The sequence below is a fragment of the Eulemur rufifrons genome, chromosome 15, assembly GCF_041146395.1.
Source record: "Eulemur rufifrons isolate Redbay chromosome 15, OSU_ERuf_1, whole genome shotgun sequence".
NCBI lineage: Eukaryota > Metazoa > Chordata > Mammalia > Primates > Lemuridae > Eulemur > Eulemur rufifrons.
In genome coordinates, this window is record NC_090997.1 from 62361564 (window position 1) to 62422511 (window position 60948).

A 60948-nucleotide genomic window follows, 5' to 3' on the forward strand; every position below is an offset into this window, starting at 1 on the left:
CTGCCTGAAATCTTCCAAGAACATCTAAATTTGATGAATCCAACATCCCATCAATTGGAACTCAGTTATTCTGCCACTGGTGCATGACTACAAAGACAGTTATAACTTCATGTTTGTAATAATGTTCCCAAATGCTTCAAGATCTTAAAGTGCCTTTGAGTCATCTCTGATAACTTAATCCTCAGAATTGTTTTAGTGTTGAGTATATTTTGCTGATATCTGATTCTTTAGAAAGTACAAACTTAATTATGTTTCTATTTCAATATCAAAGAGATGCATGCTCTAAGATGGAGAAGGTTCCCTATAATCAGAATATTTGCTAGATCATATCTCATTATTTGACTAGGCTGGATTCAGAACAATTTCTTGTTTGTTTATAGACTTGTTCATAATTCTGTGAAGGGTGTATATGTATATTTGTGTGTGTGTTTGTAATTTTTTTCCTTTTTTGGTGAATTTTCTTTTATTAGATTGAATTTTCCCAGTATTTTCCATTTCATTAAAAAAATAAAAGTACCTACTTTCCTGGCTTAAATGGATAATTTATTGAAATATTTTATTTAACTTAATTTTTTAAAAGTGGAAAGTCATGTTTTAAAAACACTGCTCCTGTTCTTGGCACTGCAAATCAAAAACATTCAACTTAGAATATCTGCCTTGTTCCTAAAGTTGGATCCTATGTGTTTTGATTTTGTGAGAGTTTTTAAATATAATTAAACCTCAGTGTAGATAAAAAGTTTTGATCTTATATAGGGAAAAACACTAGAGAATTTTTATTATTTCCAAGTATTACATTTATAAAGTTTTGCATTTTAACCCCAGTTCCCTGATGTAATATATAAATCTCATTAACCTTATAAATATGATTTTTCAAGAGCAAAGAACTTCTCCCTCCTTCCTTTGTTATGTCTGATTTGCAAACCAGCACATAGGCCAAGTGTTGGCAGATAACAATATTTTAAAGGGCATCGAAGTGTAAGAATAACTACATACTTGCAGATGCGTTATGAAATATGCCCCATTAGTCACTTTATATCTGAAAGACAGAAAAATAGGCACCTAGCAACAGCATGCCATCACTCAGGATTAGAGAAAAACCATTTTCATCTAGGAGCTATTACCCCCTCTTTGGGGAGCTGTTGAGCTAGTGCATTTAATTGCACAAAAGATCCTCGAATGGGCCGGGCGCGGTGGCTCACGCCTGTAATCCTAGCACTCTGGGAGGCCGAGGTGGGCGGATCGTTTGAGCTCAGGAGTTCGAGACCAGCCTGAGCAAGAGCGAGACCCCATCTCTACTAAAAATAGAAAGAAATTATATGGACAGCTAAAAATATATAGAAAAAAAAAAAAATTAGCCGGGCATGGTGGTGCATGCCTGTAGTCCCAGCTACTCGGGAGGCTGAGGCAGGAGGATCACTTGAGCTCAGGAGTTTGAGGTTGCTGTGAGCTAGGCTGACGCCACGGCACTCACTCTAGCCTGGGCAACAGAGTGAGACTCTGTCTCAAAAAAAAAAAAAAAAAAAAAAAAAAAAAAAGATCCTCGAATGGAGACTTGGCTGTCGATTGTCCACATTCATGGTGAATGACAGCAATGACATCACCAAAGGGTGGCTTGTGGTGGTGGAGAAGACAGGACTTATTGGGAACCTTCCAGACAAGCTCATAAGTCAGGCCTGTGCAGAAAGCACTGAGGCACCACGTGAGAGTTGTGCCTTCCTTTCCGGAAAGCCGTCACCCTTCCTCCCTGTCTTCCCTCTGCGTGGATTGCTAGGAGGAGCTGGTGCCCTCCTCCTCCCAGGGCCTGGAAATAAGGATCTGGTACTTATCTGTTCGGGAGCCGCCTTCCCCCACCAGCCGTGGGAAGAGCATCAAATGCTGAGCCCACATTAGCACCCAGTTGGACTGAGTTTCCAGAAGGTTCTTTTCTCACACCAGTTAGGACAGGAAAGAAGTAACAGAAGGCAAGCAAAGGAGGAAGAAAACCTAACATTCAGCCAGGGAGAAGTTGCTTGAGGAATGGATGGGGGTGCTTGCATCAGTCTGGACCAGACAATGTCGGGGAGAGCTTCAGCTCCACCACCACCCCACTCTGCAGATATTACTGAGCCGGTGTGGCAACAGCGTTGCTCAGAGTGAGGGTACGTACCCAGTCCTCAAGCTGCTCCCTTCAGCCAGGGGAGCTTATCACTGGGGAAATGTACCGGATGCAGGATGTTCTCTCTGTCACAGACACTTGGGAGCAGGCAGAAGTTCGCATGCTGTCAAATCAACCTCTTGCCTTCAAGTTTTGGCGTCTGTTGGTTCGGTAGGGATTGTAAAGCCGTGCAGTGGGGATTTCCATGCATGGGGGAAGCTGGGCTGGAGGCCAGACGGACTTTCCATTGCTCCTGGGGGGTGGGGATGGGGATTGAAGGAGAGCAGGAGAGAAAGAGAGGGTATCCCATTCTGGGAGGCTGAAGCCGGCAGATTGCTTAAGGTCAGGGGTTCAAGACCAGCCTGAGCAAGAACGAGATGCTGTCTCTACTAAAAATATTAATAGAAAAAATTAGCCGGGCATGGTGGCACACACCTGTAGTCTCAGCTACTCAAGAGATGAGGCAGGAGGATCGCCTGAGCCCAGGAGTTTGAAGTTGCTGTAAGCTATGATGATGCTACTGCACTCTAGCTGGGACAACAGAGCAAGACTTTGTCTCAAAAAAAAAAAAAAAAGATCTATTTGAAATAGACGGTGGTAATGACTGCACAACACCGTGAATGTAATTGATGTCACTGAAAATGATTAAAGTGGCAAATTTTATGTTACATAATTTAAAAATGATGTCATGTCATATGCCAAAAATCATGAATTGTGCATTTTAAATGGGTGAATTATATGGTATCTGAATTTATTTCTCAACAAATCTATTTTTAAAAAATGTTGTCCACGAGCAAATACACGTATGCGTGTGCATGCGCGTGTTGGAGTGCATGTGCACACGCCCGTGCTGGCAGGAGAGACTTTTGTTTCCTAGTTAATCTACTTTGGGCAGAAACTGTCAGAGTGAGGCCTGGGCCAGGGTGGGGAGGAGAAATGCAACCTGCGTGTCCATTGTTCACAGGTGCCCTGGAGGGAGGGAGAAAGACGTAAAGCATGACAAATGCTAAAATAATGCCATGATATTGCGGGCTTCACATATTTTGTAAGGGGGAGTATACGCCACAAATTCCACACCTGTTTCTGCTTTCTCCATGCACTTCGTAAAGGCTGTGGCATGAATGATCAAGCCGGAGCTCCTATTTTCCCCTTGAAATACACTATTGTGCTTAGGAATGCAGCACATTTCTTTTGGTTGCGTCCTGGCGCCAGAGTCCTTTTTCCTGGAAGCATACCTCCAATGTCAAGGGGGCGTGGTGTGGTGGAGGTCATGGTTGCGTCTGGGTCAAAGACCTGCCTCCCTGCCCAGGAGACCTTGAGGGGTCATCACTTGGGCTTCTTTGGCCGTAAAATGCAGATGATGATACCTCCCTTGCCTTCTCCCTAGAGTAGCATGAGAAGCAAAAAAATCCAAACAAGATCACATGTGAAAGCGTTTAGTAAACTGTGAATCACTGCCTTAGTGGAAGCTCTTCTGGATGCACTTAATAGAAACCCAATCGAGTAAGCAGAAAGGACGTCACTGAGCTGAAAGGAGACTGGGATACCTCGCAGAAACCATGGCAGGAGGTGAGGCTGGATCCAGAAGCCAGGTCGGGAGAGCTGGGAAGACAGGCAGCTCACTCCACGTGACTTCTGTCTGCTTATCCGTCTACTGTCATCTCTCTCTCTCTCTCTCCCTCCCTCCATCTCCAGAGAGGCCTCTGTTGTTCTGGTTTTCAGGGCCAAGCAAGGCCACCCCCTGGCTCCTACGATTACATACCCTACCTTCAAGCTGTGAGCCTAGACTTTCATGTCGAGTCCTAAGTCAGCTGGTCCAGCCTGGGCTGGGTGTGCACGTCTTGTCCAATGAGTCATGAGTGTGGGCAGGGGCCACATAGGATAAGCTTGGCCATCCTTTGTCCATCCCTGTGGGTGTGAGCTGGGCAGGTACCAGGAGAGGCGCCTTCTATAAACACATGGCAACATCTAGTGGTATGATGGCAACAGTCAGGGGAAGAGGGAGATTTGATTTTGAGAACCTCCTTTCCTGGTGTGCCCGTCTTTGCTGCCTTCTGCAGCAAATTTCTATCACGTGAGTTCCGAGGAGGCTGGGCTGGCTGCTGCTGGGCACTGCGGCCAAATAAAGTGAAGGAAGGGGAGGCTGGAGGGCCCTGTCAGGGAACAGGGCTAGGCCGCTGGGGCGCCTTGCAGGCCCTGAAGCCATCTACAACTCCTCTGAAACGGTGAGCAGGCTGTTCTGCCTGTGCCAAGGTGTCCGTGTTGTTTTCTCACAAAATGTATTGCAGATGACAGTGATTACAAGGCACAGAAACCCATCTCCAGCTGGCTTACACAAGAAGGGACCCTATTCTGGGGCTGCTTTTCCAGACTCCTCTGTCCTTTCCCTCCTGCTACCCTTTGAGCCACTCCACGGTTTCCAGCTCTCCGCCTGGACAGGGGTCGGGGGCCGGCATTGATCTCCCCATGAAAAGGCAGTGGGGAAGATGCCGGACTAATGGCTGCTGATTTTTTCCCCTTCTTTTTCTTTCATTGCCTGTGGTCTGCAATTACCCATTCCCCTCTTGGCCTTCATAGCTGTGTGAGGTGAGCAGGTGTTGAGAGTAACTTTGTTCTTTTAGAGTCAATCTCATTACATGGAGAGCATCCAGCTCTCTCCGCGTAGCTGGCAGCTCCTCCAAGGCCCGACCACTGGGCAGGGCTCCCAAGAGCAGGGCTAGCCTCTTTGGTGTCACGAGGGGATAGACCAGGCCTGCCTATCTCTTTCTCCAAGAGCAAGCTGCTTTTCAAGCATCGTACAGACAATTGAGTGCCCCTGATAGACTGCAATTCTGTAAGGTAGCAATTCTACCACCCTTGCAGAAAAATAAAACCTCCAAACTGAGGACTCTTCTTTTATCCCCCTCAGTTCTAGGCCATCCTTCAGTCTCTCCTCCATCCTCACCTGCTACTGAGCACAGATGGGCCAGTGACTGACTGGCCAGTAGACCTGTCCCGCGTGTGCTATGGATGGCTCTGGTTATGGGACGGGCAGGTGGCAGAGTGAAGGGAGGCATGCCGAAGACCCAGGCCTTATCCTCCTCCAGAGCTCAACTGGGCAAACAGATCTCTGTAGGATTTAACTCTTAAGGATTAGCCTTTAAGCCACAAAGGTAAACAAGTACGTGATGACATTCATGGCCAGTTATTTAATAATAATAACTAGCATCTGTTCCTGGTGCTGCTCTAATCAGTTTACATTTGTCAATTCGCACAGCAAATAAGTGACAGAGCCAGGATTTGAACCCAGAGAGTCACTACAAAAACTTCCTCCCACATTATCTGCCTCTCACAATGCAAACAGAACACTGCAGACAGAATGGAATCGGCCTTTGCTCTTGCTTATTCGTGATCATTTACATGATTAACAGATACCATTAGGAAGAAGAAATATTTTATGTCTAACCATCGGAAAAGCAAGCTTTGGAGGCTAACAATGTCATGACCTATCTGAAGCTCAGCAGTCAGTTTGCAATTCTGCTAACTGCCCACAAGAGTTAAACGGGCTGTTCTCCCTGCTGTTAATGTAGAGGGGCCGTGACCTTGACGTGCAGGTGGCGAGAGGGCGGGTCATTATTTAAGCAATGTGATCTGATGGGGGTGCTGGAAAATGAACAAAGGTGTGAATTATTCCACAGCTGCTCACCCTGACGTTTATTGTGACTTTAAAATCTGTGAACATATGGTAATAGCTGGAAGCATAAAATAACAGTTGGAAACATGTAGACTTAAGGAAAAAAAACCAACCACTCCTGTATCTCCCCACATCGCTTCCCCACAGAATGCTGCTGTCCTGCGAGCCTTCTGCATTCCCAAATCTGAGGAAAGCCCAAGAAGCAAGCCCAGGACCAAATGTCCCCTTTTCTTCAACTCATGCCCCTCCATACATGGGTGTGACAGGTTTTCTCCCTCCTATAACAGAAGTTAGTATTTTGGTTCTTGACTATGGCATTTTTATGTGCTGTGCCCTTTCACGGTTTTTGTCAGATCTTGTTAAATTCCATTTCATTGTTTTATGTGGCTGGAAATGTTGGGATCACATTTTGTTTGGGATCCATGGTGTCTTTGGGAATTCAGGCCAAGGGCTGCTTCTCTTGCCAGCTAAGGAGCCCTACTGTGTGCTAGGTGACACCCCCGCACCCCTGTCGTCAGCAAACTCCACATCTTCCCCCTCCTCCTCTCTGAAACCTTGGGGAGCACCCTGGTGGCGATGACCGTCCCCTTCTCCGTGCCAGGAGCTGACGTGTACTTAGTCTCTCCAGCTTTCCAGTTACCTGCTTTGTGCCTTCTAATCTGCAAGACTCTGAAGGTTCAGAAGCATGTTTCCTTTGTTCGTCCCCTTCCTCACTCCACCAACTGCAGTGGTTGAGCACCTCCTCTGTCAACGTACAGCGTCATCTCTGTCTGCTCACTGCCAAGCACACAATGCCTTGGATCACGGAGGAAGCCACCGCTTTTCAGAGATGTCCCTGGAGCCTCTCCTTCCCTAATCAAGCTGACTTGGGAAATAGGGGCACTCCTAGAATGGAAGCAGCCTCACCCCTCGGAGGAGGAGGCCTGGAGGTCAGTTTCATGGCTACACTGAGGCTCCCCAGGTGCGTGCTCCTTCACATAATGAGCTAGCCCAGAAGGACCAGTCCAGGCAGCACCTTCATGTCTGAACACATCTCTCCAGAAAGCCCCATGCAGAGAGTGCTAGTTTCCTATCCGAGATCCACCCTCACCTCCTCTCTTAGTAACAGCGCCCCAGTGTTATTCCAATTAGCATGTGTACAGTGAAAAGACGGCTTCCTTGCTTCTCCTGCAGAAGATGAAGGCAGAAGTCATTGGGCGGGACTTCCAGGAAAGCCTGGGTTGCCATTCCATTCCTCCTGCCTCCTGTTGTTTGGGATATGGATGTGATGGCTGGAACTGCAACGGGCATATTGAAGCTATGAAGAAAAGACTAAAAGAATCACAAGACTCAGCCCTGATTTTCTTGAGCCACTAAACCAATGCCAGTAATTACTCATGTTTGCATTTCTTATGACATGACAAAAAATAAACATCTTCATGTGGTTCAGTTGTTATTAGCAGTTGAAAGCAATTCCTAACTGATAGCGAGAAGGCAGTTCAGTAATTGCTCAAAGGCTTTCTTCTTCTTTTTTTTTTTTTTTTTGAGGCAGAGTCTCACTCTGTCACCCTGGCTAGAGTGCAGTGGCGTCATCATAGCTCACTGCAACTTCAAACTCCTGGGCTCAAGTGATCTTCCTGCCTCAGCCTCCCAAGTAGCTGGGACCACAGGTATGCACCACCATGCCCGGCCGTTGCTCAAAGGCTTTGGTAACAGGGAACTGAGCTCTCCTGAAGTCACAATTCTCAGAAATTCTTCCCTTGCCGACAAGCTCCAGAGCCAATCTTCTCTGAGTTAAGTAACATTCTTTTTGGTGTTCCCAAATTAAACTTCTTCAGTGAAAGTGAAACACGAAAGCCACCACAGAAGCAGTTTTAGGAAAGCAAGTCATCATCTCCCTTTGACGTGTGGTCACCTGCGAAAGTGTTGCTGATGCCGTGCCCGAGAGCTACGTGTCGCAGTTCTCCAACATCTGGCCGCTGAGCCGCTACTTGCTTTTTTAAGCACAAGTAAAACTGAGCATTCAAATGTTCCCAATTTAGTCTCCTAAGCATTATGTTGGGCTCCTCTACCTTGGCCTACAGCTGCTAGCAATTCAAAGCTCTCTCTCATGCAGCGATTTCCAGTTTTTTCACCCTGTGCATTCTCTTCATCCCCAACTGTGAGGAATTGGAGGAATTTTTCTAGAGGCAGCCACTGTGGTGTCTTACTCTTACCAAGGCTGGGTGTCCAAAAGGTTGCTCTGGGGCTGGGTTGGAGGTGGGAGGGTCCTCCAAAAAGGGCCCTTTGGAAGCGCCTTTTCCTCTCTGCAGCCAGGCCCTCAGGTGGTGCTGCAGGATTGCAAACCCTGCATTCTTCCTCCTTCACACCTGCATGGGGCCAGATGCTGGCCAGTGGCAGGCGGGACTCTAAGCAGATGGGTTCCCTTCTCAAAGGCCAACCAGCCCATTCTGTGAGCCCCTTCATCTCCTGTGGAGGCTGCATAGGACCTGAGGGCTCTTAGGCCACCTACCGCCTCCCTCTGTCCTTTCTCCTGCTGTGGCCCAGGTTAGCGCTGCCTTCTGCAAGGAAAGTGTGTAGCCAGAGAGCGTCAGCACTCGAAGGGCCTTCAGAGATTGCCTCATCTCACTTTCTAATTTGACGTGTGGGTATACTGGGGTCCATGGCAGATTGGAGACCTGGCTCAGGTCATGTCACTAGTTAGTGGCCTAGCTTTGAGTCCTGACCCTAGACCAGCGTGTTTGGCACAGTAATAGATCAAAGCTAATTCTTAAAGCTTAATTAAATAGCATTTACTATGGGCAAGGCACCATTCTAGCATATATGTACATATATATTAATATATATGTATATATAAAATCATTCCCATTTTATGCATAAAGAATGTAAAGCACAGAAAGGTTAAGTAACTTGCCCAAGGTCACAGGTAGTAAGTGACAGAGCTGGGATTTGAACAGGCAGTCTGGCTCTGTTCTTGACCACTACGCTATACTGATATACTAATGCCCATTCTTTGACTACTCACTTCAGGTACAGATGAGAGATCTGTAATAAACACCTTGGTCAGAGGAATACTGGCCTAATATCTTACTCTGGGAGGAACATTTCTGAAAATAGCAACAGGTGTTAAACTAACCAAAACAAAAATAAATTCTATGGTTAAATAAATTTGCAATGTTGTATTAAACCAAATTAAAAAAATTTTTTTTTTACTGCAGAACTTCTCAGAGACTTTAATATGCTAATAGACATTGTCAATTCTCTAAGAGAGTCGAAAGCATTTCTCAAACCTTTTGGACCATAGGACCCATGCAATGATGCCATCATACACATAGCCTGTGAAAACTCAATGGAGTGAAAAGGACAAATTGCATCTTATTGTTATGAAAAGAATTTTGATCTCAAGGAGCCCCTAAAATGTGTTCTAGTACCTCCCTCAGCGTTCCCTGGTTCATACTTTGAGAACTACTGTTCTAGAAAATAATATTTAAAAATAAAACTTGAAACACATCTTCAAGGAATGCTAAATGATGACTACATCATCTTGTCCCCTGCACAGGACAAAGGAGAGAAGCAAATGAAAGAATATGAATATGTGTGTTAAAAATCTGTCCCCTATTCTACTACTTCCTTATTTTCTTTTTTCCATTCTTATCTGCTCTGCCCTCATTTTTCTTTTTTTTTTCTTTTTTTCCTTTTCATTTAAAAAAATCCCTTGTTGTTCCACAAAGGATTTATGGTAGCTTAATCTTCCAGGAGGAAAACATTCTTGTTGACAGAGACATATTTAAGTATAAGTAAAATGTTGTTATTATTTTTAGAGACAGCGTCTCACTTTGTCACCCAGGCTGGAGTGCAGTGGCATCATCATAGCTTGCTACAGTCTTGAATTCCTGGGCTCAAGTGATCCTCCTGCCTCAGCCTCCCAAGTACCTGGAATTACAGGTATACACCGCCATGCCCAGCCTCAAACGATGCTCCTGCCTTGGCTTCCTGAAGTGCTGGGATTATAGGTGTGAGCCCTCATGCCTGGCCCAAGTGTTATTATTTTAGGGGGACTCCTGACCCTTCACTCTATCCTTAAGTCTTCCCTACTTGCATCCTATAGGTCAACCTAAAATTTCTATCATAGGTGTTTTGTTTATTTGAGTAATGTCAAGTCTTTGTAGAAAGAGGCCTGAGTTAAGATACAAGTTCAATATGGGGAGAGGTGTGAACACTTTGGGCTGCTACCACCTTGCCAAGTGAGTGGATCTCTCAGATTAGCGTGCCCATCCAGGCAGGAAATCCTGAGGGACAGAGACTCAGGGTTTGAAAGTACTGCAGCGGGAACCTGCAGGGGACCCTAGAAAGTGAGGCACCCTGGTATGAAGTAGCCACTCTTTCCAGGGAGATGTCCAAAGATACATTTTATTTATTTAACTGTTTTACCTAGGGCTTGCCCTTAATCTAAGGTCATCATGTGTTTATATTAGACCACATGTCTTTGAACCTGACCTCCAATCTCAGGTCAAGACTAATGCAGCATTTGTGGTATTGCACTTGAATTTAACAACCCAGACCAGGTAGGAAAAATGAAATCTACTTCAGGCTAGGTGGTCCAGGGTTCCCCCGTTACACTGGCCGGCGGCAATGTGACATTGCCTTTTGCTCACAAGGCAGGTAAGGCACACAAGGCTGCTGCAGTGAACACAATCGAGGTCAGATGGAGAATCACAGACTGGCGGGGACACTAGAGGTCTTCTCTGCCTCGAGAACATCACCACCTCCATGCTTCTGTCTTCTCCGTCCTCGCAGGCTTTGGGGCTCCGGCTACCTGTAATTGGGCAGCTGAGAGGATATGATCATCAGGCAGTGTGAACCCTGAGTCACTCAATCCTCTTCCACGTGCCTTTGCTGAGCACCACGTGCTGGATTTCAGCTCCCATCCTGTGCCCGGTGAGTCTTTCGTTCTTTGCCTGGAATGGTCTTGCAGGGCTGGTGTGCTCCTTGCCCAGGCTAAGCCATTATAAACAATAAAACAAGTTTATGAGGAGTTTTTCACATACATTAGTAATGCATACTATGTTTAGAAAATTTAGAAAATACAGATAAAATGGAAAAGTCATCCATAACCTATTCCCCAGAGATAAGCACAGTGGCCTTTGGAGGTAAACCCTCCCGCCTTCCTTTCTGCCTCAGTGCTCACTTCCTAAGCAGCTAGATGGGATCCGTGGGAGGCCCAGACATTCCGCCCCAACATGCCCCAGGCATCGACTCCCAGCAATGATTTACTTAGGGGGAGGGGGAGGGGCGGGCCAGCTTTCCTGTTTGGATTCCGGGTCTGGGGGCCAGCGAGGGGGTGGCAGAGCTGGCCCGGCAGACAGAGGGACTCGCCCCCCACAGCGAGGCCTTCAGGAGCGGCCGCTCCCTCCGGGGAGAGCAGGGAGGGAAGATGCTCATTGTCCACTGTGTGCGGAAGCTGCTGTTTTCTCTCCGCACCCCTGCGGCGAGCGGGGTCCGGGTGGGAGCTGACAGGAGGCGCTACCCTCTTGGCCGAGCGCCTCCACCACGGCGCCGCACGCCCGCCAGCGCGGCTGCCTTCGTGTTCCTTTTTAGATTTCCTAATTCGAAATCTATATTTAGTCCTTTCTGCACTAGAACACACACGGTAGTTAAATATGAAATCTAAGATGTCATAAACCAGCAGCCTCCCATTCCGTATAAAATGTGTGCAGAAGCGTAACGAGCGCTCGCTGCTGCGACGAATCCCTCAGGTGTGGCCGCCTGGCCATCACTCTTCCTTCCCCAGATTGCGCAGGGGAGCGGCGGGAAGGCGGACGCCGGCCAAGCGGGGGACGGGACGCTCCTCTGCTGGCTCAGCCCCTCCCCAGGCAGCCCCTGCTGGGTTTCTGTTTATTTTGCAATTACCACTAGAAGCAGACTCGTGGGGATATTTTTGCTTGGGGGCTGAGAATTTATATTTCAGAACTTCTTCCTCTCCTTAGAGCACCAGGTTCCATAAGGAGGGTTTGCAAACAATAGCCCTCAGTGCTCTCTCTGACAACACTCTTGGTGATGATCCTCGGTAATTTCATTATCCACAGACGTGATCTTCCCAATCCCCAGCCTCCCAGGTCCTCTGTGTGCTCTTCTCCAGTGACCGTGTCCTTCACTGCATCTTGGCCCTCCCGTGGCCATGCCCTTGACTTTGTCAGGACCAACAACTGTGCTCTCTCCACAGCCTCAGTTCCAAGGTCCCGCTGCCCTATCATAGGTCCCCTTCCAGCTGGATCTTCTATCTCCAGCGACTCTCCAGCCTCAGGGGGCCAACGGTTGATTGATCCCCACCTTTCCTCTGCTCCTCACTGCCACGTGCAAGTCCTCCCTGCCCTCCGTACCCACTTAGACGTGGTGGTCTGGCCCTCATCCCTCCCTTCAATACGCAGTCAACTCCCTCAGCCCCTCTCTCCTTGGTTGTCCCTTCCTGGAAGAACCAAATCCCGGCCTATCCTCCCCCCGCCCACCCTGTCTGCACCAGCCCTGCTGGGCGCGGCTGCCCCGTCTCACTCTAAGTCCAGCCTGCAGCTGGCTCCCTGGTGCCTGCCTGGCACTCCCATTTTGTTTACCCACACCACTTATTCTCCCACTCTCAGAACGGTGACTTCACATTTTCTTTTTCCCCCTCAAATCCTCAACACTTCTTCCCCATCCTCACTCTGAGCTGATGACCTGGCTTCCTAATCCGCTAGGATGACAAGTTCCCCACCTTCCTACCACCACCACCGCCCCACCTCCATCTGCGCCTACCCACTCTGCCTGCCCTCCCAGTACAAGGGTGGGCTTCCCCAGCCCTGCCAGCACTACCTGAAGTGTGGGCCTGAATCCCGACTGGCCACCAGCATCCCCTGGAGACGTCGGAAGTGCAGCATCTCCAGCCCCACGGCAGGCCTGCTGGATCAGACTCCCTGGGGCAGGGCTCTCCGGGGAATTCTTACCCACCCTGGAGTTTGAGAAGCACCAAGATAGGTCCCCTTTTCTGTCACCTGCTCAAGGACAGCCCTCCATGGTTGTCCCCTCTCTCCTGCATCAGCACACTTTTCTGTCTCTGCCAGATACTTTCCTTATCATACACACAAGCTGGATACAAAGCAATCTCTCTAGATCCCAAATTCCACTTTAGCTACCGCCCCATGTTTCTTCTTCCCTTTTTTCTCTCGAACTCTCTTCAATCAGTCTTTGGTTCCTACCATCCCCCAAAACTGCTCTTGCCAAGGTCACTGTAGCAGAAACTGGCTAGGTGGTCACCAGACCGATTTCTCTTCCAGGGCACACAGCTAAATGACCTTCCCCAGTTACTTTTCATCTAAATGAAGCCATGTGACTAGTTCCTGCCGTAAGAGCGGGAGGTTTGTGGAGGGCAATGTGCCACCTTCAGGCTGAAGCGTTTGAACCTGGGTGTGCTTCCACAGGGACTGTCCCTTCCCTTTGCAAGTGACCGTGACCAAAGATGGGAAGAGCCTGGACCCCAAATTGCCACACAGAAGCCATCTGCCAAATACTTGACTGAACTGGGATGTGAGTGAGAAATAAGCTTTTTATTTGGTCACTTTACTGATTTGGGGGTTGTTCGTTAGAGAAGTAAGCCTGCCATGATAAAATTACCAGTTTCTAAATCAATTAGTCAATTCTTGGTTATTATCACGTGATCAAATAGCAGCATTTGGCAAAGTTGATCAATGGTTCCTTCTTGAGCTATTTTCTTCACATATTCTCTAGGCCTTTTTTGTTTTTTAATTCTTTTTAACTCTAATTCTCTAACTCTCTTTAACATCTTTGCTCAGTTGTCTTTCTCTAAGATTGCCTGAGGGCTCAGTCCTTAGTACTTCCTTTTCTGTTACTAGCAACCTATTCTTGGCTTTAAATACCTCCTCTACAAGGCTGATTCCCAGGTTTAGATCTCTAGTCTGGACCCTACTAGACATCTCCATGTGGTGTCTAATAGATCCTCACACTACACGGTAGTGTGGATGCCAAAACCATACTCCCGGTGCCTTTCAACCTGTCCACCACACCCTTCCTCGTCCCAGTGTTAACTCTGTCCTTCCAGGTGCTTGGGCCACAAATTGTGGAATAATCCTTGCCTCCATTGCTCATCTCCCACATCCTATTATTATCAAATTCTATAGGTTTTACCCCACCAATATCCACACCCTCATCGCCTTGTGCTACCACCACCACCGTCTCTTGCTGGGGCCATTGCACTCTCCTGTCTCCCCGCTCACATTGTCCTGCCTGCTTTCTGTTCTCCATAGAACAGCCAGGATGCTCCTCATACACATAAATCAGATTAGCTCACGTTTCTCTGCCAAACGCCTCCCAATATTTCCCCAGCTCATTTAGAATTAAAACCGCAGTCTTTAAGATGGTTCCCAGGCCTGACACACTCAGACTCCCTGTTACCTCTCAGGTTCAGCTCTTTTGACCCTCTCCTTGACTCAATCCATTCCTGTAAGACTCTCTTCTTTGCTGTTTGAAGCACACCTTTACCTGGTATATACTCACCCAGGTAATGACAGCTCGCTCCCTTACTTCCTTCACAGCTCTGGTCAAATTTCCCTTAGCAGCGTGGCCTTCCCTGGTATAAACTCATGCCCACCCCCGCCTACGCTCCCTGTGCCGAGAGGCACCTATCTCTGTGTTAGTTGTTTATTGTTTGTCTCCTCCCATCGGAATGCAAGAAGGGCAGGGACTTGGTCTTGTTTATTCTGTGTCCCCCGAACATAGAATGGTGTCAGGCACACAGTAGGTACTCAATAAACATTTATAGGATGAATGAAAGAATGAACAGCTAAATGGGCTGGCTACAGCCTTCTTGGCTTAGGTGAGGAAGCAGGTTTTGCCAGTTGAGTTTGCATGTGTGCTTCATTTCTGGTGAATCCAGAGTCCTTTCTTGCTCTCCCAGTGAATTTTGTCTCAAGGATCTCATGTGTACCCTATTTTGGACTGTCCTGGGTGTCGACCTTCTCAAAGAGTTGGCCTTGCAGACGCTTGGTGAGGTCATACGTGAGTCTCCACCACAGACTCCTGCTTGTGAGGCTCTCAGACCCTGTTTTACACTGTGGGAAGGGCTGAACCCACCTGCTGAGGTCTGACCAGGAGCAAAGGACAGCGTCGGATTCTATTTTTACAAAAGTGCAGAAAAGAAATCTTGAAAGCATCATGAGAGAGGATGGATGTTTGGAGGCCTGGTCAGTCACAGCAGGATTTTTTTTTTTGAGATGGGGTCTTGCTATGTTGCCCAGCCTGGTCTCAAACTCCTGGGCTCAACTGATCCTCCCACCTTGGCCTCCTGAGTAGCTAGGACTACAGGCGTGTGCCACAGCACCCGGCTTTAGTCACAAGATTCTTAAGGAGGGATGAGCAAAACTGGGCAGGTGTCTGAGGAGGTGCTGCTTCCTGGCACCCCCAGGCTCTCACACCATCCCTGGGAAAGGTTGTTGGAACCAGAAAACACACAGACTTGGTTGATGAAAAGCCTGTTTATTCCTAGTACACTGGACACTTTGTTCAGGAATAGTTCATCCATTTGAAAATATTGTCCTTGTAATGGTGCCAAGGTCGTTGCCTGCTGGGGTTATCAGCACTGTGTGTGCCAGCTCTGACTGGGGTATTTTAATAGGTGTATCATTTCCCTGCCAAAGTGACTAAAGAACATTGAATAGTTAATTTGTATTCAATGCTATGCCTGCATGCATTCTTAATATTCAGTTTTTGTTGGGACTTTGAGAGAAAAAGAGAAAGAAATGAATAAATAGGTTAGGATACAATGAACTGCTTTAAAAAGGAATTTTAAGTGGCACTCTGACTTACTTTGGAGTTCTTCATACCCATTTGAAAATAACGATATACCTATGCAAAGCGTTGGAGAGTTTTCAAAAAATTTGTATATTTATTCTCTCCTTTGATGCTCAATCAACACTGTAAGGTAGGGTGGTGGGTCCTCTGTTTTAGATGAGAAAACTAAGGCTCAGGGAAATTAAATGGTTGGTGCCAAACAGGGTCAAAGAATTAAGAATGGTGGAATAAGCATTCAGAGTCAAGTCTCTGAATGCCTAGGTTTGACCGTGCCCATCCCATTGTGCTGGGCCAGGCAGGGGCAGGGGGTACATGAGGGGAAGGATCTAGCTGGGTTTGGTCAGAGACCCTTGAAGTCTGGAAGAGAATGTGAGTGAAGAACAACTTTGTTACTAGCGACAGCCCTCCACGTCAGCCAACACAAGGTAATAAAGGTTTCTTACCTTGAAGACTGTGTGAAGACCCTACCTGCTGAGTGATGATGAGCATCCACTCAGGTGTGGCAGGGCCTGGCGCAGGCAAGCATCTCATGCCACAGCACCATGGCACTGTGGGAAAATCTCCACCCTGGGCTTCAGGAGACCAGAGTTCTAGTGCCAGCTCCACAGTACATGGGTCCGTTGTATGACCTCGAGCAAACAAAGTCTATACTCTGTAAGGCAGATTTGATCGCATCTGATCACCCCCGCTGATATTCACGGCCAAGTTTTACTGCAATGTAGCAATGGCTGGAATAAAGAAATAAAAAACAGGCCCATCAAGTTTGTGAATGCCACAAAGCTGGGCAGTGTAGCTTATAATGGCAAATGACGGATGAGGTTTCTAGAAGATCTTGAGACTGGCTGGAACATTTAGATGAAAACTCTAAGGAAAATGGAAGGAATTGTATTTGGGTTTAACAACAACTGCACCAGTGACAGCATTTGTTCTCGATCCATATCTTGTTTACTCACAGGAAGATTTTGGGAAATCTGGAGAAGGTTTAGGGGTTTTCACTGACTCAAGGCTCAATATGAATGGGGGTCGACAAAGAAGTTAGCACAACCATGGGCTCTCTAGATGGAAGCGTGGGGTCTAGAAGAAGGACCCACCCTGGGTTTGCACGCACGGCCAGGTGAGCATCGGGCTCCGTAGCAATGACAAACTGGAGCCAGCATCCCTGGCTGGGAAATCATGGTCTATGTCAGGGCTTATATGGCCTATAGAGGGGAATACCCGATGGGGCGACACGATAGTGGTTTTCACACAGTTAGATGGTCAGGAGGACGAGGCAGTGCACAGTCTACGTGGCTAGCTGCAGGGCCAGAGCTAGGCCGGCGAATGGAAACTAGACAGAGGCGCTCTGCTGGGCTCTGCGTGTGCACAGATCGTTAAGGCCTTTGGTCCCATTGCTTCAGTCCTGGGTTGTGCACCTTTGCTGCGAGGTGCAGCCGACTTTCCCGATTCCAATTCCAGACTTTCCACTCCCTCTTGTGCACAAAACCCTGATCAGACACTGTCCCCTTCCTCCTACAGGGAGTAGTCAAAACTTGTGTTTTTCAGAGGCCTCTGCAGCCTATGCCCATTGTGACTGTGGAGTTTTAGCTCCTCTTGCTCCTGTGGAAGGAGGGTGCATTCTAGAAAGATCCATATTCGGCCACTTCCTGCCACTGTGACCTTGGGCAACGGTGGAGGGGGTAGCAAGGGAACTCGAGTGGGTTTGTTAGAACTAGGAGCCGTAAGAGAATCTGAAAGAGCCCCCTTTGTTAAGAAGGCACTTTACTGCGGATCAATTCAGAGAGGCTTCAACGACTCTTAAGAGGATTAGGCTGACGACTTCAGTGAAACTTTTGTGCTTTTGTTTCCCAGAGTGGAAACCCTTGACACGTGTTATACACAAACAACGCTTGGGGTGGAACAAGAGTTTTATAATGATCTGTCTGGGACCCATAATACAATTCAGCATCTCTTTAGAGCTTCAGTCTATCAAATGTTTTCAAAATATCTCATTCAAACTTCACAATCACTGAAGTGCTTGAAAAAGAAAACCCTCATATTTTACGATTTCTCTGGCAGAAGCATCACCAGCAACCTCAGCAACCATTCAAAGAGATGTAGTCTCTAGACCCGTCACCCTCTGACTCTCCTCTATTATAGAACTCCTCTTAGAGATATTGCCTGGAAAGAGGTAAAGCAGACATCATTAGCCTCATTTACAGCTGAGGAAGTTGAGACTCAGAGTGGCGAAGTGACTTTTTCAGAATCACAGCAGTAAATGGTAGAGTTAGGAAGCTAAGCCTGATCATCCTACTCTTGTCCTGCTGAGACAGCAAGAGCAAAGGAAAATGTGACAATGAGGGAATAGAGCCCACTCATCCCCTGCTCCCCCTACCCCAACCCTTGCTAAGACTCCAGGGTAATAAGAGGAAGAGAAAATATGGATAGGGACGTGCTCAGATTGAAGAGCTCTGTGTGTATGTCCTAGAGACCATGAGCGTCAAGCACACAACACTGTGGAGGGAGTGGGGTCACAGTCCTAGAAACAGGATCATGCAAGTGGCCTTGGAGGACCAGAAGAGGAAGCCTATGATCTTCCAAGTACCTTTAGGTGATGTGGTTTTAGACACTGGATTTGGCCAGTGAAGTGGACATTTGCCCTTGTAGTTGTCCAACATCCATTTATTTTTCTTCTGTTAATCACACCCCAACTTCTTGCTTGGAAACTACCTCTGACCTTGTTCTCAGTCCGTGGATTTCCAGACGAGCTGAATCTATCCCTGGCTCAGGAATCAGGAACCTGACCTGGGCCTAAGCTAATTAATTCATCAAATTTACCTAGGCAAAGTGATTGGCTTAAGAATAAGCAGTTAGAGCCAATAGGACTTATCCCAGGTATTCCAGAGCAAAGACATTCATTTTCTGCTGGGTGTAAACCTGGAAGGGTGTTGTTTTGGGAGTTGCTGACAGCCATCTTACGATCATGAGTCTGGGTGAGAACGGCTTCAAGAAATAGGAAGTAGAGCAGAGATGGAGATAAATTGGATCCTGATAAACTTTATTTGAATCTTATATACAATGAACTTCCTCCTGAGTTTTTCCGTTATGTGAGCCAATAAACTTTTTTTTTTGTTTAACCCAATTTGGGTCATATCTTCTCTCAATTGCAGACAAATGGATCTTGTTTCAGAAAGTAAGATTTTAACTTTACATGAACAGTATGCAGAGTTAAACTTTGTCATATAGATTTCTGACCATGGAACTTCTTTTTTACAGAATTGTATTAGGAAAGCTTGCAAAGGACTTCCATTTCTGACTACAGTGGAGTGGCTGGTATCAGACTACCTTCCCATCAAGAACAACCATAGCTGGGCATGGTAGCTTGTGCCTGTAATCCCAGCACTTCGGGAGGCCAAGGCAGGAGGAGTGCTTGAGGCCAGGAGTTAGAGGCTGCAGTGAGGAATGATCATGTCACTGTACTCCAGCCTGGGTGACAGAATGAGACCCTGTCTTTGAAAAAAAAAATTTTTTTTAATTAAAAAAAAAAGAACCATAAAAGCTTTACTTAAAAACACAGCTTTTTGACAGCATGGAGATATGTCAAGGCAGCCAGGATTGGAGGGGACAGGATTTCTGAGAGAATGAAATAAAATTCCAATCAAAAGCCCAGATTTTGTGGAAAGTGGCTCGGTAATTTTAAAATTTATATGGAAAGGTAAAAGTCCAAGCATAGCAGTCTATCTTGAAGAACAAAAAACATTTTCTTAACACTATCAAATATGAAGACTTATAAATCTACAGCAATTAAAGCAGAATGATATTGCCTCAACCATCGACAACTAGTCCACTGGAACAAAATTAAAAATCCAGACCAAGAAATATACTGTCATTTGATTTTCAACAAAGGTGTTGCTGCAGTGTAACAGGGAAAAGACAGTTCTTTTTAATAAACAATGTGCCGAGTCAGTTGGATACATATGTGAGAAAAAGTGAACTTGACCCCTCCCTACCTCACAAGATAAACAAAAATCACTTTCTAATAGATTATAGACCTAAATGTGCAGTGGCTCATGCCTGTAATCCTAGCACTCTGGGAGGCCGAGGCGGGAGGATCCCTCGAGGTCAGGAGTTCGAGACCAGCCTGAGCAAGAGCAAGACCCCCCCCCCGCCGTCTCTACTAAAAATAGAAAGAAATTAGCTGGACAACTAAAAATATATATAGAAAAAAATTAGCCGGGCATGGTGGCACATGCCTGTAGTCCCAGCTACTTGGGAGGCTGAGGCAGAAGGATTGCTTGGGCCCAAGAGTTTGAGGTTGCTGTGAGCTAGGCTGATGCCACGGCACTCTAGCCCGGGCAACAGAGCGAGACTCTGTCTCAAAAAAAAAAAAAAAAAAAAAGAAAGAAAAAGAAAAAGACCTAAATGTGAACGATTACAGCTTCTAAAAGATAGCATTAAAAATATTTTCATGGCCTTGGAGTAGGGACTTATTTCTTAAACAGGCCAGAAAATGCACTATCTTAAGGGAAAATAGTGAAAAATATTAAAAATTTCCATTCAAAATATTGAAAAATTAGCCAATTGACTGAATTGGACTTTGTTAAAAATAAAATTTTTATTTATTAAAAGAAACTACTAAACAAATGGAAATACAAGCCATAGAGTGGGAGAAGATATTTGCTATGCACATATTTGACAACAGAATTACATCTAGACTATATAAAGATTTCCCATATATTCATAAGAAGACCACAGACAGCTCATTTTTTTAAAAGGGGGCCAAAGACTTAAAATGCCTTTCACAAAAGAGGATATCCAAATGGCAAACAAATATACAAAAAGATGTTCAGCATCCTTAGTATCAGGAAAATGCAAATTAAAACCATAATGAGAGATAACACTTCAGATGTGCTAGAATGACTAAAATTTAAATAATAGATAACACCAAGTGTTGCAGATTTAGAGCATCTAAAACACTCATACACTGCTGGTGGAATACAATGAGTACAAAGTTTGGAAAACTAGTGGTGTCTAGCAAAGCTGAACGTTCCTTATGATCATCAACTCTACTCCTAGGGATTCGGCAGTAGTATTTTTCTATTTCCCTTTATATTTTCTGCAGTTTTTGTTTTGTGAATTTGTTGCTGTATAATTTACCACATATCTATTACAACTGCTAGATCTTCACTGTAGTTTGTACTTTTATCATTCTAAATTGTCATGCTTTGTCTTGCTTTATGCTTCCTGCCTTAAATTCAACCTTGCTTAATTTGAGGAATGCTGATTCCTCTCTTTGTTGTTGTTGTTGTTTGCCTTTCCTTTGTATGTATTTGCCAATCCAGCTGCCTCCAGATCTTCAGTACTTTAGTGCAGCCAGGCCCAGTCTGCCTTGTGTTGACCTCACTACCAGCTGGTGAGACCCATCCTTGACCTCTGGTAATCACCTCTCACTACACCTGGTAGGAAAAGTCCTTCCCCTCCTGTGTTCTGCTCTTTGGGCAGATGCCCCAGTAAGATGGCTTAGAGCCCTAGTGATACCAATTTGTCAGCCAGATCTTCCCATTTCAGAGTGCACAGGCATCTTGAGGGGCCAGGTCAGAGTGGATTTAGGTATTCCTCTCAAGAGTTATAACTGAATATGCTTCTCTCCTTACCCTTCTAAGTCTTTTATCCCAACTTAGAATGCCCTCCCCCTTCCTCTCCACCTGTCTAAGTCCTGGTTGTCCTGCAAAGCCCCATCTCAGTCCCATCTCTTGGAGGAAGCCTCCTGGATGGTGCCAGCCCTTCAGAAGTGCTCCTTCCATTGTACTCAAGGCTGGTTTTTTTTCCCTAGGATTGTCTTAGATGCAGGTAATAGCAAATACAGTTGAAAATAGCTTAAACCATAAGGAAAATGTCTCCTATAACAAAAAGTCCAAAGGTACTGTGGTTTCAGGGTTGGTTAACTCAGAGATTCGACCATGTCATGAAGGACCCATATTCTTTCCCTCTTTCCATTATGTCAAACTCAGTATGTTGACCACTCTCCTTATGGTTGTGAGATAGCTGCTTCCTAAATGTACCCAACAGGATTAGTGGCTGATGGGAGAAGAGGTTGGGCACCTTTGTAAGAGGAAGAAAACCTCCCCAGAGGCCACAGGCCAGAACTGCATCCACTGTGCATCCTTACACAAGAAAGAGACTGAAAGTCCCTTGGATAAAGCAAGAATCTCCCTCTGGAGCAGGGGAGGGGCCCAGACTCCCTTAAAGCACATAGGCAACCCAATTTCTGAACATAACTGGAGAGTTGCTGGCTAGGAGGTCAGGGGAGGATGAGTGTGGGTTAAGCCTGCAGCACCGCTGTTCACTAATCTGTTACTTTGCCACTTACAGCCCAACCGTCTTCTAATGCTTCCTTGTAAACCCTTGAAAGTACAGACCAGGTGTTGTTCATTTTGGTATCTTCTGCAGAGATTGGCACAGGGTCAGTGCTTGATAATTGTCCATTAAGTGAGTTATTAGGTGGAGGAAATAAAGTGGTATTTAATAGCAATGGATGGGAGGTTAGTACAGGGGCAGCAAAGGTAGCACTCATGGGATCAGGGAGAAAGAAAACGCTGTATCATTCCAGAGTACTTTTTAGCAAAAGGCACATAATCCTTACAACAAGGAAGGGGGGAGCCATGGCAGGTTTGAGGAACAGGCTAATGCAGGTGAAGCTGGGAGGTGTGGAAGCCAGCCAAGCCTACCAAACATTAAACAGTTATACCCTCCTGAGGACTTTGGGCTTTTATCTTGTGTAACTTCGTTCAAAATTTCTGTCCTTGTATTTTGCACATATTTTAAGAATTAGAATAATCATATATTTATTAGTCAATAACTTATATATTTGACTTTTTAAAGTTTGGTGTTTTGCTTACAAAGTGCCACAACAATTACCACTACAGTTTAATTACCCATACTGATAGCTAGTGTAAACAAGCAACTGTCTGTAGGGTTGTGAGCATGGGTGTGATTGTATGTGATGGTATGAGACAGCAAGAGAGAGAGACAGAGAGAGAGAGGGAGGCGGGAGGGGGGGAGAGAGAGAGAGAGAGAGGGAGGAGGGAGAGAAAGAGAGAGAGAGATGCCCCAGCGGTGATCAGTGAGAGTGTGGTGGGTTTAAAACATGTCTGCAAATTCTCTGATGCGTCTGCCATTGAGAGGTCGGGTATATATCCCCCTCCTCTTGAATCTGGGCCTTAATGATTTTTTGACCAATTTTAGTGACTGGTTGGCCAATAGAATAAAGGCAAAGATTACACTATGTGTCTGTGATGTTAGGTTATAAAAGACAATGCAGCTTCCACCTGGTTCTCTTGGAATACTTGCCTTTGGCGCCCTGAGCTGCCATGTGAGAAGTCCAAGGTCACCAAGCTTTGAGGAGGCCCCAGCCATATTGAGAGCCCAGGTGTATGTTTTCTGGCTAATGGGCCCTACTGAAGTCCCGGTCAACAGTTGCCATCAACTAGCAGACACATGAGTGAAGATCCTTTAGATGATTCCTGTTCCAGCTCCTGGGTTGCTCCCAGCCTCCAAGTCTTCCCAACTGAGACTCTAGACATTATGACGCCAAGACAAGCTGTCCCCATGTAGCATTTGCCAAACTCCTGACCCACAAAATCTGCGAACATAATACAATTTACTGCTCAGTTCTGGGAAAATTTGTTACATAGCAATGGATATTTGAAATAGTCATCATGCACTTTCATCAGAACACAGTTTGCAGTAACTGCTATTATCATACAGAAGCAGTTGCTTATGTTTTATGTTTCAAATACATGTCTATATGGTATCTAATAGTTATTTAACCTAAGTAAATAGTCAATAATGTCAACTTCAGTGGCTTGGGCAATGAAAAGCCCCAAATACGGTGTTCCTTCTGTGCCCTCCACTCATTCTGGATTTGGAGTATGTGTTCTGCATTTCGACTTGGGCTGAGAGCGTGTTTACTGTGGTCTGGGGGGAGGCCCAAGGAGAGGGAGGCTGACACTCCAGTCCACCTGAAGGCAGAACCGAAATGACTATGGGGAACTGGTGTTGGAGGTAGGGAGAAGAGGCCAGGGAGGAGAATGTTCCAGTAGTTTGGTTGGAAGTGGCCAGTCTTTCTGCTTAGATGAAAGAGAAGACTCAAATGAGATCTCAAAGTAAAATGCCTCACGGGCTATAAATAAGACTCACATGTTAAAGAATGTGCCTTTGAAAACTCGAAACAGAAAGATTAACAAATTCATACAAATCAAAAGCAATTAACAAAAAGTCAGGATTGGCATCCCTAAAAATTGAACAAGATTAAATTTAAGGCGAGGAATATTAAGCAAGACAAAGCATGATGTTTTATAATAATAAAAGTGTAAACGACAATGAAGCTTTAGCAGTTATAAATAGATATATAGTAAATTATATAGCAACAAATTTATAAAACAAAAACTACAGAAATATAAAGAGAAATAGAAAAATATTAGTGGTAGAAGATTTCAATTCTTTTATCTGATCCTATGACAGGTATACAAAAATAAGACTATGAAGGACCAAAATAGCATAATGAATAAGATAGACCTTATGAATATATATTCAAATGCCATGTTAGAACATATATCTTCTTTAAAGTACTCCTGCAATAAGCATTTCCATAAAATAGAAGTTAATTTAAAAATATAAATTATTAAAAACTTTATAATTTAGAGAATTTAAGCTCTTTAATAACTTTTTGATCAAAGAAGAAATTTGAAAGTATAGGAAATCTACAAAGTAATGACAATACATATATAATCAGAATCTATGGGATACAGCTAAAACGGTGCTCAGAAAGAAATTCAAAGTCCTAAATATTTATATCAATAAACAAGAAAGAATAAAAATAAATTAAGCATCCAGTGTTAGAAGTTTAAAAGAACAAAAAAACTATGGCAAACAGATGGAAAGAATATTAAACATAAAAGCTTAAATTTTTACATTAGAAAACAGGAAAATGGTAATACTGAAAAATCTGTCCAAGAGCTGTTTTTTTTTTTGGGTAAAAATAATAAAACATTTAGATTTTGATTAATCTAATCAAGAACATAGGAAGAAAGCCCAAATATACAAAATTTTAAGCAGTGAAATTGAAGGAATCATAAATGGTTGCTTTGCTTAATTCTATGTAAATAGCTGGATAAATGGATGCTTTCTTAGCAAATATAAATTTCCAAAATTGATCAGAACAGAAAGAAAATCTAAACAGACCAATTAACATGGAGAAATTAGAAAATGTTACTAATGAGCTAACCCCTAAATAGTAACAGGCCCATATAGTTTCTAAGGCAAATTCTATAAAACTTTTGAGCAACCGATAATTCCCATACTATTTAAACTGTTTTAGGACAAAGGAAGAGAATCAAAAGTGCAAATTCTTCTTATGAAGCCAGTATAACATTGATATTGAAACCCAACAAAAAATAAATAAAGTTATAGCCCAATCTTATTCATGAACATTGATGTAAAAATCCAGAATAAAAGAAACAGCTTCATTAAAGTCAGAAAATAGATAAACACATATATTATTACATTGTTGATAATGTATTAGAAACACTAGCCGACATAATTAAACAAGAGGAAATATTAGAGGTATAAAAACTTGAAAGTATAAGTCAAAATTATCATTTTTTATAGATGGTATTGTTTACCTGAAAAATTCAACAGATTCAATTAAAAATCTATTATAAATAATGTGAAAATTTATTTAAGAAGTATGATACAGAGTTAATTAGGAATTAATAATTTAATTACATAAAAACAATAGCCAGTTAGAATGTGACAGAAGAAAGACCTCATGTACAATAGGAATAAAAAAATAAATTGTCTAGAACAAATTTTTGTTTGTTTTGAGATGGGAATCTTGCTGTATTGCCAAGGCTGGACCTGAACTCTCTGGGCTTAAAGTGATTCTACTGCACCCAGCCAGAATATATTTAAAAGAAAATTGTGCAAGGACTTATAGAGAACATTTTGAAATACAAATGATGATTTAAAAAAATAAAAGGAAAGTCATATTACGTTCTTTGGTAGGAATATTCAATATTGTAAAAATGTTAATTCTCCCTAAATTAAGCTAAAAATGTAAAACAACAATAAAAATACTGTCACACTATTCTTTTAGAATTAAATAAGCTGATTATATAGTCTATCATAAAAATAAATAATTGCTAACCAGGAAAAAAAATCTGAAAAAGAATAGATATAAAGGGATGTGTTAGTTTTCTATTGTCACATAACAAATTAGCACAAATTTGGTGATTTAAAACAATACCTACTTCTCAGCTCACAGTTCTGTAGGTGAGAAGTCCTGGCACGGCAAGGCAGGACTTTTAGCTCAGGGTCCCACGAGACTGAAATCCATGTGTATTCCGGGCTGCATTCTGTTCTGGAGGATGGACTCCCGGAGGTTCAGCCTCCAATTTCATTCAAATTGTTGGCCAAATTCAGTTCCCTGTGGTTCTAGGACTGAGGACCCCACTTCCTTGCTGACTGTCAGCCAGGCACTATTAACTCCCAGAGACCTCCCGCACGCCTGGCCACACGGCCCTCTGCATCTTTAAGGCCAGAAGTGGAGAATTTTCCACATATGGTTCCTTTTCATGTTTTGAGTCTACTTCTCCAGAAAATGCCCATTCTCTCTCTCTCTCTCTCTTTTTTAAAAACAGGGTCTTGCTCTGTCGCCTGGGCTGGAGTGCAATGGCATTGTCATAGCTCACTGCAGACTCAAATGTCTGGGCTGGAGCCATCCTTCTGCTTCAGCCTCCCGAGTAGCTGGGACTACAGGTGCGCCACCATGCCCGGCTAATTTTTCTATTTTTTGTAGAGACAGGGTGTCCCTCTTGCTCAGACTGGTCTCAAACTCCAGGCCTCAAGCGATCCTCCTACCTCGGCCATTCTCTTTCAAGGTCTCACCTGATTAGGTCAGGTTCACCCAGGATAATCTCCCTTTTTAAAAGTCAACTATGTCAAATAACATAACTTAATCATGAGAGCGACTATCCTATCATTCACAATTTCCAGGGATTATAAAAGATGTCTAGGAAGGGAGCCAGAAGAAAACATAGGAGAATTTTTCTTTTAATTTAAAAATATTTTACAAACTCATTTTTTAGAATTATTGTTAAAAGTGTCAGAATGAAGAGGGCCTAAGTATGACTCAAAATGTATTATAGAAGCCAAAAAAGAAAAAGAATGACAAATTCAACCGATTTTGAAATTTAAAAAATTCTTCCTGGCAAAACAAAACTAAACACTGTAAACAAAGTAAAAAACAACTCAAGTTCAAACTGGGAAAAATCTAGCACATTGATATCTTAACTAAAAGTATAAACTTCCTAAAGCATAAAGAAAGATCTCTTACAAATCAATTTTAAGAGAGTAAGAAAGTCCAATAGAGTAATGAGCAAAAAATGTGACTAGATAGTGCACAGAAAAGGAATCAAAATGGTTCCTAAAAGTATGAAAACATTCTTGACTTCACTTATAATTAGAAAAATGCAAAGTTATATTTTTAACCCGTCAGAGTGGCAAAGATTGAAAGATCAATAACACATTGTGTTGGCAGGGGTGTGAAGTCACGCTGGCGGGGGTATAAATTGTTCTAACCTCAATGGAAAGCAATTTGGCAGTAAAATTCAGGTATCCTTCCCCTTTGATCCAGTACGTCCACTTCTAGCAATTTATCCCTCAGATGTAATCGTACATAAGGACAAGAAAATACACAATAGCACAATAGAACTGCTGACGGATTCAGAGCACAGCAGCTGCGGCCCTCGAGCGGTTGCTCTCCCTGCAGCAGATTCCAAAATCTGTTCTGACCACCCTTGCACTGAAGTTTGCAGATACTGCTGGTAAACGATGACTTCCTTGATTTTATAGTTATAGTGACTTGGACTTTTCTGTTTTTGAAAACTTTTTAAAAAAATCGTTTATTCATTCATTCAATCAGTCTTTATTAAATACTTACTACATGCTAAATGCACTAAGCTAAGTGCTAGGGACACAAAGGTGAGCAAAACAGACGCGGGTCCCAGATTCGTGGACTTGCGGGGCTGCCGAGCAGACAGCCAGACAGCACATAACTTCAAACTCTATAATTTCCATAGAGAAAAAGTGTAGAACGTTAGGATGCATCTAACACCAGTCTGGGAGATTGGGGAGGGCTCCACAAAAGAAGTGAAATATTAGAAATAAACGCTCATTGAGAAAGCAGAGAGAATACTGAAGATTTTAAAGAACAAAACTAAAATCACCCATAATTTAAGAACCCAGGGATAACCTCACCTAGCAATTGTTTGTCTTTTTTAAAAAATTCAATTGTCTAATACAGCACTGTCCAACAGACATAGCATATGAGCCACATGTGTAATTGAAAAATTTTTTAAGGCTCCTGAGGCACTTTATAAAATGACTTTCAGAAGTGCCATATTCATTTGCATTGCTGGAAGTCCTGGGAGTGTGTGTCTCACTGTGACTCTGGCACCAATGACCAGTGTAATTTCTTCTAAATTTGTTAATTTGATTTGTCAAATTTGGCATTTCCTTATTTTCACAAACAGTTCAGAAGTCTTTGAATTCTGGAGAGGCTGAACATTCTTTATGCCCCTCTTCATTAGCTCATTCATTTCCAGTTTTACATTACTCATTTTCTTCTCTTAGAAGGGAATAAATGGTGCCTCTGAAGTTGAATGAAGTAGGAGTTGCCTGATACTTGTGTTTATTTTCCTAAGCTCACACGGTTTGACCTCAAATCCCCATCATGGCTGAGGTTTACTGATTGGGAGACGTTTGTTGGGTGTTAAGACACACACTGAGGCCTGGGGGACGCTCAGGGGAAGCTGAGAAGCTGAGGGCTGGGCAGAAACGGAGGTGTGGCGATGCGCCTGGTTTCCGAGCACTGGGGAGGGCGTCTGACGCAATGTCAGGTGTGGGAGATAAAGCAGGAAGGCCTGCTGGGCTCCTGTTCCGGCAGAATTTAATACCTTGCTAAGGCTTTATTTTACAGATTTGGAGAACTTGGTGATGCTTTTAAGCAGTTTTTTTTTTTTTCATATGAGAAGAAAAAATCTGAATAAACAGAGCTTTTCAAGGTAAAGGGCCTAAAGAGAGAAAAGACGCCCGTTCTTGGACCTTCTGTGTTCGTGCCCCATGTTTGTGTGCACTTCAGCGTCAGCCAAAGGTGCAAGATGGGAAAGCAGGGAATTAGAGTTGACTAAGGTCTAATTCAGAAGAAGAAATTAAGCTCAGATCCTGTTTCTTGGCCTGTTTTTTAACAACCCACCTTCTTTGCAATATCAGTTTCAAATAATCATTTCCTGGGTCATAAATTAACGTGACTTCCTGAAAGAGTCTATCTCATAAATGACCAGACCTTCCCACCTCAAAAATAATTCGGGTTGAAAGAGAAGTGACTTCAGCACCCTTATGGGTATGTGCCCAGATCCTGCATTCCTAGCTGGATGGCCCACGTCACAGGCTTCCAGCCACCAGGCCACGCTGAACACCACCCAGATAGACAGGAGGGACTATTTCCCCTGAAGTCAGCCTAGCAGAAAGAGATCAGCTTGGCTCCTCAGACGCATACCCAGTGAGTCTAGGTGTGTGCAGTCCAGTGGCCAAACAGCTAAGACAGTAAGACTGTTCCAAAGACTCCTCATGTGTCAGAGGCCACTTGTCATAGCGGTGGTCGCTCTGTTCCAACCTGAACCAGGTTTCTGCCAGGTCTCTTCCACCCCTCCACCTCTGCCATCCTCTGCTCTATCCCCTCACCTTCCTCCCCCGCCTACCCCAGACTCTAGTCCTTTGGAGGAACATTGTATTTGGCCCCCTTTAGAGCAGGCTGACCACTGGCTACCTCCGATTCAGAAATTCTTGCCGTTAATACCCAGGACATCTTGTATCTGCTTTTCCCCCAAGCCTAAGCAGCAATCTCTGAGCCCTATGCATATCTGGGGTAGGAAGAGGAAACGGGCATCTAATTACGCGTCTAATCCGGGGAGGAGAAGCGCCTGGAAGCAGCGAAAGCCTCCTTCCAGCAAAGACAAGGAAGCCCTTCCCTTCCTTAGCGGGTGTCCTTTTCTGAACCGAGGTGTTGATAAGATTTTTAAAAAATGTATTCTACTTGCTAATTCAAGTGGAATACACAAAATCCACCCCCAGCGCCCAGTTCAACCTTTTTTGTCAAGGCGGTTTTTGCAAATGCTAATGAACCACTCCATTTGGCTTCATAGACAGCACAATCCTCAGGCGTTTTGACACTTGCTAATGATTTAAACTCCCTTTGGCTCCATAAACAGTGGGGGCCAGGAGGGCAATGCTGGCTGATTAGGAACCCGGGCGCAGGCTTGCCCAAAAGGGCCTGGGGCTAGGGTGGGGCTCCACCCACCTTCCCTCCCTGGGCACAGGATGTGTGGGGTAGAAGGAAGGTGAGAAGGCGGTGCCCCTTTTCTGGATCTCTTGGTTGCCCTTTGACTCTCCATCTAGAATTCTCTGCATAAGAGGGCTACACACACACACACACACACACACACACACTCATCTCTGCCCATGACTGTTCTCTTGTTGAATAGTATCTAGGAGGGGCTGGGTGAGAGGTGGGGCACACGTGGGGGAGATGCCTGATTACATTCCACTCCCAAAGATTAATTCCAAATTCTGTGGGGGTGTGTTGACAGAGAGGGAAGGCAGGACTAAACAGGGAGGATAAAAACTTACATCAGCATGATTGCTTTTTAAAAATATGACAATTTGTGAAAGCTTTATTTTCTGTTTATAGTGAAAGACATTTTCTCTTGTCATTTACAGAGCAATTCTGCAAAAGAGCCTCAGTGCAATTCTAAAACGATCGCAGGGAGAACAGGCACAACGCAGACCGCCTGACTTTGGTTCCAGGTGAAGTTTCTTTTGTCATTTGCTCCACTCCCGCGATCTAGTCTCTACCCTCTCTGTGGGGAGGAGGGGGAGGTTGAGTGGAGGGGACGTTAACTGTTAAGAAACCCGAAGAAAGAGCAAAGGAAACTGGTATCACAGGCAGATGCCAGGACCAAGGTTTGCGGTGCAGGAACGATGAAGGGAGACTGCCACCTATGGACCAGGTTCCGGGGAAGCCCGCACGTGGGGTTTGGCCCGACAGGCTCGGTCTTAGCATAGAAAGGAGTCTTCATGGAACAGTCACCGCACCCTCTGCTTGCGACAAAAACACTCTTAACTCATTCATGACAAATGAGCATTTTCCCAACTTAAAGAACAATTGTTTTTTTCATGAGAGTGTGATCTTGTGAGCTAAATTTTGTACACAAAGAAAATAATATAACAGACACTTCTGGACCCACCATCAAAATTAAACAGATGTTCACATCATTTAGCTATTAGTGCCACAGTGGATTCCACTGCCTAACAACACTTAAAATTTTATGGCTGCTTAATAAAAATAAATCAGCATAATGAATCAGAGACAAACATCATCTTGCTGGCCATCCCAGTAGAAAAGCAATAGCACAAATAATAACTGGGCAAATATCAAACCCATGACAGAGGATACCTGGGGGGGGGGGATGGGAAATGAAAGTGGAATCAGGTACAAAGGGGAAAATCAAATGAAATACAATAATAAAACTAGAGAGGGACCGCACAGACGGTAACGGTAATGGATAAGAACATGAAGTCCACTTTGCTCCCAAAGTGAAAAAAAAAAGGAAATTCACAGGATTTGGCTTAGGGGTAGGGAAGGACTATTGTATTATAATCATTCCAGTGATATCAGACAGTTGTCCTTTGACATTTGAGATCTGTGTGTTTGTGAATAGCAAATTCTATTATTCCCATTGTCTTCCATTATAAAATCAGAGCTGCCACAGAATATCTACACAATATTGGATTTTGAGTAATTAAGCAGCCTTGAATCCTGTTGCAGAAGGAGTGGTGTAGGTATTTGTGTGTTTCTTTGTGTCTATAAGTTTGTGCATATGTGTGTACATGTGTTTAACATGTTTGTGCAAGCATATATTTGTGTGTGTATATAAGCATATGTTATGTGCGCACATGTGTGTGTTTAACAGAGGAGCTCAGGAAGGATTATGGTTTTATCACTCCAAGCCAAAGAGGATATAAAGGCCCTCTGCCCAGCACTGCGCCACCTAGAGGAACTCTAACCCTGCCCAGGGAGGCAGCACCCGGAATAGGAACAAGTACAGGCCTGGAGCGATCAGAGAGGTAGAGTTGTGCTGCATTCCTAGCTGGATGGCCCATGTCACAGGCTTCCAGCCACCAGGCACAGAAGTCAGCAGGTAAAACTTGGGGTGCCAGACCTGTACTGTACCTCTGGTGAGTGCCAGAGGAAACACAAGAATGAATCTAATGGAAGCGGGAAGTAGATTTTCTGGTGCAAACCAGGCTGGGTAAGGGAGACTTGCAGAAGACTGGAGCCAGGCAAGACCTGTTCTCTTAGCCCCATTGGTGGAGGGATATTATCACCAGTTCCTTAGTGAAGAACCAGCGATTGATAACAGAACCCATTGACTGTCCTTTAGGGTTCTTTGTACATACAAACATAAATAGTGCTGAATTCTCATTAGTGACTCAGTTCTAAAAAAGAAAAATCCTCTTTTCATCTTTTATGATGTGTAAGTTCAAGGGCCTCTCTAGATGTTGTAGTATTAGGACACCTGGATTCCGAGGCTTCTCTCTCTTCCCTTCATAGATATAAATCATAACCAGGGAGATTTTTGTACCTTTAATGTATGGTAAATAATATGTACTACTATTTCATGCATTTTAAATATTATGTAAATTATATTCTATATAAATATTTTGCATCTTTTAAGCTTATTATGTATTTTTATAATGAGTGATCTAGTTCACTCATTTTAATGGCCATGCAATGTTGCATTATATGAATAATCCACATTTTATTTGCCCATTTTGCTCCTGAAGTCAGATAGCTTATTTCCACTTTTTAGTATTATATAAGGTGCTGAAAAGATTGTTCTTTTGCTTGTATCTCCTTGGGCCTATGCGTCTCTTGGAAACTTCTAGACACATAGTGGTGAAATTGTTGGTCATAGGTTATGCATTAACTTTACCAGGTGTTGCCAAATTGCTCTCTACAGTGGTTATGTCATTTCACACTCCCCCTGGCAGTGGATGTAAATTTCCATTTCTCCATTCTCTCCAACTGTGGCTATTGTCAGAGTTTTTTTTTTTTTTTTTTTTTTTTTTATGTCCACTCTAATAGGCATGAAATATCTATTTGTTTTAATTTGCATCTCCTTGACTAATAATGAGGTTGAGCACATTGTCATGTATCTATTGTCTGCTAATTGCTTCTTCATATCTTTTGCTTTTTTGATGTTTGGTTGTTTCTCTTTTCCTTGCTTATTTGTAGGAACTTATTGTATATTTTGAATAGTAATCCTTGGTTGAAAATGTGGGATACAGCTATTTTCTCCAAGTCTATATTTGTCTCTTTACATTTGTCATTATTAAGATTTTTTAAAACTATATAGTTCAGTTTTTACTTTTCCATGATAACTTTTGCTTTTGTATTGCTTAAGAAACTCTCTTCTTCTTGGGTGTTATGTAAATATTTTCCTATAGTTCCAAATGTTTATAGCTTTACCTTAACATACCTGAAATTTATTTTTGTTCATGCAGTGAGATATGAATCTAATTTTTCCCTTTGAAAATATTATAATATTAACCAATAGTCCTACTGCCATTGATTGAGTACTCATCCTTTCCCCACTGATTTGCAATGTCACCTCTGTCATATTCCAAGTTCCTATTTATATGTGTATCTAGGTTTTTCAGAAAATCTGTTCTACTAACCTATTTATCCAAATGCTGATGCCAGGATATTTTAATTATTATAACTTTATCTTTAGTCTTGATCTCTGTTAGGGGGAATTCTTCTTCTTTAACTGTTTCAAACTGCTTTGGTTGTTCTTAACCCCTTTATTTTTCTGAATGGATTTTCTGATCTGCTTGTCAAAGTCAGGGAAAAAAGTTTCCCCAGAATTTTGAATAGAATTTATTAAATTTATAGTGTAAATTTAGGAAAAATGCTACTGTTAAGCTATTGTCTTTCTATACATGAACAGGGTATATCTCGTTATTTATTCAGATTTCCTTTTATGTCTTTTAATAAAGTTTTAGGGCCTTCTCCATAAAAGTTTCACATCTTTTGTTATATTTATTTCTAGGTACCTTACAGTTTTTTATGGTGTTGTAAATGGTATATCTTTTTATTTCATCCTCATTCTTTAATTATAGTTTAGCTGTTTATAGAATTCTAAGTTAACAGTTATTTTCTCCCAACACTGTGAATGTAATTTCTGATGGAGAACTAGGAATAGAAGAATATTTCTTGACTTGAAAAGGGGCATCTACCAAAACCCTAAAGCAAATATTATCCTTAATGGTGAAATGCTAAAAGCATCCCATTTAAAGTCAGGAACAAGACAAAGAAAAATACTGGAATGTAATTTCATCATAATTATCAGGAACAAACAGTTATAAAATGTAATTTTAAAAAATGCAACATATTTCTGGGTTTATTTAAATTCAGTCTGAGTCTCAGCCTTTTAACTGGTGAACTTATTCCATTTACAATATTATGATTACATGCTGTGATGGATTTATTCTTTAATCTTCCTTTGTGCTCTCTGTTCATCATGTTTTTTCTTTTTTCTCCTTTTTTGCCTTTTATAAAACTGATATTGTCCTTCAAATGATCATACATATTATTCACATTTAATAAGCATACTGTTTGACAATCTTATAGGTTAATCAATATCTCCTGCTTTCCTTTCAAACAAAATAAAGATCTTAGAATGTTTTATTTCTTATCATTCTTTTCTTACATATTATTGCTTCTAGCATTTTAGTTCCATCTTTCTTCGTATAATCTCCATTAATGCTTTTGTTACTATTTTTTCATACAGTCTATTCTTATTTAGATTTGACTATATATTTATCAATTCATTTTACTCTCCATGGCTTTTAAAAAAATATCTTTATTGAGATATAATTCATATATAATTCACCATTTAAACTGTACAATGCAGTGGTTTTTAGTATATTCACAGAGTTGTGTAACCATCAGCACAGTCAACTTCAGAACATTTTCGTGAGCCCAAAAAGAAACATTATACCCGTCAGCAGTCACTCCTCCCATTTCCCCACAGCCCTCTCAGCCCTAGGCAGCCACTAATCTGTTTTCATCTCCATAGATTTGCTTATTTTAGATATTGCAGAAAAATGAAATAATACAGTATATAGACTTCTGTGACTGGCTTCTTTCATGTAGCATGATGTTTTCAAGGTTCATCTATGTAGTAGTATATATCAGTACTTCATTCCTTTTCATGGCTGAATAATATTCTGTTGTATAGATACACATTTTATTTGTCCATGCATCAGTTGATGGACATTTGTTTCCACTTTTTGGCTACTGTGAATAATGCTGCTATGAACATTCATGTGCAAGTTTTTGTGTGAACATATATATTTCATTTTCTTGGGTATATATTAAATTAGGAGTGAAATTAGTGAGTCAAATGGTAACTCTCAATTTAGGCTTTGGGGGAACTCCAAGACTGTTTTCTAAAGAGATTGTATCATTTTACATGCCCACCAGCAATGTATGAGGGTTCTAGTTTCTCCACATCCTTGCCAACACTTATTGCCTGTCTTTGTGATTATGGCCTTTCTATTGTGTGTGAAATGGTATCTCACTGAGGCTTTGGTTTTCATTTCCCTAATGACTAATGATGTTGAGTATCTTCTCATGTGATTATTAGCCATTTCTATATCTTCTTTGGAGATTCAGACTCTTTGCCCATTTTAAAATTGGGTTGTCTTTTGACAGTAATTAGATATAAGTCTCTCTTATCTGATACATGATTACAAATATTTTTTCCCATTCTGTGAGTTGTTTTTCACTTTCTTGATGGTGTTCTTTGAAGCAAAAAAGTTTTTTTACTTAAGTCCAATTTATGTATTTTTTCTTTTGTTGCTTATACTTTTGGTGTCATCTAAGAAGGCTTTGCCTAATCCATGGCCATGAAGATTTCTTCCTATGTTTCTTCCAAGAATTTTATAGTTGTAGATCTTCCACTTAGGTCTATGATCCATTTTTAGTTAACTTTGTGTATGGAGTGAAGAAGAGGTCCAACTTTCCTCTTTTGTATGTGGCTATCCACTTATCCCAGTATCATCCATTGAGAAAGATTCTTCTTTGCCATTTAATGTCTTACACCCTTGTCAAAAATCAATTGACAGTAAATAAAATAAAATATATTTAATAAAAGTTAACTTTATTAAAATAAGTTGTTTTTAAATAATTAAATTAAAATTAAATTTTTGTTTAATAAAAATTAAATTTTATGAAAAATAAAATATAGTTATATTTTAAAAATAAATGTATTATTTTAAGATAAAAGGTTTTTGGACTCTAAGTCTATTGCATTAATCTGTATGTCTGTTCCTAAGTCAGTACCACGCTGTCTGCACTACTATAACTTTGTAATAAATTTTGGAATCTGGAAGTGTGAGTCCCCCAACTTGGTTCTTCTTTTTTAAAATTGTTTTGGCTATTCTGGGCCCCCTGTATTTACATATAAAATTTAGTATCATCTTCTCAATTTCTGCAAAGAAATGCCAGCTGGGTTTTTTTTTTTTTTTCTTTTTAAGAGACCAGATGTCACTCTGTTGCCCAGGCTGGAGTACAATGGCATGAACATAGCTCACTGCAGCCTCTAACTTCTTGGCTCAAGCGATCTTCCTACCTCAGCCTCCCAAGTAACTGGAACTACAGGCATGCACCATCACACTCAGCTCCAGCTGGGGTTTTGATAGGGATTGAATCTGGAGATGAATATGGGAGTATTGCCATTTTAACAGTATTAAATCTTTCAATCCATGAACATGAGATGTCTTTCCATTTATTTACAAATTCTTTAATTTATTTCAACAATGTCTTGAGTACTAGTTTTATACATTTTTTTGTTAAGTTTATTCCTAAGTAGCTTATTCTTTTTCATTCTAGTATAAATGGAATTGTTTTCTTTCTTTTTGAGACAGGGTCTCATTCCATTGCCTGAGCTAGAGTTCAGTGTTGTCATCATAGCTCACTGCAATCCAAAGTCCTGGGCTCAAGTTATCCTCCTGGCTCAGCCTCCTGAGTAGCTGGGACTACAAGTGCGCCACCATGCCCAGCTAATTTTTTTATTTTTTTAGAGACAGGGTCTTGCTGTGTTGCTCAGGCTGGTCTTGACATCCTGGCCTCAAGGGGTCCTCCTGCCTTGGCCTCCCACAGTGCTAGGATTACAGGTGTGAACCACTATGCTTGGCCAGAATTATTTTCTTAATTTCATTTTCAGATTGTTCATGGCTAATTTAATGCCTCTTGACTCTTTTCTCATGGGTTCGCTTTTCCTACTCCCTATAATATACCCTTAAGGAATTGTTTTATGTTAATAAAATAAATTTCTGAATGGAAAATTCTCTTAGGCTCCATCTGAAAATGTCTTTATTTCACACTTATTCTTGAATGATAATTTAATTGGGTATAGAATTCTGGGTCAGCGGTTCTGAAGATATTTTCGTATTGTATTTTGGTCTTATTTTTTGCTAGTGAAATGTCGGCTCTCAGACTAATTGATGTTCCTTTGCAGACAATGTGCCTTTTTTCTGGTTGTTTTTAAATTGCTCTAAGGTTTATTTTTGAGATTCCACAGTTTTACCATATGTGCCTAAATGGAGTTTATTTTATTTATTCTACTCAATATTTCTTGTGCTTCTTAGATCTGAGGATTTGTGTTTTAATCCTAGAACATTCTCAGCTGTTAGCTTTTTGAATATTTCATTCTCTCTAGTTTCTCTTTCTAGAGTTCCTGTAGATATTATACTACTCTCCCAGTGTTTTTATTTTTGTCATTAAAAAAAATCTTATTCTGAACTGTATTTTGAGTACTTTTCAGTTCTATATTCTTTCTTTTTTTTTTGAGACAGAGTCTCGCTCTGTTGCCCAGGCTAGAGTGAGTGCCGTGGCGTCAGCCTAGCTCACAGCAACCTCAAACTCCTGGGCTTAAGCAATCCTCCTGCCTCAGCCTCCCGAGTAGCTGGGACCACAGGCATGTGCCTGCCATGCCCGGCTAATTTTTTTCTATATATATTTTTAGTTGGCCAGACAATTTTCTTTCTATTTTTAGTAGAGATGGGGGTCTCGCTCTTGCTCAGGCTGGTCTCGAACTCCTGACCTCGAGCGATCCACCCACCTCGGCCTCCCAGAGTGCTAGGATTACAGGCGTGAGCCACCGCGCCTGGCCTTCAGTTCTATATTCCAATTCTTTGTTATGCTTTTCTATTTAATACAAAGTAAGGGAATTAATTATCCTCAAAAAGAATATTAATATTAAATCTTAAAAGGAGCACTGGAGTTTCCTCAGTGGGAAGGGGGAAGTTCTCATAAAAAAGACAATATATTTCCCCCAATCTTACTCTTTAAATATAAAGAATGGCCCTAAAGTGGCTATAATTTTTTTAAAATAAACACTTGTTAAATGATTGAATTTATGCTGAGAGAATTTCTCTGAAGTGGTGGTGGGAAAAGACCATATATTTCATGATTATAATTTACTGTCTCACTTTTATCTGTTGAACTCTGACACCAACGAGTCAGTAGGGTGCAAAAAAGCATGCACTTCGGGGTCAACCAGACTTGAGTTCAAATGCCAGCTTTACTATTAGCCAGTTATGGATCTTGGCAACTTATTTTAACCTCACTGAATTTTTCTGAATCTTAATTTTATCATCTATAAAATAAACATATGAGTGTTATCATGATGATGAACCAATGACATGGTATTAATATATATAAAGTATCTTGTGCAAAGCCTGGCCAACAGCAGGTGTTTCATTAAAGATTATTATTATTTCTTGTATAAGAATCTTAATCAGAACTGGTGCCATCATGTGTGTTACCCTTTTTGGTATTTGAGATCTTCTTATCAGTCATGTCCCATCATGACCCATTTGCTGTGATCTGACCTCCCTAGGAAACACAGATTAATAATTAATCCAGATAAGAGATGGAATAATTTGCTTGTGGAAATGCCTGTGGTAAGTGATATTTCACACTTGAAGTCCCCTTGGATAGTTATTGAAGGCCCCAAATAAAACACTGTGGGGTCCTTTCTTGCATTAGATGATGTAATGCAAAGTCTATCTGGGAGCCGCACCCTATAAGAAAGACCTCTAGGACTTTTAAAAAATAAATGCTTAGAGAATTGATTCAATCAAAATGGAACTGTTATAAACACACTTTCCCTGTAATTTTTCAAACTAATATATTTAATTCTGTCTGGCAGCATCCTCTAAATTGAATTCACATTAGATAGATGAGCCCATTGGAAGAATATAATACACTGAAGCAGGAATTACTCTGCCTTTGATGGGGGAAGTCAGTGTTTCAAAAGGTAAGACTGCCTCATGCTCGGGGTGTGACGGCAAATATTGCCTTCACCAGGCTGTCCTCATGAATTCTTTCTTTTGTGATATTTATGACAGGAAATAGGATTTTCCTGTAAACATATTTTAATGACTAACATTTCCATACATGCAGCGCATTCAGGTCTTTTCCTTGGCATGATTGTATAGCCACTAGAATGTAGCTTAAATTCCATCTTTACTAAACATCAATTAGCCTTTTCCCTGCAATGCAATATTACATATGCCATCATTACCCAGAGCACAAAGAATGCTTGAGCCATTGGCAGAATAGTGAACCAATTGTTAATGTCACTAAACTATTTAATAAGGTGGGGGAAACCTTAAATAATTTAGTGATGTTAATACTCATAATAGCTAATTTTTTTTTTTTGAGACAGAGTCTCACTCTGTTGCCTGGGCTACAGTGCAATGGTGTCATCACAGCTCATTGCAACCTTAAATTCCTGGGCTCAAGTGATCCTCCCTCCTTGGCCTCCCAAAGTGCTGGGATTACAGGTGTGAGCCACCCCACCCAGCTGTATATTCATCATATAGTCTGTGTGCCTGATCTTATGCTAAGCACACACCTGTATAAATATGTTTATATTTATACCATATATGTTAAATTTAGTCTTCACAATACCCTTATGATAGAGGTACTGTTATTAGCCCCATTTTCTACATGAGGAAAATGAAGTACAAGGAATTAAGTACCGTGCTCAAGTTTGCACAGCTAGGGAGTGGTGGAGCTGGATCCACACCTGGGTAGGCTGGCCCCAGCAGGAAAGTGGTCTTACCTTCTCCACATGAATGCGAGTCCTGGAAGGTTCCGAGGGCTGCACTCTCTATGCTCAGAGATCCCTGGAGTCAACTGACGTATGGGAGCCATGTGTCTGCCCACCAGTCTAAAGCATAGCCCCTCTAGATAGACTGTCCAAAGGCTAAAATTTGGAAAATTTAGCTCTGTTTTAATTTAGGTTGTATACTCACCTTGCCTTATACTTACCTTAACAGTTTCACTGGCATTTAGGCAATAGTTCTGCCCTTCTTTCCTTCCCTCCTTCCCTCCTTCCTTCCTTCCTTCCTCTTTCTTCACATTTGCTAAGTGGTTTGGGGATAAAAGGAGAAGAAGGAAAAGGGGGAAAAAGAGGAGGAATAAGAGGAGAAAAAATTCTCTTTCCTTATATTCTAGCTCAGGAAACAGGCTTTGTAAATGTGAAACAACTAGAGAAGGACATGACAGTGTTTGGTCACAAACTGATCACCCCTAGACAGCTTCGGCAGAACCATCTTAACGTCTCTAGTCTGTTCCTTGCATGTTTGGCCTCTGGCCTAGCCTCTCTCTGATGGGGTTAATTTACCGTGTCCCTGCTCTGTGGCCTTCCCAGCCCTTACTTTGCACTGGTGCCAAACGGCCTTCTTGATAGAGCAGGGACCAAAGTCCTCTGACCAAATTGACATGGCAACTTTGAGGCGAAATGGAATTCCACCCCCTAAGCTGGCAGAAGGTACAACCAGAACATTAAATTGGCTTTAGCACACAGACTAATTCTTACGTATATTGAGGAGTCTGGAAACATTGGGCCATAAACAAGTGTTTCAAAAAGACCTCCTTACCTTTTGACATGGTGATTATAAAATAAAGAGACTTCTAGTCTCATCCTCTGTCTAGGTGGAGGTGCTCTTTGAAGCTCTCTCCTCCTGATCACCTCCCATCCTTCCTTTGCCAGGTGAGTCATTGCCAGATAGGACATTTACCTTTAAGATCAGAATAATTGATCTTTCCAAAGTGACCACCTCCTGCTACTGGTTTATAGACCAAAAACAGTGTGTGATGTAAACACTTTATAGAGCTTCTAAAGAATCTAGCTCAGATTATTTTTCCTTAAAATTATCTTTTGTAATACATACACAAAGTCAGAGTATAAAAGAGCATAACATTTATTTGTCAAAACTCATCAAATGGTATATCTCAATAAAGTTGATTTAAACTGGGAAAAAAAACTCCTGGTAATGACATTAAAAGTGAGTTCCCCTCACTTCCCTGTCCCTCAGCCACCCTACCCCTCCCCAGAGACCACAGCTGTTATCTTTTTTGTGAAAGGTGGGTTATAGCCTTCTAGAGATATTCCCTGCATACATGTATTTATAATCTTTTTTAGAAAACACAAATGGCAGCATTTTGTACACTCCATTCTTCTTGCTTTCCTCTCTTACTGCTGTATTGTAGAAACTGTTCCTTAGCAGGACCGGCAGTGTTGCCTTGTTCTTTTGATGGGCAACATAGTTTTCCCCTGTATGGCTATAGCATAATATGCAAACAAGTTCTAATAACACGTTAAAATAACTTTTAGGTTGTTTGCAATCTTCTGTTATCACAAACAATGCTTGTACATATCTATAGAATAAGTTCCTCTAAGTGGAATTATTGGGTCAAATGGTATGTAGACTTTGCAAACTGTGAAATTGTTTAAATATACAAAAAAGTATAAAAAATAATGGAACTAATACTCTACCCAACATTATTACATCTCAATACGGAAAATCACATTTCGTTAAGGAAGCACTGAAGTGTAAAGTCACTAACTCATGGGTTATGTATTAATTTATTTGGAATAAGGGGGTTATTTAATTTTGCTCTAAGATCTGGAAGCCTGCATTCAAATGCTGCTAGGATTATAAATGTATTCCATCTAGTAGCCTCACCTATGTCCAAAGCGGACTGTTTTTCCTAACCCATCACCTGTGTTTTCCTAAATATAGTTCTTTGTTATGCTTGACCCTAATCAAGGAGAGTACTCAGGCCTGGCCTGACAAGGCTGTGGGACCTGGCAAAGGTCTGAATTAGCTAAAAGGTGACTGCATGGATGGTGTAGCATCTACCACAAGTGTCCTGTCATACAAGGAAGTGACTTTACAGGGACTAGTTTTATTCCTTATAAAAAGATGGAGTGATTCAAGTTTTCAAAAGAGAGCAGATGACATCAAATAAAGGACTGTGGCTAAATTAAAAAAAAAAAGATGGAGTGAGCTTTCAATTTTATTCTTATTTTAAATTGTGGCTTAATTTCCTTGTAAAGGCAAATGTATGTGTAGATATGTCTGTGTAATTTTCATTACACTTTATCTGAAACCTTGTGCCTTCTGCAAGGATTTTAATTATGTTTTCTGATTTGGAAGCCAGGAGTTCTCTCTGTGCCCCATCCCCTGCACCTGTGTGTTCATTTTCTTTGCAGGTTGCATTTAGGGTTATGGTTTTCCAGTTCTCCTTTGAACAGTGATTGCAGGATTAAACACAGCCTTGTAACTTTCAGCCTATTATTTGTGTAGATGGCTCTCCAGTGCTTTTAGGTTTACTTAATTAAAATTCTAGAATGATATGATTCCAGTGGGTTGCATTAGTCTCACTCTTAGCTTCCTTTTCTCGTCTAGCCTTTTTTCTTTGCAAGAGTTCTTATTGAAGACAACAACAGCTTAGCAGACTGCTGAACTCATAATTCATTCCTTTAAAAAAATGTTAAAATAATTAAAAGCATTTGTTGTCAAGCACAATGGAGTTCAACTCAGCTTGATATTTATACAACATTTTGCTGCCCCAAGAATGTAGCTAATTTATCCTTAAAATGAAAAGAGAAAGGCTGCAGTTTCCAGAGATTTTCTATCCATCTTGATTTCTTTTTTTTTTTCCTTTGAGCTGAAATTATTCCATCAGTTAACCACTAAGTTTGAATGCATAATCTAGTTGTAGTTAAATAGGAGTAAACAAAGGACACATATTATCTTTTCCCCTTATACCTAGGATGGAGTAAGATTAACACAGAACAACTCATCGCCCAGGCATGCAAGTATTGCCACGCTCGGACGGACCTCTCGTGCTCCACCGCGTTCCCTCCCTTGGTGACAGGAAACCCATTGGATTCCAGCACCCGCAGAGCTCTGGCAGCCATTGGCCCCCAAGCTCTACCTCCTGCCTTTCGGTAGGTAGAGGCCAGCTGGGGACGTGGCCAATCCGGCCGTTTGTATCCAGGAGAACATGGCACAGTTAGCTATTTAAATCCAACTAGGATGATGTAAGCACGCGCGGCTGAGAGGGTTAGGAGGAAGGCGAAAGGAAAGGAGAAATCTTGTCAGGCTGCATTATTTCCAGTGAGCTGGGCAGAGGCTAAGCGGAGACTCACACGCCCGCCACCTGTGCACTGAGCCACGCTCCTAGCCCCTCCGTGCTGCTTGCTCCTGGCCCCCGAGTAAGGAGGCATGGGTGCAGAATTCATCCGTGCCGACAGGGAATGGTTTAATTTTAATGTCTTTCTTTTTTTCTTTCTTTCTTTCTTTTTTTTTTTTTTTACAGGAAGAGTAGGTCTCTACTTAGATAAAAACGCACAAATTTGGTCTGGTTTGCAAATTACCGGCGTGTCACAGGAAAGCTGGGCATCTCTCTCTGCAGATAAGAGGATAGTGTTTGCTCCGGCCTCTGGAAGTCTGCGGTCCCAACAATCCTGAGCGAAACTTTGCAAAAAGAGTTCTCAGCTTGGATGCCATTTTGCAGCTCGAGCAAGCGTTGAGGCTCAGGAAATGATGCTAGAGACACTTTGAAAAATGTAAGATGGGCTTGACACAGCATTGGCACAGGATGCGTGACGGGAAGCGGCGTGGAGAGCGGCGATAACGTCCCCGCGGCGGGCGGAGAGCCGCTTTCACACCCCGGCCGGCCCCTGCAGCAGGAGCGGCTCGGTGCACCGAGGCGAAAGCCTCCTCCTGGCGCTGCAGGGTGAGGGCGGAAATCTGGCTGTGCTGCGAGGGGCCTGCCGGACGGGCTCTGATGAAGGAGGGGAGGCCCCCTGGGGGCACCTGTACACAGGCTTGACGTGCACCTGTACACACACACACCACACTTTTAAAAATTGTGTCAGGTTTGGTTGGTTTTGGCCATGCTCACACTGCTTTTCCAAAGCACCACCTGTCAACAAAGCTGGCTTTGGGACAAGGGAAGATGCAGCATTTGTCCTAGGGTTTCTCGGGAAAAGGCCACTCGATGCCACGCACATAGGTGCCCAGTTAGAATTAGAAGGAGAGCACAATGCTGGTGACTGTTAATGACAGGGTAAGCTAATACAGGCAAGATGCCTGTTTCCGAGCAAATCCGCCCCAGTGTGATGGAACCTGTGGCTGATCTGCTTAGGAGGGTGGCATTTCTTCCAGATGGCTGTGGCCTTTGTGTCAGGGAAGGGCTTTTCTTCAAAGCATAAGGCTCTCTGGTTGTGATGCAGATTAGAAATCCATTTTTATTTGCCACTTAAAAAAAAAAAAAAACAAACATTTTAGGCACATGAAAGGGAGCTTTAGAACCCTGGGAGTGTTCTGTGTGTTTGAGGACACATGGCAAGACCCTCTCTTGGATAATTATTAATAGCAAGTGCTCCTGGCACTGTGGCATCATTCCTGGCTTTGGCCCCCAGCATTGCTCCGACAGCTCTGCTCCTGAAGATGAACTGCCATTTATTCAGTCACTTTTGCTGTAGAGAGGGGAGGGGACAACTGAAGATACGGATTTAGAGCAATTATTATATTTGGTTTGTGTTTCTCCTGTGCTAGTCTTCCTTTAAGGATCAAGAGGAAGAGATTTAATACCTATTTGCCATTTTGTTTTCTTAACATTGTTATTGCTGCTATAATACTAATGAGTACAGGAAAGCAGAACTATTTAAAGACCCCCTTCCCTGACAAATTCTGCAAGAATTCTGAAAGCGTCACCAAATTTAAATGGTACAAAAGGACCAATACAGGCAATGAAGTGACAGAGATAGCAAAGAGGATAATTCCACAATATTGCAAAATCAACAAACAGTATCTCAACCCCATCGAGCACTCCCAGGCATAGGAAGATAAAAATCTTTATGTATAGATATGATTCTTGCATCCAGGTGCTCAAAATCTAGTGAAGGAAACAGACTTGTCTACAAAGGACTTGAGACAAGGCCCTTGTGTGACGGAAATGAAGTGTAAACCGAATGCCACAAGAGAGCAGGGGAAGCGTGACTCATTCTGGTAGTTGAGGCCCTTGAGTTGGACCTTGAAAAATGAGGGGGATCTCAAAAAGGAATACCCCATCTGAAACTCTGTGGCATTGGAAAAAATACTCTAAGTCTATATGAATAAATATAGCAAGATGTCCAATATAGATAACATGAAAAAGGAGGTTACTCAGCAATATGTGTAGAATTCCTACTTTTAGAGTTAAAATATGTACAGTATATGCATCATAGTTAAGCTTTTAAGTTCTAACTTAAAAGACTGGGTTAAAAATCCCAGCTCAGTACTTTCAGTGGATTGTGTTATTACTGAAAAAATATTTACTGTCCCTCCCTTGGGGAAGGTTATTCTTTCCTGTTTGTTAATACCAGGCTTGTCATATGACCTGCTTTGGCCAATGAAGTGAGAGCAGAAGTGATAAATATCCCCCTCCCAAGTAGACACTTTAAGAGCCACTGTTTGCTTCTGCCATGTTCTTTTCCCCGTGTTATGGCGATCAGCTAAGGCCCAGAGAGAGGGTGCTCCTCCAGCTTCAGCCTGGGCCCCTGGAACAAAGACAACATGGAACAGAGCCACAGCTGACTCATGGTTGTCATGGTTCATTAGCATAAGCAAGAAATAGACCTTTGTTATCGTCGGCCACTGAGATTGTGAAGATGCTTGTTACCATAACGTAACTCAGCCTAAGTGGACCAATGGACAACATGCAACCTGTGAGATTTTAATTGACCTCATTAAACCTCAGTTTCCTTGTCTATAAAATGGGGGTAATAATAGTTCCTACCTCAGAGGATCATTGCGAGGTTAAAGTGAGTTAATGCTAAAGCACATAGCATAAAGTTTTGTAGTCCATGCTAAGAATTCAATGTTAGCTCTCTTTAAAAATGCATAGGAAAATATCTGGAGAAATACATACCAACCTATTAACAGTAGTTCTCTCTTGAATGTGAGATTACAGGTGACTTTCATTTCATATTTTATTCAATCAAATTGTTTATGAGAAGCATACACTATTTTAATAATCATAAAAAGTAGATAGTTCCACTTGGGAAAATGAAAAAAAAAAAGCCCCCTGTACATCTCTCTATCACAAAGCCTATTGCACCAAACTTAGCTCCTTGAGGAAGGAGCTGTGTGCACTGCCCTGTGCTGCCAGTGTCTGGGCTCCTGGGAGGCACAGGACAGGCACTCAGTGCATGTTTACACAAGTGCAATTGGTCAGTTTCTCCTCTGGACGACTGGGTGGCTGGTAGGTAATGACCTGCTGTATCTGAGATGAGAAGTACAGAAACAATTCTACACGGGATATGAACTCAGAACGTGGGCATTCTGAGATTCTCATAGATACATTGATCAGGCAGCTAGAAACATGAATTTGGATAGCAAAGATATAAATGTATGGCTCATCCAAATAGAGATGATGACAGGTTGAGCATCCCGACATCTCAAATGCTAAAACTTTTTGAACATCAATGTGATGCTTAAAGGAAATGCTTATTAGAGCATTTTGGATATTGGATTTTTGGATTTGGAATGCTCAACTAGTAAGTATAATGCAAATATTCCCAAATCTGAAGTACTTCTGATCCTAAGCATTTTGGATAAGGGATTTCAAGTCTGTGGGTATGAAATGGGAGCACGAGCTCTCTGGGTCACTCTAGTCCCCACCCCAACTGTCCTCTCAAGACCGAGTTTTTTTCACAGCAATATTCATTCCACAGTTTTTACTGAGCCTCTACCATGTGCCAGGCACTAATGGTATAGACGTGAACTATAAAATCAAATCTACCCTCAAGCAGTTTACGTTTTATAGTGAAGGCAGACAATAGCCAATAACTGAATAAGTGAGACATAGTAGAGTGGATCCTGTAGGGACAGAGAGAAAGATACAACAGGAAAAGGGAAAGGGAATGCTGGGTGGGGTGGGGGAAAGTTGCAATTTTCAACAGGGTAAGGCAAGCTAGGCCTGCTGAAGACATGACATTTGAGCATAAGACCTTAGAAAGGTGCAAGATATCTGTGAATCCTGGAAGAATGATCCAGACAGAGGGAGAAGAAAGAGCAGAGACCTTGAGGTGGAAATATGCTTGTGTTTGGAGGAACAGCAAGGAGGTGGGCACGGCTGGAGCAGAATGAGTAAAGGGGTCAGTGGCAGGAGAAATGATGAAGGGTGGTGGGTGGGGCAGGGGACAGATCCCGGGAGGCCTCACAGTAGGCTGTTGAAGGAACTTTGACTTTTATTCTAAGGAGTATGGACAGGAAGCTCCTGCAGTTTGATTAGAGGAGTAACATAATCTGACTTAGGTATTAAGCTGACCAGTCTGGTGACTATATTGAGCATGGACCGATGCAGTGCAAGGGTAGACGCTGGGAGGACAGCAAGGAAGTTCTTGCAGAAATGGGCCATGGGGGCTTGGCTGGAGTGGTGGCAGTGGAGGTGATGAGAAGAGGTCAGATCCCGGATGCATTTCACAAGTGTAGTCAATGTAATGTGCTCATGGGTTTGGTGTGGCACATGAGAGAAAGAGAGAAATCAAGGATAACTCTGTGATTTCTGGCATTAGCAATTGGGGGGATGAAATTGCTGAGAGGGGAAGACCTCAAGAGGCGCAGTGTTGGGTGAGCAGTTAGTTCAGTTTTAGACACGGTGACATTGAGATGCCCTTAGACATCTAAGTGGAGATGTGGAGTAGGTGGTTGGAAGCAGGAGCCTGCAGCTTGGGAAAGTAATCCATGCTGGACCCGTACCATCTGAGGCTCTTGGCATATAGGCAATGTTTAAGCTGTGAGAATGAATGAGATCACTTAGGGAGTAAGTGCAGGGAGAAAAGGAGTCTGAGAACTGAGTTCTGGGGCTCCCCCAACATTTAAAACAGGGTAGAAAAGCAACCAGCAAAGGAGAGTGAGTGACTTGTCAGCCGGGGAGGAGGAGAGCCAGGAGTGTCCCAGAGACAAGTGAAGGATGGGGACGAGCAGCATCTGTTGGAGTGAGCCAGGTGGAGGTCACTGGTGACCGGACAAGAGCAAGGTCTTGGGTGGTAGGGAGCAGGTGGACAAGCCTGACTGAAGGAGGTTCCAAAGAGAATTCAGAGACAGTAACTTTAAACAACTCTTGGGAAGAATTTTGCTGCAAAGCAGAGTAGGAAAATGGAGTGGTAGGTAGAGAGAGAGAGAGAGATGAGTGCAATAAAGCATTTCCTTCCTTCCTTCCTCCCTTCCTCCTTTCTTTCTTTCTTTCTTTCTTTCTTTCTTTCTTTCTTTCTTTCTTTTCAGATGGGAGAAATCACAGTGGTCTGTATATAGCTGGAAAGAACCCGTTAGAGGGGGACAAACTGCTGATGGAAGAGAAATAAAGAGGACGTTCTGGTGTGACGGCCTTGACCAGGTGAGAGGAAGTAGGATCTACTGCACAGATGGAAAGACTGGCCTTAGGCAAGGTCCCAGATCACAGTTCAGAGAAACTGCAGCAGGAGGCGGGGACACAGGTGCAGGTGAGCTGGCAGACGCAGTGGTGGGAGTGTGTGGGTGCTAGGTCTGCGTGTTCTCTACTGATTGCTTCTTTTTTCTCTGGGAAATGGGAAGCAAGGTCATCAGCTGAAAAACAGGATGAGGGAGGCGGTGTTGGAGGTTTAACAAGGGAGGAAAAGGTGTGAACTAGTGACCCAGGAGAGGGAGAAGGTGGCAGGGCTAGGGAGTGTCAGGCCAACCATCAAGGACCCCCAGGTTCAGTGGCTACGAAATCAAGTGACATGGTCATCGGGGCTGTGTTAATCTCCACTGTGGACGTGGAATGACAGCATTGGCGAAGAGGTGAATTTAAATAACCGGGAAGCTGGAGAAATAATGTGAAAGAGAGGAATGGGATCCAGAGCAGCGGGATGGGCTAGGGAATTGGAAAGGAACGGGGGAAGCATTGATCATTTTGAGGAAGGAGGGGGAGAGGAGTGCATTAGTTGTCTACTGCTGTGTAACAAAATCACCGCACACTGGGCGACTTAAAACTCACATTTATCATCTCACAGTTTCTGTGGGTCAGGAATCTAAGCACAGCTTAGCTCAGTCCTGTTTTAGGATCTCTCACGAGGCTGCAATCCAGTTGTTGGCCAGGGCTGGGGTCTCACTGGAGACCCCAAGTTTCCATGGTTGTTGGCAGGACTCAGTTCCTTATGACTGTCAGACTAAAGGCCACACTTCCCTGCTGCTGTTAGCTGGAGAGCGCTCTCAGCTCCTTGCCATGCGGGCCTCTCTATACGTGGGTTATGTCGTCAAAGCCAGCAAAGGAGAGAAGCAATAGAGTCTGCTAGCAAGAAGGAAGTTCCAATCTTACGTAACACCATCACAGGAGTGACATCACCTTGCCATATTGTATTGTAGGAGCCGGTCATGGTCCCCCCACACTCCAAGAGGAGGAGCTTCCAACAGGGTGCCAGCACAGGAGCAGGGATGACTGGGAGCCATCCAACAGCCTGTCAGCCACAAGCAGCAATGGGTGAAATGACAGATTTTGAATAGAGAGAAGGGAAACTGAGGAAGATGAAACACGTCTCCTTGAGAAAGAAGATGGCGTCACCCCCTGAGAAGGTGTCATGATGCAGGGTGTGGGGAGAAACGTTTGTGATGAGGAGAGGCAGTCCATAGGGAATGTTGGAGGTTTCTGAACAGCACTGTTTTGGTCTCCAGCTCCTGGTCTCAAATGATCCTCCCACCTCAGCCTCCCAAACTGCTAGGATTACAGGCGTGAGCCACCCCACCCGGCCCCAATACTCTATTTTTTGAAACCTATACCAGTGCAATTATGTGCTAAAAAATAGGAATTACGTCAGTGTGAGTGCACGCATGTGTGTACCCTGTGAACTCACACCTCTGTGCATACACATTTGTGACGTTTGGCTTACTCTTCTCCAGGGCTGCTGAGATGGAAGGTGCTATGTTTCAAACCACGGTGGCAACAATGGAGTAACGAAGCCATGATTTCACATGTCAATGTACAGACAGCCCAAATAATACATTTTTGAGGCACAAACTCTGCTAAGTAATGCATACACACAGTAAAAATTCTAACACGACCCTCTGGCCTTCAGTCTTTCAGTTTTTCTCTCCAGAGGCAACCAGCATTGCCAGTTCCTTGCAAATGTTTCCAGAAATACCATTTGCATATACAAACATATATTTTCTATTTTCCTACACAGATGGTAGCATACGATGTATACTGTTTTATACTTAAGCATAGGGTTTTGAAAAATTTGCAAGCGTTTCTTAGCAGTAAGCTCTCCGAATGTGCACGTTAGAAATCAAGGCCTTCCTTTTCTCCTTAGTCTCCAAAAATTAACTTGGCGGGCAGAGAATGTGCTCTGCTTGCAGGACAGGTCCCTTCAAGCCACACGTTCCCAGGTCACTGCTAGATGGTTTATTCTTGCTCACTCTAGTTGAACTTACTTATTTAAAAATCTACAAGAAAACTCTTTATATTTTTGGTAGCTAAAGCAAAATCCTGTGGAACACAACAAAACCAAACAGAGGGAAATTTGGGGCTCAGCTTAAAATACAGCTGGGCAAGCCCACACTTAGTTGCTAGAATAACAACCAGCTGGGACGGCTAAATTTAGCTTGGAGCCTTAAATACGGTCAGCTCTAATGCCACCACCCCCACACGGAGAACTGCCCCATCTCCAAAGTTGGTAGACAAGAGGGAACGGCAATGTTGGCTGAAAACGCTGACTTTGCGAAAACCTGGTGTGATTTAATAGACTGTGAAAGGTTTGATTTACAGCCGATCAATAGGCAAACAGTATGATTTGTTGCTAGGGGAATGCGGAGCACAGGGACTAGCATGATGCCAAACAGTGGAAGAGGTTAATTAAAATTGTAATGTTAATTTTTGATTTTGATTTTAAAAAAAAAAAGAACAGGACAAACTGGAACTGGAAGTGGTCCCACTCTCAGGGCTGGCCTGAAAGGTGAGCAGAACTGCTGTCCCAGGTGGAGCCTTCCTGGGAGCCCTCTGCTCATGCACCGTCCCCGCCCCCAGGACAGGGATGCAGGGAAAGGTGGCCCCCACACATGGGCTCTAGTCTTGATTTTACAACTTGCTTAGCCTCAGTTTCCAGGTTTGTTCCAGTGAGGAGGGTAGGCTAGAGGTGCTCTGAGCCTCCAACCACCCAGAACTGCAGTTTTGGGGACTCTGTGCCTCCTACAGCTGCCTGCAACCCAGAGCTACTGCTCTATACCCCCCCAACCCCAGCTCTTTCCAAGGCCAAGTGCTGGCCTTAGTGCGTCAGGGTGAGACCGCATGTTGAAAATATACCTCGGTAAGGGAGGAACACACGAACCTGAGACAGTTGGGCATGTCCCCTGACCCAGATGATGACATCAAAGAAGGCCTGACAGCTCACACAGTATCACAGGTGTCAGCGGGGCCCTTCTAGGAGGGGTATGGGATGTAGTTTATGGAAAAATGTAGAGGACCAGGATGCCAAGGTCAGCCCAGGTGGGACCCAGGCAGTAGCAGGATGTCTGATTTACTACACTCACAGGTGCAAAGACAATGTCTATCATGGTTCTCATGCGCTCCCCCCACACCAGGTAGTGATAAAGAGAAACTAGATTGAGTCCAGCTGGTTTCAGACTTAGACGCCAAGGTTTAAATACCGTGTCTTTAGGGTTGCTTCAGTCTCCGTGGTTGAATTGCTGTCTCCTAGATTCCTGCCCTCCTTCCTCTGCTCCTCTCTTAGAAGGTATTTGTGTGGGGGTTTGCAGAATGTCATGGGATGGGGGGATGGGCAGGGCCTCTTGGCCTCAGGCTGGTCTGTGTGTGGGAACACTCTTGGTGACCTCAAGCTGTGGCTGGGCTGGTTTGGCATTCTGGTCTCAGCTGTGAACTCCTGGTGTGGTCTTTCTCAGACTTTTGGGGGCCTACTGGCCCTTCCCTTGCCTTTCTCTGTTGTCACAGACACATTTGAGTCCCTGCCACACTGTCCCTGTGGGCCCTGGCCCAAGCTGCCACCCACAGTCTTGGCTGCAGGGTTATTTTGCTCCCAGCCACAGTAGGGCCCTGGCAATCTGGCTTATGGGAGCAAAAGGGTGCTCAAGAGTACAAACTAGACCCTCTCTCTACCCTCCTAATGATGCTGGGCTGCTCTATTTTCACCTTCATGGCAGTTCCCGCCAGGATCCCAGATGGGAAATGGGGCACAGCGCTGCTACTCTCAGTGTTTCCTTCAAACTGATCTAAACACCCTCTCCTTCCAGCCAAGACCAGAGACTGGTAGGACCTAGAGCTGACAGCGTGCCTTCCAGCCCCCACTGTTCCTCTGGGCCAGAGGGATGGGATTTAAAAAAACAAAAACAAAAACAAAATCCCCATTCCTGTCTACCTGAAATTTTCATTATGTAAAAGCTCATGCATGATCTCAAGTACTTTACCATGCATAACGCTTAATGTGTTAAACAAGAGTTAATTTTTTAGAAAATCTTTTTTTTTTTTTTTTTTTTTTTGAAGTCTTGATTTTCAAGCCTGCTGTTTTGCTTCAAATCTTATTTTGGATACCAAGAGCTGAATGTTAACTTTTTTTAATGTCTCAATTCTTTCTGAAATAATCTTAATCCCCTGCTCTAGTCAAACTAGGGAGAAGATCATGAGCTCATAGAAATAAAATGTAATGTATATTAATAATTTCCAAAATAGTTTGCATTTAATTTTTGTGTGCTTTTAAAAATTTTTTTAATAGATTTAGGGGGTACAAGTTGAATTCTGTTACATATATATAGTATAGTGGTAGAGTCTGGACTTTTGGTGTACCCATCACCCAAATAGCATACATTATACACAATAGGTAATTTTTTATCCCTCACCTCCTCCCATCCTCCCACTTGTGAGTCTCTAATATCCATTGTACCAGTGTGTGTGTCTTTGCATAGCCATAACTTAGCTCTCACTTATGAGAACATGCAGCATTTATTTTTCTGTTCCTGAGTTACTTCGCTTAGATGGGACTGAAGGCTGTTATCCTAAATTGCTGCAAAAGACATCATTTCATTCTTTCTTATCAGTGAATAGCACTCCATGGTATATGTATACACTGCATTTTCTTTATCGACCCATCAGTTGATGGGCACTTAGGTTAATTCTATATCTTTGTGATTGTGAATTGTGCTGGGATAAACATATAAGAGCAGATATCTTTTTGATATAATGATTTCTTTTCCTTTAAGTAGATACTCTGTAGTGAGATTACAGGATTGAATGGTAGATATACTTTCAGTTCTTTGAGAAATCTCCATACTGATCTCCATAGAGGTTATACTAGGTTATACTAATTTACATTCTTATCAACATTGTATAAATGTTCCCTTTTTACCACATCCCCACCAACATCTATTGTTTTTGACTTTTTATTCATGGTCATTCTAATTGGAGTAAGATGGTATCTCACTGTGGCTTTAATTTGCATTTCTCTGAGGATTAGTGATGTTGAACATTTTTCATATATGTTTTGGCCATTTGTATATTTTCTTTTGAAAAATGCCTGTTCATGTCATTTGTCCATTTTTTAATGGGGTTGTTTGTTTTTTTTCTTGATGGGTTGTTGGAGTTCCTTGTAGATTCTGGATATTAGTCCTTGGCTGGATACCAGCTTGCAAATATTTCCTCCCATTGTCTATTTACTCTTTTGATTATTTGTTTTGCTGTGCAGAAACTTTTTAGTTTAATTAAATCCTATTTGTCTATTTTTGGTTTTGTTGCATTTGCTTTTGGGGTCTTGGTCATAAATATTTTGCCTGGGCCAATGTCCAGAAGAGTTTTCCCTAGGTTTTCTTTTAGAATTTTTATGGCTTCAGGTCTTAACATATAAGCTTTAAGCTATCTTAATTTTTGTATATGGTGAGAGACAGGGATCCAATTTTATTCTTCTGAATATGGCTATTCAATTTTCCCAGCACCATTTATGGAATAGTGTGTCGTTTCCACAGTGTATGTTTTTGTCTGCTTTGTTGAAGATAAGTTGGTTATAGGTACATGGTTTTATTTCTGGGTTCTCTATTCTGTTCCATTGATGTATGTGTCTACTTTTATACCAGGACCATGCTGTCTTGGTTACTATAGCCTTGTAGTATAATTTAAAGTCAGGATGGAGGGACAAAGCTTTAACAAATTGATCTCAATAATTGGACCCTAAGGAATGCAGGACAGCAAAGTGTTGACAAGGGAAAATTTCAGGTTGGAGGTGTGATTAGGAGAGGTGCAGGCCCAGGAGCTGCCAAGACACTTAGGTTTATCCACAAAGGTGTCTAAGCCTCATAAAGACTTTAGCATCATTTCTCACTCTATCAGTATGAGGGTTTAAATAGAACAGCAGTTAATTTGCCATTGGTAAGGCCGGGCGCGGTGGCTCACGCCTGTAATCCTAGCACTCTGGGAGGCCGAGGCGGGTGGATCGCTCGAGGTCAGGAGTTCGAGACCAGCCTGAGCAAGAGCGAGACCCTGTCTCTACTAAAAATAGAAAGAAATTATCTGGCCAACTAAAATATATATAGAAAAAAAAATTAGCCGGGCATGGTGGCACACGCCTGTAGTTCCAGCTACTCGGGAGGCTGAGGCAGTAGGATTGCTTAAGCCCAGAAGTCTGAGGTTGCTGTGAGCTAGGCTGACGCCACGGCACTCACTCTAGTCCGGGCAACAAAGCAAGACTCTGTCTCAAAAAAAAAAAAAAAAAAAAAAATTTGCCATTGGTAGTCTGCTGAGGCAGTTCTTCTCAAACTCTAGCTCGTCAAAGTCATCTGGGGTGGGGCTTGTGGAAACAGATTCCCAGGCCTCCCCCCAGTTTCTGATTCAGTAGGTCTGGGGTGGGACCTGAGAACCTGCATTTGTAACAAATGCCCAGGTGACCATAATGATGCTGGCCCATGACCACCATTCAAGTGGCACCATCCTCAAGAAAATGGAATGGAAACCAAGATAGAGACTATGAATGACCACTAGGGCCAGCAGGAGTGGTAAGATTTGCTTTAAGATTCTGTTCTGACAATTACAGGCAGTAATCTGAGACACACATATTGAAAAGGAAAATAAGACACAACCTAGTAAGTGATTTCCACGTCCCTAGAATAAGGAGGAAAATCATCACACTGGAGTGTCTGGGCAAAGCTCCCTGGCGAGAGGATTTTCTTCTTACAATAAATAGCCTTTGCCAATCCAAGTGCCCGTGGGAAAGGTAGAGCAGGAAGCCCCTTTCTTCATCCTGATTAATCTTCAAGTAACTAAGTATAATCTGAAGTCAGGTAATGTGATGCCTCCAGTTTTGTTCTTTTTGCTGAGGGTTGCTTTGGCTACTGCAGCTCTTTTGTGGTTCCACATGAATTTTAGGATTTTCTAATTCTGTGAAAATTGGTTATTGGTATTTTGATAGGAATTGCATTGAATCTGTAGATTGCTTTGGGCAGGATGGTCATTTTGACAATATTGATTCTTCCGATCTATGAGCATGGGAAATAGTCACAGAAAGCCAGTGCTATCGGAGGTCTCTGCCTGTGTCCTAAGCACCTTGGGGCTGGGCCATGTGGGGCAGCTGAGGGGGTGGGCGCAGTTCACTGTGCTCAGGAATGCGGGTTCCACGCTCTCCCAGGCCTGGCTTCCACCCAGCTTCACACTTACCAGTGGTGTGGCTTCCACCGAAGGCCTTAAACCACTGCCTAATAAGGGAGTAATGCGTCACGGGGTGGCTGCAGTGACAGAAAACGAGACCTTTTCTGTTAAGCACATAAGCCTTGTTGTGAAGCAGGAAAGCTGGTGCATAAAGGAAAGTGATGCCCTTTGCTAGTAAAGCAGGGTCTATAGGGTTGCTCCCTACGAATCCTCATCCTGACCTTGTCCCTTGTGCGGACTGGGGTGTGCCCAGTTTTTGCTTTTTCTGTTTATCAATGTTACAGTGGTTGAAATAACCACTCTCTGATTTGGTCAATAAGTCATTTTAAAATTAGCACATTTTATGTTCCCTGAATTAACATATCTCCTGGGGATGAAGTTCATTTATACAGTGATTAATCAAAATTAAAAGAAAGAGGTGGCTTCCTCTCTCGGCTTGGAGGTAGTTTGCAGGGACATAACCTAACGCACCACAAAGGAAGGAACCATCAGTAAAAATGGGACCTGCTATGGTACCTGTCTCCAGAAAACCGTGAAGAAAATTGAAATCAGCCTGTAGCCAAGTACACTTGCTCCTTCTGTGGCAAAACCATGACGAAGAGATGAGCTATGGGGATCTGGCACTGTGGCTCCAGCAAACCGTCACCAGTGGTGCCGGGACCTACAAGCCCAGAGTGAAGTTGGCCGTCAGAAGAATGAAGGAATTGAAAGAGCAACAGAGCCTCCACCGTTTGAAACATCCAGGCCTAACCATAAATGGGTTAATTTATGTGACTGCAAAAAGGGGATGTGTGACCCAGCGCTGCCTCCTTGGGCCAAGTGCCCCAGGGCATGGCTTGTTCTCTCTTGGGTCAAGGAGGGTAAACAGAGCCACTCCCCGAAGTTGTGATGCCTTCCAGGTCCCTCCTCTGTGGCTGACTCCCCACTTCCCAAACCTCCTTCCTCTCTCGGGGCCCACCCCCAGGGACCGATGCTCCAGTCCCCTTCAGCCACATTGCCTTTGGCTGTAGGGAAGGATAAGGTGACTGTCTTACTTATAAAAAATGCTACACTGCCAATCTTTTGCCTTTTACCATTAACTGGAATGTTTTGAGCCTTTTACGATTAACTAGAATGAAAGGATTTTTTTCTCCTTTAAAGGCGTTTTAGGCCTCAATATAAAAAGGTAGAGATGTTCCATTTTCAGGGCAAGGGCTTGGGTCAGTAAGTGTTCTGGAATTGTCCCAGGCCTGTCTGGTGGTCTTGTGGCCCTTAGGGAGCCAGAGCCTAACAGTCCCCTGCTCCTTCCAGGTGGCTCATCAGGATGAGGCTTGGTACCGAAAGAACCTAAAGGAGGAAGAACTCCTGCCTCTTTTTGGTATCTTTCATATTCACTTCCCTACCTGAACACAGCTCTGTCTCGTTCCTGTCTCCTTGAGTTGGTCCTTACCTTGCCTGTCTTTGACCCGAGACTCCTAGGTACATACATTATCATACAGTTGTATTTTAGATCGTATTTAATGATTACTTTGTAACAAACATCCTGTCTTTATTTCCTATCTCTTACCTCTCCTCCACCCCTATGTTATTTTTACCTCTACTAATAAAAAGTCTGAGAAGAAAATGTGTCATTAAAATCATCCTTTTTGTTAAGAGAGAGATTATTTTATAGGGAGGCCATCGCAGGCATGTTGGGGACATCAAATGCAGCGTCACTAATATAACTAGAGCAAAAGGTTTGACTTGAGAATAAGAATCCAAAAGAGAATTAGAAACACATTGTTTCCTCAACTTTAGACTCTGGAGAAGTCAAGGAAGGAATTTAATTTAAGGGCTATTTCTGTCAGGGAATTTGGTCGTGTCAGAAAAGCTGCAAGTCAGAGGGAAAATTCAGTAAAATAAAAGGAAGCTTGTTGTGTAACAATACTATTAAAATGTCAGCACCCTTCTTGGAGGTGGACCCAGGCAGTGCAGATGAAAGCAGGGAGGTTAAAATGTCACATTGCTTAGCTAAGGGGAACCGCACTCCCAGCCATGCTATTTGACTTCTGGTTACTTCTCTCCATAATTCAAGTTATTTATATGCCTTGAATCAAAACAAGGCCAAGATGGCTCGAGAATAGACTGGCTCATTCTCAGTTTGCAGGAGTATTAAGTTGAGACTTATACTTTTCATTCCACTTCTTTTTTTTTTTTTAATAGCTTAATGATTTTGTCATAAACCACCTCAAATCCTAACTGGAACCATGGAGTGTCTAACTAAAATAAAAATTTTGTTGCTGTCAGATTAAACACACGACTCTCCAATTGCAAATCCTTCAGTGGCTCCCCCTTACTGCAAAATTCAAAACAAATTCCTCTGCCTGGAATGCTAAAGTCTCTATGGCAGGCCCTAATAGCCTCACTGGCTCTTTGCCACTATTCTCCATATGGAAATCACAACCTTCTCAAAGGCTGTGTCTTCCAAGAAGACTGCACCGGTTCTAGCCTCCAAACCAGACCTTCTCCTCTTCTGCATTCACAAGTGTTTGTCTGTCTTCTGGGCATCCCTCTCATTGTGTTTTGCAATATATATATGTAATCTTTCTGTTCACCTCCCCCCTACATTATAGGGTCTTGGGGGACAAGAACTGGGGTTACTTATCTTTGTGATCCTCTGAGTACTGAGAATAATACTTTGATGTATGTTGATTGATGGCAGGTCACACACATAAAAACTTTTTACAAGGATATTATCAAGAGATCTGTGCCCAAACCATTCATGGAAATTGTGCAAATTGTTTAAGCCATCAGGGATAGGAACTCCACAACTGTCAAGTCAGCCTACTTTTTAATATAATCACTTACAGGACAAAACTTTCATTATTTTGGCAAACAGAAGTACAATGTTTTTGCAACTTTTATTCATTATCTCTAATTTTATTTTATTTTTTTGAGACAGGGTCTTACTCTGTCACCCAGGCTAGAGTGCAATGGAATCATCATAGCTCATGGTAACATCAAACTCCTGGTCTCCAGTGATCCTCCTGCCTCAGCCTCCTGAGTAGCTGGAACTACAGGTGTGTGTCACCATGTCTGGTCTTGCTATATTGGTCAGGCTGGTCTCGAACTGCTGGCCTCAAGCAATGCTCCTGCCTGAGCCTCCCAAAGTGTTAGCATGACAGGCATGAGCCAATGCACCTGGCCTATAATTTTAACTTTCATAAAATTAGAAGCTCACTTTAAACCAAAATCAAAATGCTAGTAGAACAATTTGGTCTGGATAAGAAAAAATCATCCCCCTGCCCAGCACACACAAGAAAAAACCGAAAGGAAATTTCAACTTTGAGGTGAGCAGGAAATCGTTGTGTGCATTTTAAAATGGTTTTCCTATTTACAGCGAGGCCCATAGTTTACTCCACAACTCATTGGACAAAGGATACCAAACAGCTCCAGTTCTTCTTGCCAAATAAAGATGCATACTCAGGCTATTAAAGGATAATCTGAAGAGATTTATTTTCCCCACATTACTCCCAAAAGGATTTGTGTTGGCTTTATACAAAGTCACATGATATATCAAACTAAAAACAAATAGACTAAGAGGGCACAGGGAAAGTAAGGGTAGAATAGTAAGATAAAGACAATAGTAAAGTTTGTATGCAGAAATGTATGCCAGAAATTCTTGAACTTCTAAAGTTGGCTCTGAGTTTCCTGGGGACCAAGGCAAAGAAGGGAACACAATTAGCCATAAATTTCATAGTGTGTTTAAAATCAAAACCTAGTTCTTTAGTGACCGTGTGCCAGAGACTGCACCCTACCTCTCAGTGGTTCTCTTTATTTAGGGTCAGTTGATCTGGTGCCTGCTATGGTGGGCCACTTGGGCTTGAAACCATACGGAGCCCTCAGTTAAGCCTGTGGTCCAGCTGTCCTTAAGTACCATGTGCATTCTTTTCATGAGTCAACCCAATGAGGCTAGCTTTGTGAGAAAGATCAGAATTCATGGCAGCATCACATGCAAGATTATCAGCAATGGTCACAGTAGTAACACTGGCCATCAACAAAGACCCTAGAAAAGTGGAAAGCAGCAAAACAGTCTTTAACATCATCTTGGTAGTTGCCATCTTCTCTCTTCCTGCCCTGCACAGACCATGATGCTCTCTGGTGCCTAAAGCCCCACTCTGCTCCCCCCAGAGCCCTCTGCCAAGTGGCCCTGGCTCCAGGTTGCCTCTGTTCTCTCTCAGATACTTATTAGGAGAAAAGCCGGGTAAGGAAAATCATTAATACAATGATGTGCATGACTAATACGTAAGCCTCCCAGGAATAGGTTTTATTTTTTAAGAGCAGCTTTTTAACCTACTTAAAACTCTAATTAACTGACTAGAGGATTGATTGATTAATAGATTGTGTGTGTAGAGCAGAGTTAGAGACTTTTAAACAATAGCACTTTCTCTGTGTCTCTTGAATGCCTTTAGTGACCACTTTGTCATCCATCAAGGGCAACAGATCTAGCAACCTGACCTTGAACTTTGAAAAATTTACAACCATTTCCCTAGTGGTATGTAAAATACACTGGAGTCACTTAAGCCAGTTACCTCTCTAAGCCTCAATCTTAATTTATAAAGAGGAATAATGATAGAAGTTACTTTAGGAAATTTGGATATGTAAGTAACAGGCATATGGGGATACTTTCTCCTCCCTCTTTTCCTGTCACTCACCCTCTCTCCCTCCTGCTCTTGTCAAATGTAACAACATGTTTCATGCCTGAAATCATATGTCTTAAGAGCACTTTTCCTCTCACGCTGCCTGCAGTTGCTGTTTCTGGAAAGTATATGGCATACGTAGCACTGGCTCATGTATATCATTCCACCATCCACCTTCCACACAAATCTTTGCTATTGGTGTTGTCTCAGAATGAAGACTGTCAGCCTGCTAGTAGGCTGGTTGTGCCAAGCAGTGAGATGCTAACTGCTTACCACTCAAGAGTTATATGGCACAATGCCACCTGCCCCAGACTGCTTTGTCCTGCATCACCTTGACAATAGGAGCAGAACCAGCAGGAACAATCAAGGGAAAGCACTTTGTGGTACTTTGAAAGGCTGACCAGTTGTGGTGACTCATGCCTGTAATCCCAGCATTTTGGGAGGCTGAGGCAGGAGGATCACTTTAGCTCAAGAATTTGAGACTAGCCTGGGCAAC

At 42.9% G+C, this 60948-nt stretch overlaps 1 long non-coding RNA gene across 4 annotated transcripts; it reads left to right on the forward strand.

Moving 5' to 3' along the window:
* Positions 1–13243: 13243 nt before the first annotated feature.
* On the forward strand, positions 13244–50991 carry LOC138395198 (uncharacterized). 4 transcript variants are annotated; one of them, XR_011235513.1, is made up of 6 exons: positions 13244–13343; positions 30438–30524; positions 42922–43099; positions 43471–43890; positions 48426–48643; positions 49527–50991. It is a non-coding gene; the product is annotated as an uncharacterized lncRNA (long non-coding RNA). The 4 variants fall into 4 exon arrangements; XR_011235515.1 differs by having other exon boundaries at positions 48426–48537; XR_011235514.1 differs by lacking the exons at positions 13244–13343; positions 30438–30524 and adding an exon at positions 39069–39109.
* The last annotated feature ends 9957 nt before the right edge of the window (positions 50992–60948 follow it).